Source organism: Ursus arctos, unplaced genomic scaffold (assembly GCF_023065955.2).
Source record: "Ursus arctos isolate Adak ecotype North America unplaced genomic scaffold, UrsArc2.0 scaffold_12, whole genome shotgun sequence".
NCBI lineage: Eukaryota > Metazoa > Chordata > Mammalia > Carnivora > Ursidae > Ursus > Ursus arctos.
This window is the reverse complement of record NW_026622786.1, coordinates 68374653-68426462: the sequence shown is the minus strand read 5'-3', so window position 1 is coordinate 68426462 and position 51810 is coordinate 68374653. Positions and strand designations below refer to the sequence as shown.

The following is a 51810-nucleotide window of genomic DNA, read 5'->3' as shown; positions in this document are numbered from 1 at the left end:
ACCTCAGTTTCTCCTTCTGTAAGAGGAGTAATTGACCCTTTCCCAAGGTCCTCCCAGAAATGCTCATTCAGTCAGTCACTCATGCACTCAGCAAATGTTTCCTGAGCTCACAGGCTGGGAGGTCAAGGTAGAAAACTAACGCTGTATAGGAAAATGTGATAAGGCTGTACTGAAAGAATGAATAGTGGGCTGGGCCCACCCAGGAAGGAGACAACTAAAAACATGAATAGGACCCTGAAGGGTGAATAGGAGTTCGCCACGTGAAGAGTGCCAGGCAGAGGGATGGGCACTAAAGACTCAATAGGAAGATCAGTAGGAGAAGGGGGGGAAGAATGAAGGGGGGGTAAACAGAAGGGGGAATGAACCTTGAGAGACTGTGGACTCTGGGTAACAAACTGAGGGCTTCAGAGGGGAAGGGGGTGGGGGATTGGGATAGGCCGGTGATGGGTATTAAGGAGGGCACATATTGCATGGTGCACTGGGTGTTATACACAAATAATGAATCATGGAACATTGCATCAAAAACTGGGGATGTACTGTATGGTGACTAACATAACATAATAAAAAATTATTATAAAAAAAGACTCATGGAGATCATATCAAATCACATCTGAGGGCGACAAGTTAGTGTCTCAGCCTCACTTTGCTCCTGATTCTCTTCCCCCAAGTCAACTCCAAGCCCATAATTCAGAGAGGAAAACAAGATGTTTTCGTGAGGAGTTCTTTGGAAGGCAGCTTTTCCTCCTGCCCTTTTCCTCACCATCTACCTTGTTATTCCTATGCCCTCCTCCTGTGGCCAACCTAGTGACAGGAGATTCCTTACACAACCCATGGGGCCACAGGTCTCTCCCTTTTTCTCTAAAATCTGGGATCTTGTTCAGACTCAGAGGTGTGTAACCACGTTACCCATGCCCCTCAAATTTCCTCCACTTCTATGATTACTTTCCTCCGCTCACTGGCCCAGGCCCAGCGCCTCTGTAGCCTGAGTCCTTTCCTTACTTGGCCCAGCACCAGCTTTGCACCTAGCACATGAGGGGCAGTTGTTGAGAGACCTTTGAAGTGGGACAGCTTGGGTTGCAATTCTGGATGTAACTCCGTGTTTGCCTCCTTGATTCCTCGGTTTCCTCTATAGAATTGGGTACATAATGCTTGGAAATAGTGAGCATTTACTGAGCACTTACTATATTCTGGACACTGAGCAAGGAATTTTATGTGGTTTCACCACAACAATCCTAAAATATAGATTATTTAAAAAAATTCTCCAAGTATCAGCATAAGGAGAATCGATCACATTTACAATTGCATCGAAAACCATAAGATACCTAGGAGTAAACCTAACCAAGGAGGTAAAAGAACTGAAGCTGAAAACTATAGAACACTTATGAAAAAAACTGAAGAACACACAAAGAAATGGAATGTAATCCCTACTAAAATACCGCCAGCATTTTTCCCACAGTGAGAACAAACAATCCCAAAATTTGTATGGAACCAGAAAGACCCCGAATAGCCAAAGTAATGTTGAAAAAGAAAAGCAAAGAGGCGGGCATCATAATCCCAGACTTCAAGCTGTATTACAAAGCTGTCATCATCAAGACAGTATGGTACTGGCACAAAAACAGATACACAGATCAACGGAACAGAATAGAGAATCCAGAAATGGACCCACAGCTATATGGTCGCTAATCTTCAACAAAGCAGGAAAGACTATCCAACGGGAAAAGACAATCTCTTCAACAGATAGGTATGAGAAAACTGGACAGTGACATGCAGAAGAATGAAACTGGACCACTTTCTTACACGGTACACAAAAAGAAACTCAAAATGGAGGAAAGACTTAAGTGTAAGACAAGAAACCATCAAAATTCTAGAAGAGAAAACAGGCAGCAACCTCTCTGACCTCAGCCACAGCAACTTCTTCCTAGACACGTCTCTAAAGGGAAGGGAAACAAAAACAAAAACCTGAAGTATTGCAACGTCATCAAGACAAAGCTTCTGTACGGCGAAGGACACAATCAACCAAACTAAAAGGCAACCGATGGAACGGGAGTAGATATTTGCAAATGTGTTATCAGATAAAAGGCTACTATCTAAATCTATTAAGAACTTATCAAACTCCACACACAAAAAGCAAAAAATCCAGTCAACAAATGGGCAGAAGACATGAGCAGGTATTTCTCCAAAGAAGACATACAAGTGGCCAACAGACACATGGAAAGATGCTCAACATCACTCACCATCAGGGAAACACAAATCAAAACCACAATGAGATACCACCTCACACCAGTCAGAATGGCTAAAATTAACGAGTCAGGAAACAACAGATCTTGGAGAGGATGTGGAGAGAGGGGAAATCTCTTGCACTGTTGGTGAGAATACAAACTAGAGCAGCCACTGTGGAAAACAGTATGGAGGTTCCTCAAAAAGTTAAAAATACAGCCACACTACAACCCAGGAATTGCACTACTAGGTATTTATCCAAGGATGCAAGCATAGTTGTTTGAAGGGGCACGTGCACCACAATGTTTATAGCAGCAATGTCCACAATAGCCAAAATACGGAAAGAGCTCAGATGTCCATCGACAGATGAATGGTTTAAGAAGAAGGGTATTATGGAGGGCACGTATTGCATGGTGCATTGGGTATTATACGCAAGTAATGAATCATGAAACTTTACATCAAAAACTAGGGGTGTACTGTATGGTGACTAAAATAATATAATAAAAAAAAGAAGTGATATATATAAATATATATAATATAATAAAAAGAAGTGATTGATATATATATGTGTGTATATAAATATATATATAGGCATATTACACATATAGTATATATGTGTGTATATATATATATGTGTGTATATAAATATATATATAGGCATATTACTCAGTCATCCAAAAGAATGAAGTCTTGCCATTTGCAAGGATGTGGATGGAACTACAGGGTATTATGCTAAGCTAAATAAATCAGTTAGTGAAAGATAAATTTAGATTTCATATGATTTCACATATGATTTCACCCATATGTGGAATTTAAGAAACAAAACAGATGAACATAGGGAACGGGAAGGAAAAAGAAAATGAAATAAAAACAGAGGGAGGCAAACCGTAAGAAACTCTAAACTACAGAGAACAAACTGAGGGTTGCTGGTGGGGAGGTGGGTGGGGGGATGGGCTAAATGGGTGATGGGCATTAATGAGGGTACTTGTTTGTTGTTGTTGTTGTTGTTGTTGTTGTTGTTGTTTTAAAGATTTTATTTATTTATTTGACAGAGATAGAGACAGCCAGCGAGAGAGGGAACACAAGCAGGGGGAGTGGGAGAGGAAGAAGCAGGCTCATAGCAGAGGAGCCCGATGTGGGGCTCGATCCCATAACGCCAGGATCACGCCCTGAGCCGAAGGCAGACGCTTAACCGCTGTGCCACCCAGGCGCCCCAGTTGTTGTTGTTTTTAAATATTTTATTTATTTATTTGACAGAGAGAGAGACAGCCAGCGAGAGAGGGAACACAAGCAGGGGGAGTGGGAGAGGAAGAAGCAGGCTTCCAGCGGAGCAGGGAGCCCAATGCAGGGCTCCATCCCAGAACCCTGGGATCATGCCCTGAGCCGAAGGCAGACGCTTAACGACTGAGCCACCCAGGAGCCCCAGGAGGGTACTTGTTGTGATGAGGACTGAGTGTTATAGGTAAGTGATAAATCACTAAATTTTACTCCTGAAAACAATATACACTATGTGTTAACTAACTTGAATTTAAATCAATCAATCAGTCAGTCAATCAATCAATCATAATCCCGTAGTCTCAGTGTCAAAAGTAAGGCACAAAGAGCTTAGCTGCCTGCCCAGGGTCACCCTACTGGTAAGAGGTGGAGCCAGCATCACACCCAGGCAGTGTGGCCCCAGAGACTTTCCTGTGAACCATTTGCTGAAAACCACCGTCCAGCCCACACGTGGTATCTCCCAAACTTTGCAGGGGACATTTCATGCTTGCTCCATTTGATCCAGCATTTCCGAGGAGCAGGAGTGTGTTTCAGGCATCAATCCCACATGTTGGCATACATGCCCGCCTCACTAGGTAGGGCCGTTTTTGTGAGCAAGTGTAGAGCACACCACGTGGCTAGATGCAGCAGTCATTGAATGCTCATGGAGAACTTTTTATGATGTGAGTAGAGCTTATCATAAAGTGACGAAAGCAGAATGCAGAACTGTCTGTAGAGCATGAGCTCAAGCCTTACTCCGCTGTGTTGGCATGGTCAACGTTTATTCACCAGTCAATTATCTTTCCCATTCATCTGGTATCCAGACACCGCAACCAAGGAGTCTTTGAAGGTTGTAACAGGGCAACCTGTGTCTTAGGTTTCTAAAGCATGGGACAGAGGGCTGTGCCTATTGATGATGCCCAGTGAATTCTTACTGCTTGACAAACAAATGGAGGAGGAAATCAGGATCACATTGGACCCATTAGATCACTGTCTTAAAGAGACCAGGTTCAGTTTGGGTTGCCACATTTTAAAGGGAAATGAGTATTTTTGTTCCTGGATGCTTCCTGGTTCCGTTAATGGGCCACAGGAAGGCAGAGGAGTGGCTGCAGTCAGTCCCCAAGGTGGCAGCTTGAAGTGATTACTCCTGTGGGTAGAGAACACCAGGCATTTCTGTTTCTGGGACTGATAATATTGGGTTGGATATTGATGCAATATACCATATCTTGTTGACTTTTACTCCTCTATAAAGACTGCATGGCCCAGGCAAAAGGTTTTCCATCCTGAATACTTGCTTGCTTTTCCCATCCAAGTGAAGGCACAGAACTCTCATGTTTATTCTTGGCTGGGGACCTTGTGTAGCAGGACTTTCTACCTGGAATGAGCTATAAGTGATTCTGAGGGAGTGAGGGCTCCTGACCCAGTAACCTGCCTGCTGTTGGCATGCAGTAAAGCTTCCAAAATATTGTCTCAGTACTTGCACAGGATTTCCATAGCACAGACATAACTACTGTACAATTTATTAACCTTAATTTACAGACAAGAAAACTAAGGCTCAGGGACTTAGTTGACTTTGTCAAGGTCACAAAGAAAGTAAATGTCATAGTTAGGACCATGACCTCAAATTTCTACTCCAGTTTTGCTAATGCCTGACTGCCATTTATTATGTATAATGCTTACTCTGTGTAGGCATGATGCCGATGCTTTCATATATGCTCTACCTACGTTTTTAAAGCACCCTGTCTTAGAGCACACACCACCCTCTGGATGATCTCCAACCTCATCTCAGGGCAAAGTTGACCAGGTGGCAGCTCTTGGAAGACACCACTATTTTCCTGCCCCACAGCTTTTGTGCTTGCTGTTTGCTCTACTGGGAATGCTGTCCCTTGCTCTTTGCACCACCAGCTGCTTCTCATCCTCTGGGTTTCACCTCGAATGTCCTCTCCAACCAGGGGCCATCCCCAATCTCCCTGTCTAAGCAGAGTCTCCCTGCTAGTCTCACTCATAGCACTGTCTGCTTCCTTCTTGGCCCTTACTAGCATGTGTATTTACACTCCTTAATTGTTTAGTTGAATATAATCGGTCTGCCCCGTGGAATGAAAGGGTAGGGCCAGGTCTGTTTCATGCCCTGAGAAGCCTAGACAGTGCCCTGCACATAGTAGGTCCCCAAAATGTGTGTCAAATGACATAACGGGTGCAGAAACGAGCAGATTACTGCATTGCACAGCGAGCTGGTGTTACAACTCTCATGAAAACAGCTTTAATGCCGAAAGAGAGCTCTTTCTGGGAGCAGCATAGATAGAGGGCTGATGACAGGAACCAGATGGAAGCAGGTTGGCCAGCTTGGGGTTGTTGAGCTCACCCAGGCACAGCAAGAGGATGGCTTGGACTTACAGTGGTGTCTCTGGGGCTGGAGAGGTGATTGAACCCAAAGGTGTATAGGGCTGAGACTGGCTGGGAGAAAGATGCAGGAGGAGGGAAGGATGCTCCCAGGGTCTGTCTGGGCAGCCCCCTGCCTTTGTTGATCAAGGATGTAGGGCCTGGCTGGTGACAGTGGGCTTCCGAGGGGCCTGGCATTCTGTCACATTTCCAATGCAGTAGACAGAGGGCCCAGACAACATTGTATCCTTAGCCCACCAGTTCTCCCATGCCCACCCACTCTGGCTTGGACAGGTCCTTGGCTTCCTGAACATCTATGAGCCTGACTTTCCTAAGGTTTTGTAGAATCGAGGGGGTCAGTGTTGGTGGGAGAGGGTGGGGCTTCCTAAGAGTAAAGGGCTCAGGCACCATGTGGAAAACAGTCCTGGGGACTGCAACAAAAGTTTGGAGAGCTAAGGTCCATGCCTGTCCTATTTATCCACAAGCCTCCTCTGGGAATCTCTCAGTCTGTGCATGACCTGATCAGTCATCTTTCTCTTATAGATCCCATGATCCCAAAAGTGTTTAACTTCTTCCTCCAGTGGATTGGTGAGTGGACACCTACCTTCCCTGCTCTTCCCACCCCTGACCTTTGGTGCTGGCTGACCGTGATCCTCCCCTGCCCTTTCCTTCCCTGCTGTGTCCTTGCTCAGTCAGGCATCCCATCCACTGGACAACCTGGCCCTCTAGTCCCCTTAGTTAATCTGCTCAGTACTAAGACAGGGAGAACACAAGAAAGCTACTGGGTGGACAGAAAGTGGGGCTCAGATACATCATCCTTCTGGGTCTGTCAATTTCTCTCTGGACAGGCATCTATTCTACTGGGGTTTTTTTCCCTTTTATTTTTTTAATTTTTTTATTATATTATGTTAGTCACCATACAATACATCCCTAGTTTTTGATGTAAAGTTCCATGATTCATTACTTGCGTATAACACCCAGTGCACCGTGTGATACGTGCCCTCCTTAATACCCATCACCAGCCTATCCCATTCCCCCACTCCCTCCCCTCTGAAGCCCTCAGTTTGTTTCCCAGAGTCCATAGTCTCTCATGGTTCATCACCCCTTCTGTTTACCCCCCTTTCTTCTTCCCTTTCTTCTCCTACCGATCTTCCTATTCGTATGTTCCATAAATGAGTGAAACCATATGATAATTGTCTTTCTCTGCTTGGTTTTGTTTTTCTGGTGGAACTCCGACTAATATAAATTTTGGTACCAAGAACGATTCTAAAGGAACAGAATCTTAACAAGTTTTCTGAATTGGTTCTGGGTCTCATGAATTGGTTCTCTAATAGGATTATTTGGAAAGGGACTGATGACTCTATTCCCAATGGTAAAGAGGACACTGGTAACCCAGGGCCTGGTGTTGCAATACATAAGACATCACCATTGGATGCTGCTAATCAAATAATTGCAAAAGGCAAGGCTCTGATGACCATGTGTTTGATGCCTTAAAACATGTTAGTCAAACTAAGGAGCATAAGAAGATTGACTGGATGTCAGCGTTATACTGGAGAAAGTGGGAAAAGGAAAGAATAATGTGGAGGATTCAAATTCTCAGACCAGGGGCACCTGGGTGGCTCAGTCAGGTAGGTCTCTGCCTTAGGGTCAGGTCATGATCCCTGGGTCCTGGGATTGAGCCCCGCATTGGGCTCCCTGCTCAGCGGGGAGTCTGCTTCTCCCTCTGCCCCTTCCTCCACTTGTGCATACTCTCCCTCTCTCTCTCTCTCTTTCTCTCTCTCCGTCAAATAAATAAAGTCTTTTCAAAAAAACCCCAAAACAAATTCTCAGACCAAAAAAGAAATAAATGACCTGAAAGCTTCTATGTCTGCATTGAAGATCACTCTGACCTGTAGCCACAGGCTTTATTTAGCCAGGCCTCAGATTTCTGAAACCAAACCCAGGTGTCATCCTGCCTGTGTCTGAATTATCAGCAAACTGAATTCCATATCTCGAAGGGTGTCATCTGTTACAGTGAGAACTATGAGAAATAGGAGTCTGATGATTGGAACAGGGACATATGGGAAGATCCCCATGAAGCTGGAGGCATCAAACACCTATATTCTACTGAGTCTTCTTTGCCAGTTGGGGAGTATATCCATTCCAGCTAGGCATTCCAGAACCAGAGAAATAACCTCAGGAGAGGTTTGGGTATACAGCACCAGCTAGGTGGCAATAACTTGCAGCATTGAAGGAAGGCCCTCCAGGAGGCTGTATAAGCTTTTCATCAATGTCCAATACATGGTGCGGTTTCTCGCATAGCCAGGATTCACCCATCCAGGACTCTAGGGATGGAAAGGGGAGCAGCACCACTCATTACTAACCCTAGTGTTCTGATTAGCAACATTTGGAGTACTTATCACTGCAACCTTATGCTCTGCTGTCCTAGTGGTCTTACTTCCAAAAGTAGGAGTGCCTCCACCAGGAGACACAGGAATGACTATGTGAAGATACCTCCTGGCCACTCTGGGCTCCTCATGGGTCTAACTCAGAAGCAGTTACTGTACTGGGTCGATCCTGATTTCCAAGGGGGAAATTGGCAGTTTCCTTACCAATGAAGGTGAGAAAAGATATGCTCGGAATGGAGGAAATACATGGGGCATCTCGTAGGACTACCCTGCCTTGTCATTAGAGTAAATGGAGAAATGCCACAGCCCAATTCAGGCAAGATTAGTAATGGCCCAGATCCTTCAAGAGTGAAGGTTTGGGTCATGGCACCAGGCAAAAACCCACAACTGGCTGAGGTGCTTTCAGAGGGCAAAGAAAATATGGAATGGGTGGTGGAAGAAGGGGGTTATAAATGCTAAGGATGGCTATGTCACAGGTTATAGAAATAAGGAATGTAATTATTTCTAGCATTTTCCTTATTTGTTTTGAATATGATTATGCACGTGTGCACATGTGTGTCAGATTTTTTCTTCTTTTTCTTATATCCTGCACAGAAACCATAATGTGTGATACTAATAGTTAACTCTGTACCACAGCATTTAAGTCAAAGGATTTCAGGGAGGAGAGAGAATACCCTCCAAAGATTTTGCTTTGTTGTTGGGGAAAAGGATCAACACACTTTCAATCTTAAGAAGGTTAGTTGGTAGAAGTGTGACTTTATTACACGTAACTTGCAGATTAAGTATGGTTTAAGGGAATGTGTGAATGCCAAGAGGACGAAAGGAGGACTGTGATGTCTTGCTTTATGTGTCAACTTAGATTGGCTGGACTCCCGATGGTTCAATTAAACAAAAGTCTAGATGTTGCACTAAAAATTTTATGGATATGGTTAACATCTGTAATCAATCGCATTTAAGAAAAAGATGTTTCCTTGATGAACGGGGAGGCCTAATCCCCTCGTTGAATAGCCTTAAGAGCAGACTTTTAGAAGATGGAAAGATGCAGGAGAAGAGATTCTCCCTTAGAGCTTCTGTAACAACTTGGTTGCAACCCAGTTATACCCATTTAGGATTTCTGATCTCTTAAACTATAGGATCACCAATTGTGCTCTTTTAAGGAACTAAGTTTGTGTAATTTGGTAAAGCAGCAAGAGAAAACATTACAGGAACACACAAGCAGGCAGGAAGAACAACAACAGGGAGAGGGCAGACAGCCTGGGGACAGGCAGCTGATCATGATTTACATGGAGAGTCAGAGCTACAGCCAGGTGGGAGAAAGGAAACAGGCAAACATGTAGGAATCATGGCAAAGGGTGAGACAGAGAAGGGAAGACAGTCTGATGCACAAGAGGAGAGTAGGGAGGCTGGCAGGTGGGCAGAGTGAAAGCAGGAAGTGGGCAGAAGACAGCAGATAGGAGAGACTGACAGGAAGACAGGATGGCAGGCAGGAGGCCCTCAGGGCTCATCCTTGTCCCCACAAGGGTTAGAGGAGCTTCCTGAGGTGCAGGTGGATCCCATTCTTGGACTTCAACACGATTCTTGGAAAGGGAACGGGGACCCTGAAAGGATCCGGAGCCAGCTCAAAGCGGAGCAGGGTCAGGGCCACCGCCACCTTCATCTCGTTCATGGCAAACTGCTTCCCGATGCAGTTCCTGGGTCAGGGAGGGAAAAGGATATGAGGAGGAGCCTCAAACCCCCTGCCAGGATCAGCACATTCAGGGTTTTCTGCATGGGCCCAGCCCAGATCCCCTTTCCCCAGGACACACACACATCTCTAGCCTACCTAACCTTGCTTGTTTCACGCTCTCCCCTTGACCCTTGACAAAGCCTACACTCTTCCAGGATTGCGTCCTACTCCTACCTCTGTTCTCAGTAGGCCTGAAACCCTGTTAGAAGAAGGTCAGCACCTGGAGCCTTGGGGCCAAGTCAAGAGATCACTAAAACAGTTAATTATTAAGTTGTTTGTTCTCTGCACAAGCCTTTTCTGGTTTCACAATGTGGAGACCAGGACAGGGCACCGTAGGGGATAGGACGGGCCACACTTCAGGCCCTAACCATCTGGGGCACACAGGGATCCAGATCCTCAGAGAAAGGACAAGGCAGAGTTGGGTAAGGAAGTCAGAATGGCAACAGGGAAGCTTTCTGCAGGGGCAGAGCCTTAGTGACGCTCAGTCTGCTGTGCCATCTGCCTCCAGACTGCCAGTCTGGGTCCAGACTCCTGCCTCCCCCTCGGCCCCTCAGCCAACCAGCTGCTGGAGCCATCCAATTCTACTACAGAAATGTCCCTGCCTGCCATCCCTCAACCTCCTCACCTGGGCTTTTCTGTCTTCTGCCTCCACTCCCTCCCTGAATTCCCAGCCCAGCTCAGAGCCTCCCATGCCCTCCATCACAGGTCTGACATGTCCACACGCCTCAGCTGGCATCAAAGTCCTCTCTGGCTTGTTGGCTCACTCACCTGTCACCTGTTCAGCTCCTCCTCCCAGCTCAGCTCCTGCTGAGGAGGTCCCAGAGAATGCCCACCCTCCCCCTCTGCTTGCCACATGCTCAAGGCTAAGGCAATGCCAGGCTGCCCTCCCACTTGTCCCTGCTGGCTGTGCCTCTTCATTCCTGGACCCTGACATCACCATAATATTTTACTCAAGGACATATCACTTTCCAGAACAGGAAAGTGCCAGGAACATGGAGCTTCCTACAGTGGGGTCAATTAGTGAAGGAGAGAAAGAAAGAAAGAAAGAAAGAAAGAAAGAAAGAAAGAAAGAAAGAAAGAAAGAGAAAGGAAGGAAGAAAGATAGATGTGTCTTTTGAGTGGAGGCATTTATTTCTTGACTGTGAACTCCTGGAGGCAAGGGCAGTATGCCATCTCATAGCAGAGGACTTGGCACACAGAGACAGGCTTAATGGGCAGTCTTATAATTGAACATGTTTATTGAACTGAAAAAAAAAACAACCCTGAATGGAATAAAATATGCATGACCATTAGTTCTGAGCTAGGAATTGAACTGTCTACCCCTCTCCTGTCTCAACTGGCAGCCATAGGACTTGCACCAATATCTAGGAGAAAGGACTCAATCCCAGGGAGAAATAAATCCTGAAGCCAGCATCTGGAAGAATAATTTGCTTAAGGATGTTGTGTGAAAGTGGATTCAAACTTAGTTTGTGAAGGATTGACAGATTTCTGTATTTGGAAAAAAAACCATTTTTCAAGTAACTACTTACAAAGTTTACTGCGGTTACTATTTATAGGACACTTTGAGCAGCACTGGAGGATTTCAGAGCAGCCACTCTGGAGAAAAGTCATCCCACTGAACAGCCACTTCAAGTGTGCTTTACATTTTACAGACCAGGTAACGTTCAAATGCCATGTGTCATATACAGAATAGTGCGTTTTCTCTCAAAAGCAATTTAATGTCTTCATTTTTATATATTTGCCCATTTGGATGATTGGACTCTAAGTGTAATATTAAGGCATGTGGAGCCCAGATCATATGTGATGATTGGAGAACTGGGAATTTGTCAAGTGTACATAACCATTACCATGGAGTCAAAAATTCTTTTGGATAGATGAAAATATAGTGGCAACACAGATTAGTCAAGTACTTTATGAAGCCCTTAAGAGACTGTCGGAAACCTTCCTGTGTATGGCTTAAATATTTGACACATGCAGGTGGCTGAGGATGGAAACACCTGCAGTGCAGTCAATGGTGCAATGTGGGGGCAGAATGGGGAGTTGAGTAGTACAGGCTGGTTGAGAATGTGTGCAAAAGAAATCTTTTGATTCCGGGGCGCCTGGGTAGCGCAGTCGTTAAAGCGTCTGCCTTCGGCTCAGGGCGTGATCCCGGCGTGCCGGGATCGAGTCCCACATCGGGCTCCTCCGCTATGAGCCTGTTTCTTACTTTCCCACTCCCCCTGCTGTGTTCCCTCTCTCACTGGCTGTCTCTCTGTCACATAAATAAATAAAATCTTTAAAAAAAAAAAAAAGAAAGAAAGAAATCTTTTGATTCCATCCTGACTTTGACATCAACAACTCTTGAAAATTACATGTGAGAAAATCTAATTCTGTGAAGTCATACTCATAAAGTGAAGAAATCACAAGAATACCCTGAGCTTTTGAGCACCCACTGACACTGAATTGTGGCTGGAGACTGGGTAAGAGCAATGGGTCAACGTCTCCATGGCATGCCGTGATTACCAACTTTCTTTGTCAGAGACACACATCTCTCTCCCAGCAAACCAACATGCCAGGGCATATTTTCAGACCCCACAGAAATGTAGGAAACCACAAACATCAGGTATGTACCCAGGAAACAGCCCCCCCCCCCCCCGTCCTGGTACAAGTGCCTCACCTTGGTCCTCCTGAGAAGGGCAGGAAAGCATGGCTGTGTCGTGAGGAATCTGGTGCAAACCGAGAAGGGTCAAACACCTGCAGAGGGAGCACCAGGGCCAATACAGGTGTGGTCAAGCCCCTCCTTCCAATCATCCAAGGGACAGCACACCCAAAGGTGGGAGAGGAGGAGAGGTTGGTCTGGAGAGGTCATCCCACCCGCTCCTCCCAAAGCTATCATACCTCTGGGTTTGGCCACACCTTTGGGTTGTGGTGAAGGGCATAAAAGGAGGGTGACACTAAGAATCCTGTGGGACAGAAGAGAGAAGACTGATCACACATGCCTGTGGGGCCCAGGTGCACCCACGCGCCACTTGGAAGCCACTACGAGAGCCACTTCTCATCACTGTGAATAGAATGATAGAGTTGACGGAGGTGTGGGACAGACATGGCACAGAACGTGTGCTCCTGTGTACAGATTAGTTGATTAACCATGACCAGGCTGAGAAGCAGGAAAGAACTCAACTCAAGCGACAACTCACATTTATCAAGTACCATCCATGAGCCCTTGGGGAATATGCATGAACTCCTCCATCTTCACAACATGTGAGGCTCACATCTCCATTGTTTCCATGAGGCACTTGAGCCTTGGGGAGGCTGAGCAACGTGCCTATGACCACCCAGGTAGGATGTGGCAGGGCTGGGATTCAGAGCAGAGAGGAGCCAAAAGGTGGCTGCCAGCCATGGCAGGGATCTCAGATCTGGTCATCAGCTACTCTGCCATCAACCTGAGGGCTCCCTGGAGACTGGATCATCTAAGCCATGGCAGTGAATTCTCTAACCTCTCTCGTTAGCCTAGACCTTATAAGGAAAGACCACATCTCTCCCTGCCCCATCTGATTGTCTCTCAAGCATTCATATCTCAGGAAATTAGAATATTAGGGTAAAACCCAAAGTCACATTCAGAGGCTGTCATGTGTTTATCCCTTGAGCTTTTGCTGGATTTAAGCTCTGTGCGAAGCACATCATAGACCTCATCTGAACAACAAAAGAAATACTGATTTTCTTGAGGGGAGAAATGAGTCTCAGACATACACAAACTGCCCCAGAACATGAGGATTTCTGGCCTCCCACGCATTCCTGCAGAGTGCCTATGGAGTGAGAGTGGCAAAGTTCACACCTTTGGGTAAGGAGCGTCCATCAGGGAAGGTGATGGGCTTGCTGAGCTCTCTGCCAACAGCTGGAACTGGTGGATAGAGTCGCAGTGCCTCCTTGATGCACATGGTGGTGTAGGGCATCTGGTCCAGGTGGTCCCTAAAACAAAGCTATCCTGAAGGGCCGGCAAGGCCCTGGTAATCAGGGAATTCTCTAGTTGAGGGGGCAGGGCCCTCCCATCTCATGAGAACTCACCAGGTGATGGAGGTGCCATCCCCCAGGAGGCTCTGGACCTCCTCCCGGCACCTTTGCTGATGCTCAGGGTGTGTGGCCAGAGCATAGAGGATCCAGGACATGCCACTGGCTGTGGTGTCATGGCCCTCAAACATGAAGGTGTCCACTTCCGCACGGAGGTCCTTGTCAGAGAAGCTGTTCCCGTTCTCCCTCTGGGAAGACACGGAGAGAGGGCAGGGTTTGAGCTTGCCCTCTCTTCCACACTTGTGGGCAATGCCTCAGGCCTCCCACACTCACTTGGGCAAAGAGGAGGATGTCCAGGAAGTCCAAGTGCCTCTTGCTCCTGACCTTGTCCAGCTCTCCCTCCTCCTGCAGCTGAGCCTTCCTCATCTTGATCACTCGGTCTGTCCAGTACAGCATTCCCAGGCAGAGCTGAGAGCTCTGGGTGCCCAGACACAGCCACCCACAGTAGCCCACTTGCTCCCTGTGCCCCAGGCAGGGTGCCAGGTGGATCAGGAGGAGTGTGGGAACAGGTGTGCTTGTTGGGGTGAGGGTCTAGTGCCAGGTGCTAGCAGGTCCTCACTCCCCTCAACAGCACAGCCCAAGGAGACTCTGCTTGATTGCTGCTGGCAGGGGCTCTCATTCAGCCCTCACCCATGTGGTACACATGTAGTTTCTTACCTAGCACCTGGCACCCTAAGACCTGCACCAGGAAGTACCCGAGATGGGTGTGTCCCAAGTCCTGGAGGGACAGGACCTGCCTGAAGGGTTAGGGCCGATCCCTTTGGGATGTTCCTGATGAAGGAGGGGAGCTGCCCAGAGAGCAGAGTCCAACCTGTGTGTTGATGGGCAAGCTGGCAGGCCCGGTGGTTCAAGCGGCCTTCAGGGGTCAGCCTGTAGATGATGTCTTTCTGGTAGAAAACATTCCTCATCCGGGAAAACACCAGGTTGTTCAGGTCCCGAGTGGCCTGAAGGTAGGACTGGGAGTTCCTGAAGGGGGAGGATGCAGAAGGGACTGGATGGAGGGAGATATCCGACCTGGAGTGGAGTGGGTCTATGGGTGGAGGGTTCCTCAATCAATGTGACAGACAACACCAGGCATTTGTCATGTCATTCTTACTTCCTTGAGACCCCTAGCCCTTTATGAGGGACATGGGCAGCCAGCATCTCCCTGAGGCTGGGATCAGGTATCTGTCTAATGAAGGTTGGGTGTGGGCTGAATTTGGCTGTGGCCTAGGGCTCTCTGCAGAATGTGGCTCTTTGGGCTGGTAAACATCCAAGCTGCCCTAATTGCCTCTCGGATAAGTCCGCACTAGTCGGTAGAAACAGGACCCTGCTGCAGCTGAGGATTTCACTGACCTGTCTGCCTGGTGGTTGCCCTGGTAGCTGAAGGCACACTTCATAATGGTGTCCAACGTCATCAAGGAGATATGTCCAAAGATCTCCAGAGATGAGTTCTGGCTGAGGAGCTCTTCCCATTTGTCCTGTGGTAGAGGGACACATTACATCGGTCTTTCTCTACTCCTCCAGAAGGCCCATGCTGACAAGGCTAGACTCTCTCTCTGCCGCTTCCAAATATTCTGATGAGATGCCCTCACTCTCTAAAGCAGTTGTGTTTCATCAGTTTAGGACCATATAGCCAAATGTTTGTAATATGGTGAGTGTTGTCTCAGTATATACTCTGATAACGTTATTATTTAATTGTTATTTAACTAACCATGATCTCTTAGAGTGTGACTGAGGAATAAATGTGGTGATAACCACCTTTTAGCAGACCAGAAAACATTGTGTGTCAGGGGATTAAGGGGCTCTTTTCTGTCCTCGGGTTGATCTACACATGAGAAACGGGTGAAGTCCCAATTTAGGGAGCAAGAGTCAAGGCAAAGGAAAGGTCAAGGGGCCAGTACTGGGGTTTCTAAAGAAGGGATATCAGGTACTTTCAGCTCCTCTTGTTCAACAAATGTCAGCTGACACAGTGAGTGAGAAATAGGGTCATGCTCAGAGGTGATGCTATGGAAGGACCCCGCCCTGGAGGTGGAGACCTGGTCTCCATTTCACTCCATGGAGTGGCTAAAATCCAACAGAAGCCTTCAGCCCCAGGCCAGAGCCCACCTGAGTGACATCCTGGGATGTACACCCTGCCACTGAAGCTGCTACAGACCAGGCCAGCCAGGGGCACTTTGTCCTATTGTCCAGGGGCATTGACTACTCTCCCTGTCCAAGCCAAAAACATAGACGTGGGAGGAGAAAGGACCCTTTATCCACCATGACTGTGTCTTCTGTGGGCAATGAGCAAAGAATGGATGAAAGCAGGTGCCTGGGTGCTTTCGTGTTCCATCCATCTTCAGGGAGCCCTGTCTCATAGTATGGTATAAGTGGGTGATTCCAGGGGCCGTGTCTAATGGATGTCTGAGGGACACAGCTGTCTGAGTGTGGACTTTGTGAATTGTGCTGTGGGTGTGAGTGTGCAGGTGAGCAGGGCTTGAACTTACCAGCATCACTTGGACAGAGTCAGCCATGAGCCCCACGTAGGGTTTCAAGATGTCATAGTGGAAGGCTGGGGTCAGCATCCGCCGGTGTTGGAACCATGTTTGCCCATTCAACAGGAGCAAACCATACCCTGGACCACAATGGGTGTGTGGGGGGGGAAGGAACCTTCCAAGAGTTATATGGGGACAACTGGGGAAGAACCCAGGGTGTCAGAAGAAGGGCATCCTGGGCAAGGCAGGAAAGGGCAGTGTATGTCAGGAAGGGGACTTCTGAATGCCTGTTGCACAGCTGTGAGATTGAGGTTGAAACAGAGCAGGGTTGGGTAAATGGAGGACTTCACTGAAAAGTTAGTCTGAGATCATTACCGAGGACTGAGATGTGATGACGGAGAAGGTGAGGGGCAGGAGGGCTCCCTACCATTAAGAAAGTGTGAGGTTTTTATCTGAGGAAGAGAGAGGAGGCTCGATTTAGAGCTGAGTGGACTGACCATGGTCCTGGTCACCTCTTATTTAATCTGGGCCAAATGGATATTTGTTGGCAAGCCTAAGCAGAAGGTGGACCGAAGTCCTAGTTAAATATACTTACCTATCCAGGGAGCCATGAATCTGTAGGAACCCTCAGACTTTGGGTCTGAAAGTAAGAAGGGCCTTACAGGTTAACTGGAGGCGACCAACGAAGGCAGGCTGCCCCCCAGAGGTAGCTGTGGTGCAGACCATTGTCTCTCACCCCTTCCTGATGATTGTCAGCTGGCAGTTTGTGTCAAGCCACCTTCCACTCCCTTCCAACCTGGTCTCTGTTTCTTTCCGGATAGACACTGTAGGCTCGGGGAGGCAGATGCCAAGTCCCACAGCAGAGCCCCACTGGATCGGGTAAGTAGATCCATAAGAAACAAAGGCTCTGTTTTAGTGCCAATGAAAAGACTGAATCTCTGGTGTTTTTATAAATTGTGGTGGCTCAGGCATCCCATTACCCAGCACAGACAACACTTAGAAGTGCCTAATCAAAGTCATCTTGTATAGGAAACTGTCTTCCAGACCAGGAATCCTCTCAATTTGGTTTAGAAGGGAAGGAAAGAAGACAGGCAGCAGAGAAGGAAGAGGAGAAGAACAGAAAAAAAGAAAACGAAGAAGAAGAAGAAGAGCAGAACACAACAGAAAAGAAATAAAAGAAATAAAGCAGCCCAACAGGGCTGTTTCAACATTCAGTTTAGATAACAATCTGGCCTTCTGCTGGCTTGTGGACTGGGAGGGTGGTAGGTAGAGGGTCAGGGATCAATGGCTGAGCCTCCAGTGTCTTGTGCTACTTCACAGATCCCTGGGCATGTATCCAAGAGGGAAGAGCTGCTTGAACAAGTATGAGGGTGTCCTCTCACCAGACCGCCCCAGGATCAGTTTCATGTAGTCAGGGTCATAGATCATGAGCTCCACCTCTGTGCCCCATAGCCAACGAGGACAGGCACATGGGAAATTCTCTACCCATTTCAGTAGCAGTTGCAGTTCCTCTTCTTTTTGCAACTGTCACCAAAAGAAAGAGAAAACAATAAGCCCTTTCTTCTGGTTCCAGGGCTACGGCTGGGGTAAGGGCAGGATGGGCATAGGGAGAGAGATCTGGATGTATCAGCACAACTAAGTGTTCAGAGCTGTTTCTTATGACCTTGGCTCTGATCCAGACTTTCCTGGTTGTCCAAGGTTTGTCCTAGGCCAGGTTCTGTCCCATTGTCGAGTCGAGTTAGTGGCCGTCACAACCAACAGCCTACAGAAGGTTGTCAGGAATTAACTCCATGGTGTAAAAAAGTACTGGAAGTCATTAGTACAACATTTGCATGAAACACGTATGACAACTTTTATCACATGGTAAGCAATTTTGCCATATAATTTTATTTGGGGCATTAAATGGATTATATTTTTTAATTTAAGTTTGCATATTAATTTTATTTTCCTGACAGACAGATTAAGAGGCCATGACAGTAGAGGATAATTAAAGTGTGATGGAGGGAAGCCCAAGTTTCTGGGGAAGATTCAGGTACTCCGAATTGACCATTAGAATCCCTTCCTCATGCATTTGCTCATTCATCAAATCATCACTTACCACAACGATATTGGGTTACGTGGGTCATTGGACTACAACTGCCCAGTTGACTCCGACCACTTGTTGAATTCATAAACCCTTGATGAGCCCGTCTACATGTGGGCTTTCCCTTTGCCCTGGGCAGCCCTCATACCCAGCCAGTGCTGGCACCCAGGTAGTGTCGGTTGGGTGGTTGCTGCCTTCCCCAGCCCACTCTTCCCTTCCACTCCCCAGTGCAGCCCCTTCTTACCTCCTGCTTGTGTCCAAAGAGCCAGTGGGAGGGAGGGGATGGGAACTCCTGGACTGCTTTGAGCAGCCTCTGCCTGCGCAGGTAGAGCTGTGCTGCCTTGAGCAGCAGCAGAGCCAGCCCTAGCAGGGAGGCCACTTGCAGGAGCCCAGAGACACTGCCCAGGGGTCCGGTGATACTCAGCACAGAGACACTCATGGTGAAGGGGCTGCAGGATCGCTGACTCTTCGTGACTGTCCCTGACTGTTGCTGACCTCCCCTGAACATCCCAGCCCAGTCAGTCAGGGGAGGATTGTCCTGCCAACCTGGAGGGAGGGTGAAGGGTGAGGGTGGAGTTTGGACGGGATTTCTAGAGTTCATTAACTGTGAGGATCCACCTTGGGAAACTGTGGGTTGAAAGCTTTCTCAGTCAACAGTGATAATGGCCGGGCACATTCCCACTTGCTCTTCTCCCTGTTATTCATCAAATATTTCAGGAGCACCTACTCTGTGCCAGGCGGTGTGCTATGTGCCAGGACACAGCTGCCAGTAAAACAGACATGAATCCTGACTGCAAAAACTTCACCGTCTAGGTTACCAAATGTTCAGGAGGTGTGCTTGGTTTGATTATTATCCTATTTCTCAGAGGAAAACACTTACAGGGAGGTAAAGTGATGTGGCCAGAGGAAAACCACCATTGAGAGTGCCAGCTGGGATTAGAATCAGGGGTCTCCAAACTGTCTGCCTCAGGTGCCTCTGCATCGTTCCCCACGCTTGTCCCAGTCCACCATTCAGCGATGTCCTGGGCTGACTATGCCAGCAGGCAGAGCACTGGCCTCACACTCAGGAGGCCCAGTCCAGGGCTGGCTCATGACATATGAAGCCAGCCAATCATACACCCTTCACCTCAGTTTCTCCTTCTGTAAGAGGAGTAATTGACCCTTTCCCAAGGTCCTCCCAGAAATGCTCATTCAGTCAGTCACTCATGCACTCAGCAAATGTTTCCTGAGCTCACAGGCTGGGAGGTCAAGGTAGAAAACTAACGCTGTATAGGAAAATGTGATAAGGCTGTACTGAAAGAATGAATAGTGGGCTGGGCCCACCCAGGAAGGAGACAACTAAAAACATGAGTAGGACCCTGAAGGGTGAATAGGAGTTCACCACGTGAAGAGTGCCAGGCAGAGGGATGGGCACTAAAGACTCAATAGGAAGATCAGTAGGAGAAGGAGGGGAAGAATGAAGGGGGGGTAAACAGAAGGGGGAATGAACCATGAGAGACTGTGGACTCTGGGAAACAAACTGAGGGCTTCAGAGGGGAAGGGGGTGGGGGATTGGGATAGGCTGGTGATGGGTATTAAGGAGGGCACATATTGCATGGTGCACTGGGTGTTATACACAAATAATGAATCATGGAACATTGCATCAAAAACTGGGGATGTACTGTATGGTGACTAACATAACATAATAAAAAATTATTATAAAAAAAGACTCATGGAGATCATATCAAATCACATCTGAGGGCGACAAGTTAGTGTCTCAGCCTCACTTTGCTCCTGATTCTCTTCCCCCAAGTCAACTCCAAGCCCATAATTCAGAGAGGAAAACAAGATGTTTTCGTGAGGAGTTCTTTGGAAGGCAGCTTTTCCTCCTGCCCTTTTCCTCACCATCTACCTTGTTATTCCTATGCCCTCCTCCTGTGGCCAACCTAGTGACAGGAGATTCCTTACACAACCCATGGGGCCACAGGTCTCTCCCTTTTTCTCTAAAATCTGGGATCTTATTCAGACTCAGAGGTGTGTAACCACGTTACCCATGCCCCTCAAATTTCCTCCACTTCTATGGTTACTTTCCTCCGCTCACTGGCCCAGGCCCAGCGCCTCTGTAGCCTGAGTCCTTTCCTTACTTGGCCCAGCACCAGCTTTGCACCTAGCACATGAGGGGCAGTTGTTGAGAGACCTTTGAAGTGGGACAGCTTGGGTTGCAATTCTGGATGTAACTCCGTGTTTGCCTCCTTGATTCCTCGGTTTCCTCTATAGAATTGGGTACATAATGCTTGGAAATAGTGAGCATTTACTGAGCACTTACTATATTCTGGACACTGAGCAAGGAATTTTATGTGGTTTCACCACAACAATCCTAAAATATAGATTATTTAAAAAAATTCTCCAAGTATCAGCATAAGGAGAATCGATCACATTTACAATTGCATCGAAAACCATAAGATACCTAGGAGTAAACCTAACCAAGGAGGTAAAAGAACTGAAGCTGAAAACTATAGAACACTTATGAAAAAAACTGAAGAACACACAAAGAAATGGAACGTAATCCCTACTAAAATACCGCCAGCATTTTTCCCACAGTGAGAACAAACAATCCCAAAATTTGTGTGGAACCAGAAAGACCCCGAATAGCCAAAGTAATGTTGAAAAAGAAAAGCAAAGAGGCGGGCATCATAATCCCAGACTTCAAGCTGTATTACAAAGCTGTCATCATCAAGACAGTATGGTACTGGCACAAAAACAGATACACAGATCAACAGAACAGAATAGAGAATCCAGAAATGGACCCACAGCTATATGGTCGCTAATCTTCAACAAAGCAGGAAAGACTATCCAACGGGAAAAGACAATCTCTTCAACAGATAGGTATGAGAAAACTGGACAGTGACATGCAGAAGAATGAAACTGGACCACTTTCTTACACGGTACACAAAAAGAAACTCAAAATGGAGGAAAGACTTAAGTGTAAGACAAGAAACCATCAAAATTCTAGAAGAGAAAACAGGCAGCAACCTCTCTGACCTCAGCCACAGCAACTTCTTCCTAGACACGTCTCTAAAGGGAAGGGAAACAAAAACAAAAACCTGAAGTATTGCGACGTCATCAAGACAAAGCTTCTGTACGGCGAAGGACACAATCAACCAAACTAAAAGGCAACCAATGGAACGGAAGTAGATATTTGCAAATGTGTTATCAGATAAAAGGCTACTATCTAAATCTATTAAGAACTTATCAAACTCCACACACAAAAAGCAAAAAATCCAGTCAACAAATGGGCAGAAGACATGAGCAGGTATTTCTCCAAAGAAGACATACAAGTGGCCAACAGACACATGGAAAGATGCTCAACATCACTCACCATCAGGGAAACACAAATCAAAACCACAATGAGATACCACCTCACACCAGTCAGAATGGCTAAAATTAACGAGTCAGGAAACAACAGATCTTGGAGAGGATGTGGAGAGAGGGGAAATCTCTTGCACTGTTGGTGAGAATACAAACTAGAGCAGCCACTGTGGAAAACAGTATGGAGGTTCCTCAAAAAGTTAAAAATACAGCCACACTACAACCCAGGAATTGCACTACTAGGTATTTATCCAAGGATGCAAGCATAGTTGTTTGAAGGGGCACGTGCACCACAATGTTTATAGCAGCAATGTCCACAATAGCCAAAATACGGAAAGAGCTCAGATGTCCATCGACAGATGAATGGATTAAGAAGAAGGGTATTATGGAGGGCACGTATTGCATGGTGCATTGGGTATTATACGCAAGTAATGAATCATGAAACTACATCAAAAACTAGGGGTGTACTGTATGGTGACTAAAATAATATAATAAAAAAAAGAAGTGATATATATAAATATATATAATATAATAAAAAGAAGTGATTGATATATATATGTGTGTATATAAATATATATAGGCATATTACACATATAGTATATATGTGTGTATATATATATGTGTGTATATAAATATATATATAGGCATATTATTCAGTCATCCAAAAGAATGAAGTCTTGCCATTTGCAAGGATGTGGATGGAACTACAGGGTATTATGCTAAGCTAAATAAATCAGTTAGTGAAAGATAAATTTAAATTTCATATGATTTCACATATGATTTCACCCATATGTGGAATTTAAGAAACAAAACAGATGAACATAGGGAACGGGAAGGAAAAAGAAAATGAAATAAAAACAGAGGGAGGCAAACCGTAAGAAACTCTAAACTACAGAGAACAAACTGAGGGTTGCTGGTGGGGAGGTGGGTGGGGGGATGGGCTAAATGGGTGATGGGCATTAATGAGGGTACTTGTTTGTTGTTGTTGTTGTTTTTAAATATTTTATTTATTTATTTGACAGAGAGAGAGACAGCCAGCGAGAGAGGGAACACAAGCAGGGGGAGTGGGAGAGGAAGAAGCAGGCTTCCAGCAGAGCAGGGAGCCCAATGCAGGGCTCCATCCCAGAACCCTGGGATCATGCCCTGAGCCGAAGGCAGACGCTTAACGACTGAGCCACCCAGGAGCCCCAGGAGGGTACTTGTTGTGATGAGGACTGAGTGTTATAGGTAAGTGATAAATCACTAAATTTTACTCCTGAAAACAATATACACTATGTGTTAACTAACTTGAATTTAAATCAATCAATCAATCAGTCAATCAATCAATCATAATCCCGTAGTCTCAGTGTCAAAAGTAAGGCACAAAGAGCTTAGCTGCCTGCCCAGGGTCACCCTACTGGTAAGAGGTGGAGCCAGCATCACACCCAGGCAGTGTGGCCCCAGAGACTTTCCTGTGAACCATTTGCTGAAAACCACCGTCCAGCCCACACGTGGTATCTCCCAAACTTTGCAGGGGACATTTCATGCTTGCTCTATTTGATCCAGCATTTCCGAGGAGCAGGAGTGTGTTTCAGGCATCAATCCCACATGTTGGCATACATGCCCGCCTCACTAGGTAGGGCCGTTTTTGTGAGCAAGTGTAGAGCACACCACGTGGCTAGATGCAGCAGTCATTGAATGCTCATGGAGAACTTTTTATGATGTGAGTAGAGCTTATCATAAAGTGACGAAAGCAGAATGCAGAACTGTCTGTAGAGCATGAGCTCAAGCCTTACTCCGCTGTGTTGGCATGGTCAACGTTTATTCACCAGTCAATTATCTTTCCCATTCATCTGGTATCCAGACACCCCAACCAAGGAGTCTTTGAAGGTTGTAACAGGGCAACCTGTGTCTTAGGTTTCTAAAGCATGGGACAGAGGGCTGTGCCTATTGATGATGCCCAGTGAATTCTTACTGCTTGACAAACAAATGGAGGAGGAAATCAGGATCACATTGGACCCATTAGATCACTGTCTTAAAGAGACCAGGTTCAGTTTGGGTTGCCACATTTTAAAGGGAAATGAGTATTTTTGTTCCTGGATGCTTCCTGGTTCCGTTAATGGGCCACAGGAAGGCAGAGGAGTGGCTGCAGTCAGTCCCCAAGGTGGCAGCTTGAAGTGATTACTCCTGTGGGTAGAGAACACCAGGCATTTCTGTTTCTGGGACTGATAATATTGGGTTGGATATTGATGCAATATACCATACCTTGTTGACTTTTACTCCTCTATAAAGACTGCATGGCCCAGGCAAAAGGTTTTCCATCCTGAATACTTGCTTGCTTTTCCCATCCAAGTGAAGGCACAGAACTCTCATGTTTATTCTTGGCTGGGGACCTTGTGTAGCAGGACTTTCTACCTGGAATGAGCTATAAGTGATTCTGAGGGAGTGAGGGCTCCTGACCCAGTAACCTGCCTGCTGTTGGCATGCAGTAAAGCTTCCAAAATATTGTCTCAGTACTTGCACAGGATTTCCATAGCACAGACATAACTACTGTACAATTTATTAACCTTAATTTACAGACAAGAAAACTAAGGCTCAGGGACTTAGTTGACTTTGTCAAGGTCACAAAGAAAGTAAATGTCATAGTTAGGACCATGACCTCAAATTTCTACTCCAGTTTTGCTAATGCCTGACTGCCATTTATTATGTATAATGCTTACTCTGTGTAGGCATGATGCCGATGCTTTCATATATGCTCTACCTACGTTTTTAAAGCACCCTGTCTTAGAGCACACACCACCCTCTGGATGATCTCCAACCTCATCTCAGGGCAAAGTTGACCAGGTGGCAGCTCTTGGAAGACACCACTATTTTCCTGCCCCACAGCTTTTGTGCTTGCTGTTTGCTCTACTGGGAATGCTGTCCCTTGCTCTTTGCACCGCCAGCTGCTTCTCATCCTCCGGGTTTCACCTCGAATGTCCTCTCCAACCAGGGGCCATCCCCGATCTCCCTGTCTAAGCAGAGTCTCCCTGCTAGTCTCACTCATAGCACTGTCTGCTTCCTTCTTGGCCCTTACTAGCATGTGTATTTACACTCCTTAATTGTTTAGTTGAATATAATCGGTCTGCCCCGTGGAATGAAAGGGTAGGACCAGGTCTGTTTCATGCCCTGAGAAGCCTAGACAGTGCCCTGCACATAGTAGGTCCCCAAAATGTGTGTCAAATGACATAACGGGTGCAGAATCGAGCAGATTACTACATTGCACAGCGAGCTGGTGTTACAACTCTCATGAAAACAGCTTTAATGCCGAAAGAGAGCTCTTTCTGGGAGCAGCATAGATAGAGGGCTGATGACAGGAACCAGATGGAAGCAGGTTGGCCAGCTTGGGGTTGTTGAGCTCACCCAGGCACAGCAAGAGGATGGCTTGGACTTACAGTGGTGTCTCTGGGGCTGGAGAGGTGGTTGAACCCAAAGGTGTATAGGGCTGAGACTGGCTGGGAGAAGGATGCAGGAGGAGGGAAGGATGCTCCCAGGGTCTGTCTGGGCAGCCCCCTGCCTTTGTTGATCAAGGATGTAGGGCCTGGCTGGTGACAGTGGGCTTCCGAGGGGCCTGGCATTCTGTCACATTTCCAATGCAGTAGACAGAGGGCCCAGACAACATTGTATCCTTAGCCCACCAGTTCTCCCATGCCCACCCACTCTGGCTTGGACAGTTCCTTGGCTTCCTGAACATCTATGAGCCTGACTTTCCTAAGGTTTTGTAGAATCGAGGGGGTCAGTGTTGGTGGGAGAGGGTGGGGCTTCCTAAGAGTAAAGGGCTCGGGCACCATGTGGAAAACAGTCCTGGGGACTGCAACAAAAGTTTGGAGAGCTAAGGTCCATGACTGTCCTATTTATCCACAAGCCTCCTCTGGGAATCTCTCAGTCTGTGCATGACCTGATCAGTCATCTTTCTCTTATAGATCCCATGATCCCAAAAGTGTTTAACTTCTTCCTCCAGTGGATTGGTGAGTGGACACCTACCTTCCCTGCTCTTCCCACCCCTGACCTTTGGTGCTGGCTGACCGTGATCCTCCCCTGCCCTTTCCTTCCCTGCTGTGTCCTTGCTCAGTCAGGCATCCCATCCACTGGACAACCTGGCCCTCTAGTCCCCTTAGTTAATCTGCTCAGTACTAAGACAGGGAGAACACAAGAAAGCTACTGGGTGGACAGAAAGTGGGGCTCAGATACATCATCCTTCTGGGTCTGTCAATTTCTCTCTGGACAGGCATCTATTCTACTGGGGTTTTTTTCCCTTTTATTTTTTTAATTTTTTTATTATATTATGTTAGTCACCATACAATACATCCCTAGTTTTTGATGTAAAGTTCCATGATTCATTACTTGCGTATAACACCCAGTGCACCGTGTGATACGTGCCCTCCTTAATACCCATCACCAGCCTATCCCATTCCCCCACTCCCTCCCCTCTGAAGCCCTCAGTTTGTTTCCCAGAGTCCATAGTCTCTCATGGTTCATTCCCCCTTCTGTTTACCGCCCCTTTCTTCTTCCCTTTCTTCTCCTACCGATCTTCCTATTCGTATGTTCCATAAATGAGTGAAACCATATGATAATTGTCTTTCTCTGCTTGGTTTTGTTTTTCTGGTGGAACTCCGACTAATATAAATTTTGGTACCAAGAACGATTCTAAAGGAACAGAATCTTAACAAGTTTTCTGAATTGGTTCTGGGTCTCATGAATTGGTTCTCTAATAGGATTATTTGGAAAGGGACTGATGACTCTATTCCCAATGGTAAAGAGGACACTGGTAACCCAGGGCCTGGTGTTGCAATACATAAGACATCACCATTGGATGCTGCTAATCAAATAATTGCAAAAGGCAAGGCTCTGATGACCATGTGTTTGATGCCTTAAAACATGTTAGTCAAACTAAGGAGCATAAGAAGATTGACTGGATGTCAGCGTTATACTGGAGAAAGTGGGAAAAGGAAAGAATAATGTGGAGGATTCAAATTCTCAGACCAGGGGCACCTGGGTGGCTCAGTCAGGTAGGTCTCTGCCTTAGGGTCAGGTCATGATCCCTGGGTCCTGGGATTGAGCCCCACATTGGGCTCCCTGCTCAGCGGGGAGTCTGCTTCTCCCTCTGCCCCTTCCTCCACTTGTGCATACTCTCCCTCTCTCTCTCTCTCTTTCTCTCTCTCCGTCAAATAAATAAAGTCTTTTCAAAAAAACCCCAAAACAAATTCTCAGACCAAAAAAGAAATAAATGACCTGAAAGCTTCTATGTCTGCATTGAAGATCACTCTGACCTGTAGCCACAGGCTTTATTTAGCCAGGCCTCAGATTTCTGAAACCAAACCCAGGTGTCATCCTGCCTGTGTCTGAATTATCAGCAAACTGAATTCCATATCTCGAAGGGTGTCATCTGTTACAGTGAGAACTATGAGAAATAGGAGTCTGATGATTGGAACAGGGACATATGGGAAGATCCCCATGAAGCTGGAGGCATCAAACACCTATATTCTACTGAGTCTTCTTTGCCAGTTGGGGAGTATATCCATTCCAGCTAGGCATTCCAGAACCAGAGAAATAACCTCAGGAGAGGTTTGGGTATACAGCACCAGCTAGGTGGCAATAACTTGCAGCATTGAAGGAAGGCCCTCCAGGAGGCTGTATAAGCTTTTCATCAATGTCCAATACATGGTGCGGTTTCTCGCATAGCCAGGATTCACCCATCCAGGACTCTAGGGATGGAAAGGGGAGCAGCACCACTCATTACTAACCCTAGTGTTCTGATTAGCAACATTTGGAGTACTTATCACTGCAACCTTATGCTCTGCTGTCCTAGTGGTCTTACTTCCAAAAGTAGGAGTGCCTCCACCAGGAGACACAGGAATGACTATGTGAAGATACCTCCTGGCCACTCTGGGCTCCTCATGGGTCTAACTCAGAAGCAGTTACTGTACTGGGTCGATCCTGATTTCCAAGGGGGAAATTGGCAGTTTCCTTACCAATGAAGGTGAGAAAAGATATGCTCGGAATGGAGGAAATACATGGGGCATCTCGTAGGACTACCCTGCCTTGTCATTAGAGTAAATGGAGAAATGCCACAGCCCAATTCAGGCAAGATTAGTAATGGCCCAGATCCTTCAAGAGTGAAGGTTTGGGTCATGGCACCAGGCAAAAACCCACAACTGGCTGAGGTGCTTTCAGAGGGCAAAGAAAATATGGAATGGGTGGTGGAAGAAGGGGGTTATAAATGCTAAGGATGGCTATGTCACAGGTTATAGAAATAAGGAATGTAATTATTTCTAGCATTTTCCTTATTTGTTATGAATATGATTATGCACGTGTGCACATGTGTGTCAGATTTTTTCTTCTTTTTCTTATATCCTGCACAGAAACCATAATGTGTGATACTAATAGTTAACTCTGTACCACAGCATTTAAGTCAAAGGATTTCAGGGAGGAGAGAGAATACCCTCCAAAGATTTTGCTTTGTTGTTGGGGAAAAGGATCAACACACTTTCAATCTTAAGAAGGTTAGTTGGTAGAAGTGTGACTTTACTACACGTAACTTGCAGATTAAGTATGGTTTAAGGGAATGTGTGAATGCCAAGAGGACGAAAGGAGGACTGTGATGTCTTGCTTTATGTGTCAACTTAGATTGGCTGGACTCCCGATGGTTCAATTAAACAAAAGTCTAGATGTTGCACTAAAAATTTTATGGATATGGTTAACATCTGTAATCAATCGCATTTAAGAAAAAGATGTTTCCTTGATGAACGGGGAGGCCTAATCCCCTCGTTGAATAGCCTTAAGAGCAGACTTTTAGAAGATGGAAAGATGCAGGAGAAGAGATTCTCCCTTAGAGCTTCTGTAACAACTTGGTTGCAACCCAGTTATACCCATTTAGGATTTCTGATCTCTTAAACTATAGGATCACCAATTGTGCTCTTTTAAGGAACTAAGTTTGTGTAATTTGGTAAAGCAGCAAGAGAAAACATTACAGGAACACACAAGCAGGCAGGAAGAACAACAACAGGGAGAGGGCAGACAGCCTGGGGACAGGCAGCTGATCATGATTTACATGGAGAGTCAGAGCTACAGCCAGGTGGGAGAAAGGAAACAGGCAAACATGTAGGAATCATGGCAAAGGGTGAGACAGAGAAGGGAAGACAGTCTGATGCACAAGAGGAGAGTAGGGAGGCTGGCAGGTGGGCAGAGTGAAAGCAGGAAGTGGGCAGAAGACAGCAGACAGGAGAGACTGACAGGAAGACAGGATGGCAGGCAGGAGTCCCTCAGGGCTCATCCTTGTCCCCACAAGGGTTAGAGGAGCTTCCTGAGGTGCAGGTGGATCCCATTCTTGGACTTCAACACGATTCTTGGAAAGGGAACGGGGACCCTGAAAGGATCCGGAGCCAGCTCAAAGCGGAGCAGGGTCAGGGCCACCGCCACCTTCATCTCGTTCATGGCAAACTGCTTCCCGATGCAGTTCCTGGGTCAGGGAGGGAAAAGGATATGAGGAGGAGCCTCAAACCCCCTGCCAGGATCAGCACATTCAGGGTTTTCTGCATGGGCCCAGCCCAGATCCCCTTTCCCCAGGACACACACACATCTCTAGCCTACCTAACCTTGCTTGTTTCACGCTCTCCCCTTGACCCTTGACAAAGCCTACACTCTTCCAGGATTACGTCCTACTCCTACCTCTATTCTCAGTAGGCCTGAAACCCTGTTAGAAGAAGGTCAGCACCTGGAGCCTTGGGGCCAAGTCAAGAGATCACTAAAACAGTTAATTATTAAGTTGTTTGTTCTCTGCACAAGCCTTTTCCGGTTTCACAATGTGGAGACCAGGACAGGGCACCGTAGGGGATAGGATGGGCCACACTTCAGGCCCTAACCATCTGGGGCACACAGGGATCCAGATCCTCAGAGAAAGGACAAGGCAGAGTTGGGTAAGGAAGTCAGAATGGCAACAGGGAAGCTTTCTGCAGGGGCAGAGCCTTAGTGACACTCAGTCTGCTGTGCCATCTGCCTCCAGACTGCCAGTCTGGGTCCAGACTCCTGCCTCCCCCTCGGCCCCTCAGCCAACCAGCTGCTGGAGCCTTCCAATTCTACTACAGAAATGTCCCTGCCTGCCATCCCTCAACCTCCTCACCTGGACTTTTCTGTCTTCTGCCTCCACTCCCTCCCTGAATTCCCAGCCCAGCTCAGAGCCTCCCATGCCCTCCATCACAGGTCTGACATGTCCACACGCCTCAGCTGGCATCAAAGTCCTCTCTGGCTTGTTGGCTCACTCACCTGTCACCTGTTCAGCTCCTCCTCCCAGCTCAGCTCCTGCTGAGGAGGTCCCAGAGAATGCCCACCCTCCCCCTCTGCTTGCCACATGCTCAAGGCTAAGGCAATGCCAGGCTGCCCTCCCACTTGTCCCTGCTGGCTGTGCCTCTTCATTCCTGGACCCTGACATCACCATAATATTTTACTCAAGGACATATCACTTTCCAGAACAGGAAAGTGCCAGGAACATGGAGCTTCCTACAGTGGGGTCAATTAGTGAAGGAGAGAAGAAAGGAAGAAAGAAAGAAAGAAAGAAAGAAAGAAAGAAAGAAAGAAAGAGAAAGGAAGGAAGAAAGATAGATGTGTCTTTTGAGTGGAGGCATTTATTTCTTGACTGTGAACTCCTGGAGGCAAGGGCAGTATGCCATCTCATAGCAGAGGACTTGGCACACAGAGACAGGCTTAATAGGCAGTCTTATAATTGAACATGTTTATTGAACTGAAAAAAAAAAAACCCTGAATGGAATAAAATATGCATGACCATTAGTTCTGAGCTAGGAATTGAACTGTCTACCCCTCTCCTGTCTCAACTGGCAGCCATAGGACTTGCACCAATATCTAGGAGAAAGGACTCAATCCCAGGGAGAAATAAATCCTGAAGCCAGCATCTGGAAGAATAATTTGCTTAAGGATGTTGTGTGAAAGTGGATTCAAACTTAGTTTGTGAAGGATTGACAGATTTCTGTATTTGGAAAAAAACCTATTTTTCAAGTAACTACTTACAAAGTTTACTGCGGTTACTATTTATAGGACACTTTGAGCAGCACTGGAGGATTTCAGAGCAGCCACTCTGGAGAAAAGTCATCCCACTGAACAGCCACTTCAAGTGTGCTTTACATTTTACAGACCAGGTAACGTTCAAATGCCATGTGTCATATACAGAATAGTGCGTTTTCTCTCAAAAGCAATTTAATGTCTTCATTTTTATATATTTGCCCATTTGGATGATTGGACTCTAAGTGTAATATTAAGGCATGTGGAGCCCAGATCATATGTGATGATTGGAGAACTGGGAATTTGTCAAGTGTACATAACCATTACCATGGAGTCAAAAATTCTTTTGGATAGATGAAAATATAGTGGCAACACAGATTAGTCAAGTACTTTATGAAGCCCTTAAGAGACTGTCGGAAACCTTCCTGTGTATGGCTTAAATATTTGACACATGCAGGTGGCTGAGGATGGAAACACCTGCATTGCAGTCAATGGTGCAATGTGGGGGCAGAATGGGGAGTTGAGTAGTACAGGCTGGTTGAGAATGTGTGCAAAAGAAATCTTTTGATTCCATCCTGACTTTGACATCAACAACTCTTGAAAATTACATGTGAGAAAATCTAATTCTGTGAAGTCATACTCATAAAGTGAAGAAATCACAAGAATACCCTGAGCTTTTGAGCACCCACTGACACTGAATTGTGGCTGGAGACTGGGTAAGAGCAATGGGTCAACGTCTCCATGGCATGCCGTGATTACCAACTTTCTTTGTCAGAGACACACATCTCTTTCCCAGCAAACCAACATGCCAGGGCATATTTTCAGACCCCACAGAAATGTAGGAAACCACAAACATCAGGTATGTACCCAGGAAACAGCCCCCCCCCCCCGTCCTGGTACAAGTGCCTCACCTTGGTCCTCCTGAGAAGGGCAGGAAAGCATGGCTGTGTTGTGAGGAATCTGGTGCAAACCGAGAAGGGTCAAACACCTGCAGAGGGAGCACCAGGGCCAATACAGGTGTGGTCAAGCCCCTCCTTCCAATCATCCAAGGGACAGCACACCCAAAGGTGGGAGAGGAGGAGAGGTTGGTCTGGAGAGGTCATCCCACCCGCTCCTCCCAAAGCTATCATACCTCTGGGTTTGGCCACACCTTTGGGTTGTGGTGAAGGGCATAAAAGGAGGGTGACACTAAGAATCCTGTGGGACAGAAGAGAGAAGACTGATCATACATGCCTGTGGGGCCCAGGTGCACCCACGCGCCACTTGGAAGCCACTACGAGAGCCACTTCTCATCACTGTGAATAGAATGATAGAGTTGACGGAGGTGTGGGACAGACATGGCACAGAACGTGTGCTCCTGTGTACAGATTAGTTGATTAACCATGACCAGGCTGAGAAGCAGGAAAGAACTCAACTCAAGCGACAACTCACATTTATCAAGTACCATCCATGAGCCCTTGGGGAATATGCATGAACTCCTCCATCTTCACAACATGTGAGGCTCACATCTCCATTGTTTCCATGAGGCACTTGAGCCTTGGGGAGGCTGAGCAACGTGCCTATGACCACCCAGGTAGGATGTGGCAGGGCTGGGATTCAGAGCAGGGAGGAGCCAAAAGGTGGCTGCCAGCCATGGCAGGGATCTCAGATCTGGTCATCAGCTACTCTGCCATCAACCTGAGGGCTCCCTGGAGACTGGACCATCTAAGCCATGGCAGTGAATTCTCTAACCTCTCTCGTTAGCCTAGACCTTATAAGGAAAGACCACATCTCTCCCTGCCCCATCTGATTGTCTCTCAAGCATTCATATCTCAGGAAATTAGAATATTAGGGTAAAACCCAAAGTCACATTCAGAGGCTGTCATGTGTTTATCCCTTGAGCTTTTGCTGGATTTAAGCTCTGTGCGAAGCACATCATAGACCTCATCTGAACAACAAAAGAAATGCTGATTTTCTTGAGGGGGGAAATGAGTCTCAGACATACACAAACTGCCCCAGAACATGAGGATTTCTGGCCTCCCGCGCATTCCTGCAGAGTGCCTATGGAGTGAGAGTGGCAAAGTTCACACCTTTGGGTAAGGAGCGTCCATCAGGGAAGGTGATGGGCTTGCTGAGCTCTCTGCCAACAGCTGGAACTGGTGGATAGAGTCGCAGTGCCTCCTTGATGCACATGGTGGTGTAGGGCATCTGGTCCAGGTGGTCCCTAAAACAAAGCTATCCTGAAGGGCCGGCAAGGCCCTGGTAATCAGGGAATTCTCTAGTTGAGGGGGCAGGGCCCTCCCATCTCATGAGAACTCACCAGGTGATGGAGGCGCCATCCCCCAGGAGGCTCTGGACCTCCTCCCGGCACCTTTGCTGATGCTCAGGGTGTGTGGCCAGAGCATAGAGGATCCAGGAGATGCCACTGGCTGTGGTGTCATGGCCCTCAAACATGAAGGTGTCCACTTCCGCACGGAGGTCCTTGTCAGAGAAGCTGTTCCCGTTCTCCCTCTGGGAAGACACGGAGAGAGGGCAGGGTTTGAGCTTGCCCTCTCTTCCACACTTGTGGGCAATGCCTCAGGCCTCCCACACTCACTTGGGCAAAGAGGAGGATGTCCAGGAAGTCCAAGTGCCTCTTGCTCCTGACCTTGTCCAGCTCTCCCTCCTCCTGCAGCTGAGCCTTCCTCATCTTGATCACTCGGTCTGTCCAGTACAGCATTCCCAGGCAGAGCTGAGAGCTCTGGGTGCCCAGACACAGCCACCCACCATAGCCCACTTGCTCCCTGTGCCCCAGGCAGGGTGCCAGGTGGATCAGGAGGAGTGTGGGAACAGGTGTGTTTGTTGGGGTGAGGGTCTAGTGCCAGGTGCTAGCAGGTCCTCACTCCCCTCAACAGCACAGCCCAAGGAGACTCTGCTTGATTGCTGCTGGCAGGGGCTCTCATTCAGCCCTCACCCATGTGGTGACACATGTAGGTTCCTGCATAGCACCTGGCACCATAAGACCTGCACCAGGAAGTACCCGAGATGGGTGTGTCCCAAGTCCTGGAGGGACAGGACCTGCCTGAAGGGTTAGGGCCGATCCCTTTGGGATGTTCCTGATGAAGGAGGGGAGCTGCCCAGAGAGCAGAGTCCAACCTGTGTGTTGATGGGCAAGCTGGCAGGCCCGGTGGTTCAAGCGGCCTTCAGGGGTCAGCCTGTAGATGATGTCTTTCTGGTAGAAAACATTCCTCATCCGGGAAAACACCAGGTTGTTCAGGTCCCGAGTGGCCTGAAGGTAGGACTGGGAGTTCCTGAAGGGGGAGGATGCAGAAGGGACTGGATGGAGGGAGATATCCGACCTGGAGTGGAGTGGGTCTATGGGTGGAGGGTTCCTCAATCAATGTGACAGACAACACCAGGCATTTGTCATGTCATTCTTACTTCCTTGAGACCCCCAGCCCTTTATGAGGGACATGGGCAGCCAGCATCTCCCTGTGGCTGGGATCAGGTATCTGTCTAATGAAGGTTGGGTGTGGGCTGAATTTGGCTGTGGCCTAGGGCTCTCTGCAGAATGTGGCTCTTTGGGCTGGTAAACATCCAAGCTGCCCTAATTGCCTCTCGGATAAGTCCGCACTAGTCGGTAGAAACAGGACCCTGCTGCAGCTGAGGATTTCACTGACCTGTCTGCCTGGTGGTTGCCCTGGTAGCTGAAGGCACACTTCATAATGGTGTCCAACGTCATCAAGGAGATATGTCCAAAGATCTCCAGAGATGAGTTCTGGCTGAGGAGCTCTTCCCATTTGTCCTGTGGTAGAGGGACACATTACATCGGTCTTTCTCTACTCCTCCAGAAGGCCCATGCTGACAAGGCTAGACTCTCTCTCTGCCGCTTCCAAATATTCTGATGAGATGCCCTCACTCTCTAAAGCAGTTGTGTTTCATCAGTTTAGGACCATATAGCCAAATGTTTGTAATATGGTGTGTGTTTTCTCAGTGTATACTCTGATAACGTTATTATTTAATTGTTATTTAACTAACCATGATCTCTTAGAGTGTGACTGAGGAATAAATGTGGTGATAACCACCTTTTAGCAGACCAGAAAACATTGTGTGTCAGGGGATTAAGGGGCTCTTTTCTGTCCTCGGGTTGATCTACACATGAGAAACGGGTGAAGTTCCAATTTAGGGAGCAAGAGTCAAGGCAAAGGAAAGGTCAAGGGGCCAGTACTGGGGTTTCTAAAGAAGGGATATCAGGTACTTTCAGCTCCTCTTGTTCAACAAATGTCAGCTGACACAGTGAGTGAGAAATAGGGTCATGCTCAGAGGTGATGCTATGGAAGGACCCCGCCCTGGAGGTGGAGACCTGGTCTCCATTTCACTCCATGGAGTGGCTAAAATCCAACAGAAGCCTTCAGCCCCAGGCCAGAGCCCACCTGAGTGACATCCTGGGATGTACACCCTGCCACTGAAGCTGCTACAGACCAGGCCAGCCAGGGGCACTTTGTCCTGTTGTCCAGGGGCATTGACTACTCTCCCTGTCCAAGCCAAAAACATAGACGTGGGAGGAGAAAGGACCCTTTATCCACCATGACTGTGTCTTCTGTGGGCAATGAGCAAAGAATGGATGAAAGCAGGTGCCTGGGTGCTTTCGTGTTCCATCCATCCTCAGGGAGCCCTGTCTCATAGTATGGTATAAGTGGGTGATTCCAGGGGCCGTGTCTAATGGATGTCTGAGGGACACAGCTGTCTGAGTGTGGACTTTGTGAATTGTGCTGTGGGTGTGAGTGTGCAGGTGAGCAGGGCTTGAACTTACCAGCATCACTTGGACAGAGTCGGCCATGAGCCCCACGTAGGGTTTCAAGATGTCATAGTGGAAGGCTGGGGTCAGCATCCGCCGGTGTTGGAACCATGTTTGCCCATTCAACAGGAGCAAACCATACCCTGGACCACAATGGGTGTGTGTGGGGGGGAAGGAACCTTCCAAGAGTTATATGGGGACAACTGGGGAAGAACCCAGGGTGTCAGAAGAAGGGCATCCTGGGCAAGGCAGGAAAGGGCAGTGTATGTCAGGAAGGGGACTTCTGAATGCCTGTTGCACAGCTGTGAGATTGAGGTTGAAACAGAGCAGGGTTGGGTAAATGGAGGACTTCATTGAAAAGTTAGTCTGAGATCATTACCGAGGACTGAGATGTGATGACGGAGAAGGTGAGGGGCAGGAGGGCTCCCTACCATTAAGAAAGTGTGAGGTTTTTATCTGAGGAAGAGAGAGGAGGCTCGATTTAGAGCTGAGTGGACTGACCATGGTCCTGGTCACCTCTTATTTAATCTGGGCCAAATGGATATTTGTTGGCAAGCCTAAGCAGAAGGTGGACCGAAGTCCTAGTTAAATATACTTACCTATCCAGGGAGCCATGAATCTGTAGGAACCCTCAGACTTTGGGTCTGAAAGTAAGAAGGGCCTTACAGGTTAACTGGAGGCGACCAACGAAGGCAGGCTGCCCCCCAGAGGTAGCTGTGGTGCAGACCATTGTCTCTCACCCCTTCCTGATGATTGTCAGCTGGCAGTTTGTGTCAAGCCACCTTCCACTCCCTTCCAACCTGGTCTCTGTTTCTTTCCGGATAGACACTGTAGGCTCGGGGAGGCAGATGCCAAGTCCCACAGCAGAGCCCCACTGGATCGGGTAAGTAGATCCATAAGAAACAAAGGCTCTGTTTTAGTGCCAATGAAAAGACTGAATCTCTGGTGTTTTTATAAATTGTGGTGGCTCAGGCATCCCATTACCCAGCACAGACAACACTTAGAAGTGCCTAATCAAAGTCATCTTGTATAGGAAACTGTCTTCCAGACCAGGAATCCTCTCAATTTGGTTTAGAAGGGAAGGAAAGAAGACAGGCAGCAGAGAAGGAAGAGGAGAAGAACAGAAAAAAAGAAAAAGAAGAAGAAGAAGAAGAAGAGCAGAACACAACAGAAAAGAAATAAAAGAAATAAAGCAGCCCAACAGGGCTGTTTCAACATTCAGTTTAGATAACAATCTGGCCTTCTGCTGGCTTGTGGACTGGGAGGGTGGTAGGTAGAGGGTCAGGGATCAATGGCTGAGCCTCCAGTGTCTTGTGCTACTTCACAGATCCCTGGGCATGTATCCAAGAGGGAAGAGCTGCTTGAACAAGTATGAGGGTGTCCTCTCACCAGACCGCCCCAGGATCAGTTTCATGTAGTCAGGGTCATAGATCATGAGCTCCACCTCTGTGCCCCATAGCCAACGAGGACAGGCACATGGGAAATTCTCTACCCATTTCAGTAGCAGTTGCAGTTCCTCTTCTTTTTGCAACTGTCACCAAAAGAAAGAGAAAACAATAAGCCCTTTCTTCTGGTTCCAGGGCTACGGCTGGGGTAAGGGCAGGATGGGCATAGGGAGAGAGATCTGGATGTATCAGCACAACTAAGTGTTCAGAGCTGTTTCTTATGACCTTGGCTCTGATCCAGACTTTCCTGGTTGTCCAAGGTTTGTCCTAGGCTAGTTTCTGTCCCATTGTCGAGTCGAGTTAGTGGCCGTCACAACCAACAGCCTACAGAAGCTTGTCAGGAATTAACTCCATGGTGTAAAAAGTACTGGAAGTCATTAGTACAACATTTGCATGAAACACGTATGACAACTTTTATCACATGGTAAGCAATTTTGCCATATAATTTTATTTGGGGCATTAAATGGATTATATTTTTTAATTTAAGTTTGCATATTAATTTTATTTTCCTGACAGACAGATTAAGAGGCCATGACAGTAGAGGATAATTAAAGTGTGATGGAGGGAAGCCCAAGTTTCTGGGGAAGATTCGGGTACTTCGAATTGACCATTAGAATCCCTTCCTCATGCATTTGCTCATTCATCAAATCATCACTTACCACAACGATATTGGGTTACGTGGGTCATTGGACTACAACTGCCCAGTTGACTCCGACCACTTGTTGAATTCATAAACCCTTGATGAGCCCGTCTACATGTGGGCTTTCCCTTTGCCCTGGGCAGCCCTCATACCCAGCCAGTGCTGGCACCCAGGTAGTGTTGGTTGGGTGGTTGCTGCCTTCCCCAGCCCACTCTTCCCTTCCACTCCCCAGTGCAGCCCCTTCTTACCTCCTGCTTGTGTCCAAAGAGCCAGTGGGAGGGAGGGGATGGGAACTCCTGGACTGCTTTGAGCAGCCTCTGCCTGCGCAGGTAGAGCTGTGCTGCCTTGAGCAGCAGCAGAGCCAGCCCTAGCAGGGAGGCCACTTGCAGGAGCCCAGAGACACTGCCCAGGGGTCCGGTGATACTCAGCACAGAGACACTCATGGTGAAGGGGCTGCAGGATCGCTGACTCTTCGTGACTGTCCCTGACTGTTGCTGACCTCCCCTGAACATCCCAGCCCAGTCAGTCAGGGGAGGATTGTCCTGCCCACCTGGAGGGAGGGTGAAGGGTGAGGGCAGAGTTTGGACGGGATTTCTAGAGTTCATTAACTGTGAGGATCCACCTTGGGAAACTGTGGGTTGGAAGCTTTCTCAGTCGACAGTGATAATGGCCGGGCACATTCCCACTTGCTCTTCTCCCTGTTATTCATCAAATATTTCAGGAGCACCTACTCTGTGCCAGGCGGTGTGCTATGTGCCAGGACACAGCTGCCAGTAAAACAGACATGAATCCTGACTGCAAAAACTTCACCGTCTAGGTTACCAAATGTTCAGGAGGTGTGCTTGGTTTGATTATTATCCTATTTCTCAGAGGAAAACACTTACAGGGAGGTAAAGTGATGTGGCCAGAGGAAAACCACCATTGAGAGTGCCAGCTGGGATTAGAATCAGGGGTCTCCAAACTGTCTGCCTCAGGTGCCTCTGCATCGTTCCCCACGCTTGTCCCAGTCCACCATTCAGCGATGTCCTGGGCTGACTATGCCAGCAGGCAGAGCACTGGCCTCACACTCAGGAGGCCCAGTCCAGGGCTGGCTCATGACATATGAAGCCAGCCAATCATACACCCTTCACCTCAGTTTCTCCTTCTGTAAGAGGAGTAATTGACCCTTTCCCAATGTCCTTCCAGAAATGCTCATTCAGTCAGTCACTCATGCACTCAGCAAATGTTTCCTGAGCTCACAGGCTGGGAGGTAAATGTAGAAAACTAAAGCAGTACAGGAAAACGTGGTAAGCCCTGTACTGAAAGAATGAATAGTGGGCTGGGCCCACCCAGGAAGGAGATAACTAAAAACAAGAGTGGGACCCTGAAGGGTGAATAGGAGTTCACCACGTGAAGAGTGCTAGGGAGAGGGATGGGCACTAAAGACTCATGGAGATCATATGAAAGCATACCTTAGGGGGACAAGTTATTCTCTCAACCTCACTTTGCTCCTGATTCTCTTCCCCCAAATCGACTCCACGCCCATATTTCAGGAAGGAAAGTAAGATGTTTTCGTGAGGAGTTCTTGGGAAGGCAGCCTTTTCTCCTGCCCTGTTCCTCACCATCTACCTTGTTATTCCTATGTCCTCCTCCTGTGGCTGACCTTGTGACAGGAGATTACACAACCCATGGGGCCACAGGTCTCTCCTTTTCCCCCTACATCCTGGGCTCTTGTCCAAACCCAGTGGTGTAACTATGTTACCCAAGCCTCTAAACTTTCGTCCACTTCTTTGGTTACTTTCCTCCGCTCACTGGCCCAGGCCCAGCGACTCTGTAGCCTGACTCCTTCCCTTACTTGGCCCAGCAACAGCCTTTCACCTAGCACATGAGGGGCAGTTGTAGAGAGAGCTTGGAAGTGGGACAGCTTGGGTTGCAATTCTGGATGTGACTCCATGTTTGCCTCCTTGACTCCTCAGTTTTGTCTAAAAAATTGGGTGCATAATGCTTGGAAATAGCTACCATTTAGTGAGTGCTTACTATATTCTAGACCCTGAGCAAAAAATTTTATGTGTGTTCTCCAAACACAATCCTAAAAAAAAAATTAAAAAAAAAATCTCAAGTCTCAGCATGGGGAGGCTCTCCTGTGGGGGTAGGGAGCAGGTCTGGGCTGTGCCGGGTCCTTTAACATTTGGAGGTTTGAATCCCAGCCACGTGCCAGAGATAAAAGAGAATATTGTGGCAAGTGGGTGTATCATCGGCCTGGGCACAGACAGGGTGAAGGCAGGGATCTGATGGAAGCTTGGGACACAGGACAGGAGATTATTCACTTTTCTCTGAGGGCTTCGGGAATAGCGACAGGTGCGAAATCCCTTTCCACGGACAAGAGAGTGTGGTGGCATCAATATCACCCCCACCCCCAGCCAACCAACATGGTCAGACATCAGAGAAAAAGTGCCTCCCATGGAGGTGGGAGCTGCTTACACCAAACCTGCCACCCTGCACCTTTTACGGGCATCTTTACTAGGGCAAGTCTGACTGTGAGCCAGCACAGTGGGTCTCTCCCTTAGAAGATCAACACAGGCCCCTGATGTACCAAGGTCACTGACCACAGAATGCACCAAAGCATCAGCTTCAGTGCTGGTGGAAATAGGACCAGGTTTTCTTTCTTTCCATTTTTTTCATTTTCCCTTTTGGTCTTTTTTTTCCCCTTTCAAATCAGACTTACAGTGTTTTGTTTGTTTGTTTTGTTTCCTTTTCTCTTTTTTGCGATCAGGTTTCTTTTATTCTTTTTCTTTTTCCTTTCTTTTTCTTTCAAAACAGACCTATAGTTTTTTGTTTTTATTCCTTTTCCTTTTCTCTCTCTCTCTTTTCTTTCTTTCTTTCTTTCTTTCTTTCTTTCTTTCTTTCTTTCTTTCTTTCTTTCTTTCTGATTAGGTTTTGTTTTTGTATTTGTCCTTTCTTTTTTTCCAGGCTTATATTAACAAACAAATCAAAGTGCACCTAGTTAAAGTCCCAAGCACTCCCCACTGCAAGCAAGGTGCAACTCTGCAGAGGACTGACCTGTGGGAAAGAGCAGCCAAAATGCAACAGCAGAGTGCACACAGCTTACACCAGAAGCACTTCCTGAAGAGCCAGGCCCTGGACAGTGCATGACCCCTTCTTAATATAGCATTACTCTCAGGAACAGGAAACATACAAAATGACAAGGCAGAGGAATTCTCTCCAGAAGAAAGGTCAGAAGAAATCACAGCCAGAGATTTTCTCAAAATAGACATAAGCAATATCTCTGAATAAGAAGTTAGAACAAGTGTCATAGGAATACTAGCCGGGCTTGAAAGAAGCATAGAAGACACCAGAGGAACCTTTGCTACAGAGATAGAACACCAAAACCTAGTCAGGCTGAAATTTAAAAATGCCATAAGTGAGATGCAAAACGAACTGTATGTAATCACAACAAAGACCGAAGAAGCAGAGGAATGAATAGGTGAGATAGAAGGTAAAATTATGGAAAATAATGAAGCTGGAAAGAAGAGGGAAAGAAGACTATTAGATCATGAAGGTAGACTTACGGAACTTGGCAGTTTCACAAAGCACAATTATATCCATATCATAGGAATCCCAGAAGAGAGGAGCAGGAAAAGGGGCAGAAGGTGAATTTGAACAAATTATACCTGAGAACTTCCCTAATCTGGGGAAAGAAACACATTTTCAAGTACAGGAAGCACAGAGAACTACCTTCAAAATCAATAAAAACAGGTCAACACCAAGACATATCGGTGCGAAACTTGAAAATACAAGATAAAGAGAGAATTCTGAAAGCAGCTAGGGACAAAAGGTACTTAACCTACAAGGGTAGACATATAAGGTTAGCGGCAGACTTGTCCACAGAAATCTGGCAGGCTGGAAGAGAGAGGCATGATACAGTCAATGTGCCAAAGGGAAAAATAGGCAACCAAGAATACTTTATCCAGCAAGGCTGTCATTCAGAATAGAGGAGAGATAAAGAGTTTCCAAGACAATCAAAAACAAAAGGAGTTCATGAACACTAAACCAGCCCTGTGAGACATAGGAAGGAGGATCCTTCAAGCAGGTAGAGAGACCAAAACCACCACCACCACCACCACCACCACCACCACCACCACCACCACCACCTAGAAAGGAGCAGAGGCAATCTACAGGAACAATTACTTTACATGTAATACAATGGCACTAAATTCATACTTATCAATAATTACTCTGAATGTAAATGGATGAAATGTTTCAATCAAAAGACATAAAGTATCAGATTGGATTTTTAAAAAAAAAAGACCCATTCATATGCTGCTTACAAGAGAATAATTTTAGACCCAAAGACACCTCCATTTTGAAAGTTCGGGGATGAAGAACCACATATCATTCTAATGGACATCAAAAGAAAGCTGGAGTAGTCATATCAGATAAACTAGATTGTATTTTATTTTTATTTATTTTATTTTTTATTATGTTTAATTAGCCAATATATAGTACATCTCATTAGTTTTTGATGTAGTGTTCAACGATTCATTAGTTGCGTAAAATACCCAGTGCTCATCACTACACTGCCCTCCTTAATATTAATCACCTGATTACCCCATCCCCCCACCCCCCTCCCTTCTGTAACCCTCAGTTTTTTTCCCGGAGTCCAGAGTCTTTCATGGTTTTTCTCCCTCTCTGATTTCTTCCCATTCAGTTTTCCCTCCTTCCCCTGTGGTACTCTGTGCTATTCCTTAATTTCCACATATGAGTGAAACCATGTGATAATTGTCTTTCTCTGTTTAACTTATTTCACTTAGTATAATCCCCTCCAGATCCAACCATGTTGATGCAAATAGTGGGTATTCATCCTTTCTGATGGCTGATTTATATTCCATTGTATATATGAACCACATCTTTTTTTATCCATTCACCTGTTGATTGACATCTCAGCTCTTTCCACAGTTTGGCTATTGTGGACATTGCTGTTATGAACATTGGGGTGCATGTGCCCCTTCTTTTCACTACATCTGTATATTTGGGCTAAATACCTAGTAGTGCAATTATTGGGTCATAGGGTAGCTCTATTTTTAACGTCTTGAGGACCTCCATACTGTTTCCCAGAGTGGCTATACCAGCTTGCATTCCCACCAATAGTGTAAGAGGGTTCCCTGTTCTCCACATCTTCACCAACATTTGTTGTTTCCTGTCTTATTAATTTTTGCCATTCTAACTGGTGTAAGGTGGTATCTCATTGTGGTTTTGATTTGTATTTTCCCGGGTGGCTAGTGATATTGAACATTTTTTCATGTATCTGTTTGCCATTTGGATGTCGTCTTTGGAGAAATGTCTGCTCATGTCTTCTTCCCATTTCTTGACTGAATTTCTTGTTTTTTGGGGTGTTGAGTTATAAGTTCTTTATAGGTCTTGGATATCAGTCCTTTATCTGTTGTGTCATTTGCAAATGTCTTCTCCCATTCCGTGGGTTGCCTCTTAATTTTGTTGACTGTTTCCTTTGCTGTGTAAAAGCTTTTTATCCTGATGAAGTCCCAAAAGTTCATTTTTCCTTTTGTTTCCCTTGCCTTCAGAGACATGTCTTGAAAGAAATAGCTGTAGCCAATGTCAACAAGGTTACTATGTTCTCCTCCAGGATTTTGATGGATTTCTGTCTCACATTTAGGTCTTTCACCCATTTTGAGTTTATCTTTGTGTATGTTGTAAGAGAATGGTCCAGTTTCATTCTTCTGTATGTGGCTGTCCAATTTTCCTATCACCATTTATTGAAGAGACTGTCTTTTTTCCATTGGATATTCTTTCCTGATTTGTCGAAGATCAATTGACCATAGAGTTGAGGGTCAATTTCTGGGGTCTCTATTCTGTTCCATTGATCTATGTGGTTTTTTGTGTGTGTGCCAATACCATGCTGTCTTGATGATCACAGCTTTGTAATATAGCTTGAAGTCAGGCATTGTGATGCCCCCAGCTTTGGTTTTCTTTTTCAACAAATCCCTAGTGATTCGGGGTCTTTTCTGGTTCCATACAAATTTTAGAAATGTTTGCTCCAGCTCTGTGAAAAATACTGGTAGTATTTTGATAGGGATTGCCTTGAAAGTGTAGATTGCTGTGGGCAACATAGACATCTTCACAATGTTTATTCTTCCAATCCATGAGCATGGAATGTTTTTCCATCTCTTTGTGTTTTCCTCAACTTCTTTCATAAGTGTTCTGTAGTTTCTAGAGTATGGATCCTCTACCTCTTTGGTTAGGTTTATTCCTAGGTATCTTATGGTTTTTAGTGCTGTTGTAAATGGAATTGATTCCTTGATTTCTATTTCTTCAGTCACATTGTTAGTGTATAGAAATGCAGCTGATTTCTATGCATTGCTTTTGAATCCTGCCACATTGCTCAATTGCTGTATGAGTTCTAGTAATTTGGGGGTGGAGTCATTTGGGTTTTCCACATAAAGTATCAAGTCATCTGCAAAGAGAGAGCTAGATTTCTTCTTTGCCAATTTGAATGTATTTTATTTCTTTTTGTTTTCTAATTGCTGAGGCTAGGACTTCTAGTACTATGTTGAGCAAATGTGGTGAGAGTGGGCATCCCCGTCATGTTCCTGACCTTAAAGGAAAAGCCCTCAGTTTTTCCCCATTGAGAATGATATTCTCTGCGGGCTTTTCATAGATTACTTTTACGATATTGAGGTATGTTCTCTCTATCCCTATATTTTGAAGAGTTTTAATCAGGAAAGGATGCCGTATTTTTTTCAAATGCTTTTTCTGCATCAATTGAGAGGATCATATGGTTCTTGTCTCTTCTTTTGTTAATGTGATCTATCATGTTGATTGATGTGCGAATGTCGAACCACTTTTGCATCCCAGGAATGAACCCCACCTGTTTGTGGTGAATAATCCTTTTAATGTGCTGTTGGATGCTATTGGCTAGGATCTTGTTGAGTATCTTAGCATCCATGTTTATTGGGTATTGGTCTGTAATTCCCCTTTTTGATGGGGTCTTTGTCTGGTTTTGGGATCAGGGTAATGCTGGCCTCATAGAATGAGTTTGGAAGTTTTCCTTCCATTTCTATTTTTTGGAACAGCTTCAGTGGACTACACATGATTTCTTCATTAAATGTTTGGTAGAATATCCCTGGCCCTGGACTCTCGTTTCTTGGGAAACAAGAGTTTTTGATTGCTATTTCAATTTCCTTGCTGGTTATTAGTCTGTTCAGATTATCTATTTCTTCATGTTTCAGTCTTGGTAGTTTATAAGCAACCAGGAATGCATCCACTTCTTCCAGATTGCCTAGTTTGTTGGCATATAGCTGCTGGTAGTAAGTTCTAATAATTGTCTCTATTTCTTTGGTATTGGTCGTGATTTCTCCTCTTTCTTTCATGATTTTATTAATTTGGGTCCTTTCTCTTTTCTTTTGGATAAGTCTGGCCAGAGATTTATTGATCTTATTAATTCTTTCAAAGAACCCATTTCTAGTTTCATTGATCTGTTCTACTGTTGTTCTAGTTTCTATTTCATTGATTTCTGTTCCAATCTTCATTATTTCTCTTCTCCTGCTTGGTATAGGCTTTATTTGCTGTTCCTTATCCAAATCCTTTAGGTATAAGGTTAGCTTGTGCATTTGGGATTTTTCTAATTCTTTGAGAGAGGCTTGGATGGCTCTGTACTTCCAAGGACCACCTTTGCAGTATACCATAGGTTTTGAACTGATGTGCATTTGTTTTCATTGATTTGCATGAATTGTTTAAGTTCCTCTGTAATTTCCTGGTTGACCCATTCATTCTTTAGCAGGATGCTTTTTTACCTCCAAGTGTTTGCATTCCTTCCAAATTTTCCCTTGTGGTTGAGTTCCAGTTTCAAAGCATTGTGTTCTGAAAATATGCAGGGAATAATCTCTATCTTTTGGTATCATTTGAGACCTGATTTGTTATCCAGTATGTGATCTATTCTGGAGACACTTCTGTGTGCACTCAAGAAGAATGAGTATTCTGTTGTATTAGGATGGAATGTTCTATATATATCCATGAAGTCCATCTGATCCAGTGTATCCGTCCAAGCTCTTGTTTCTTTTTTGATCTTCTGCTTAGATGATCTATTTCTGTGAGTGAAGTGAGGTCTCCGACTATTAATGTATTATTATCAATATGACTCTTTATTTTGGTTATTAGTTGGTTTATGTAGTTGGCGGCTCCCATGTTGGGAGCACGGATATTTACAACTGTTGGATTTTGTTGTTGGATAGACCCTTTAAGTTTGATATAGTGTCCCCTACATCTCTTACTATAGTCTTTGGTTTATTTTTTTATGATAATTTTTTATTATGTTCTGTTAGTCACCATACAGTACATCCTTAGTTTTTGATGTAGTGTTCCATGATTCATTATTTGAGTATAACACTCAGTGCTCCATGCAATATGTGCCCTCCTTAATACCCATCACTGGCCTATATTTGGTGAAAAATTTAATTTGTCTGACATGAGACTTGCTATCCCAGCTTTCTTTTGAGGTCTGTCAGCATGGTAAATTATCCTCCATCCCCTCACTTTTAATCTGGAGGTGACTTTAGGTTCAAAATGAGTCTCTTGTAGACAGTTTATGGATGGTTCTTGCTTTTTTTATCCAATCCGAAACCCTGTGTCTTTTGATGGGGGCATTCAGCTGTTCACATTGAGAGTAACTATTGAAAGATATCCATTTAGTGCCATTGTATTGCCTGTAAAGTCCCTGTTTCTATGGATTGTCTCTGTTAATTTCTGGTCTATATTACTCTTGGGGTCTTTCTTCTTTTATAGAATCCCCCTTAATATTTCTTGCAGGGCTGTCTTGGTGGTCACATATTCTTTCAGTTTCTGCTGGTCCTGGAAGCTCTTTATCTCTCCATCTGTTCTGAATGACAGCCTTGCTAGATAAAGTATTCTTGGCTACATGTTCTTCTCATTTAGTACCCTGAATATGTCTTGTCAGCCCTTTCTGGCTTGCCAGGTCTCTGTGGATAGGTCTGATGTTATTCTGATGTTCCTCCCTCCATATGTAAGAAATCTCTTCCCCCTAGCTGCTCTCAGGATAGCTTCCTTGGCTCTAAGATTTGCAAGCTTCACTATTATATGTCAGCGTGTTGATCTATTTTTATTGATTTTGGGAGGGGGTCTTCTCTGCCTCTTAGACACTAATGCTTGTTTCCTTCCCCAGATTAGGGAAGTTCTCAACTATGATTAGTTCAAATATACCTTCTAGTCCTCTCTGTCTCTCTACCCACTCAGGGATCCCAATAATTCTGACATTGGAACGTTTCATGGTGTCACTGATCTCTCTAAGTCTATTTTCATGGGCTACTAGCTGCCTATCTCTACTTTGCTCAGCTTCCTTCTTTTCTATCAGCTTATCTTCTAGATCACTGATTCATTCTTCTGCCTCATTTACCCTGGCTGTTAGAGTATCCAGTTTAGACTGAATCTCATTCATAGCATTTTAAAATTTGGCCTGATTAGATCTCATTTCTGCCCTTAGAGATTCTAAATTGTCACTAATGTTTTTTTTCAAGCCTAGCTATTGACTTCATGATTGGTATCCTGAAGTCTATCTCTGACATGTTGCTTATATCCATATCCATCAGTTCAGTGACAGAGGACATTGTCTCCAGTTCTTTTCTTTGTTGGGAGTTCTTTCTCCTAGTCATTCTGTTGAGGGATGGTTGAGCAAATGGACAGAGTCCAAAATATCAACCACAACTCAAGCAAAATGCACCTTAGAAAAAATCCGAAGGGGTTGAAAGCTACCACAGATACGCCACCAAAGCTAAGATGATCTAAAACAATAAAAAAGAAAGAAAAAGAGGGGGGCAGAGAGAGAGAGATTATAATCTCTCAGGGTGGACAAAGCAGGGTGACCTGCCTGTTCCTGATAGATTTTTGGTCTCTGTGTAAGAAGACACTATATTCCAAAATTGCAAAGAAATCAGAATATATATATATATATATATATCAAGACAAAATTGAATAGAGTGAAAAATGGGCTAGTATGGGGCATAAATCCATAAAACATATATGTGGGGGGGAAAAGTTAAGAAGCGATTTAAAAATGTACGTTGGGAGATAAGAATCTATTTGAAACAGTGTAAAAAAAGAAAGCAAGAAAAGAAAAAAGAAAGATTAGGAAAAGAAACTAAAAAAGAAATGTAAAATTTTAGCCTGAAGTATAAACAACTCATGAGGGAACACCTGGAGCTCCCTATATTATTTTCCCCTGGCACTGGAGTTTTACAGTCCTGTGGAAAATAAGCTTATCATTCACCTATTCTTCCAGTCTGTCTTCTGGGGGAGGGGCCTGCTCCTTGGCTTCTCAGGTGTCTTTCACCAGGTGGAATTGCCCCACCCCTTGTCAGGGGTATAGGCTTAATGTGAGCTGGTTGGCTGTGCAGCTTTTGTTCCCTGACATCATTCCACTTCTCTTTAGAAGGTCAGAACAAATATGGCCCTGTGGAAATCTCTGGCCCAGAGCCGCAATGTCTTGCCCCCCCACCTCAACAAATCCTCCAGGTCAAATCATCTCTACCTCTGTGCATAGCAAACTCCACAGTCTCACGCAATCCATACCCACTGGACCTCTCCCAGGGGAGTCATGGGGACCTGAGAGCGTCTTTGTGCTTTGTGACTCTGCAACTGCTAGAGGCTGTGGTCTCATGCATGCACCCTCTTCCCAACTTCCTGGTCATGCTGGGTGTTGCTCCAGTGTCTTTTTGTGGGCTACACCGCCCCGAGAGCTGTCCCTGTTATGGGCATAAGCCATTTTATATCTCCTCTAGGATGTTAAACAGCCTGTACCATCTAGTCCTTTTCAGGGAGGCCAGACAGATGGTAGTCTCCTTACCAGCTCAGCTCACTGTTTATGGTGACCAGAGCTGAGAGTCCCTTCTGGGCTTGCTGACCATAACCACTCTCCCCACTCCACTGGTTGGGCACTCTATTGGTTCATGCTCCCCCTTTGTTTCTGAGTCTCCTGGAATTCTGAGACCAAAATGATCCAACTAGAATTCTGCCCTATTCATCCCCTAAGCCCTATTCAGAAGGGAGTGCCTCTCACTACAGTAGACTTCCAAGGGTCCCGATTTTTTGCTCCGGTGTTATATCACTTTCCAGTGGCTGACTTATGAAGGTTCCCTCCCTTCTCTGTTTATCTTCGGATATTTCCCCTGAAGATTCAAGGTTCCACACCTCCTCCTTGCAAAAAGTAGTCATTTTCCTGCTTGTGGAGATCCAGATAAATCTTCTTACATCTCAGGTTGAATTCATGTGTGTTCAGAATGGTTTGATAGATATCCAGCAAAATTTGAGGTACCAGATGAAACAAGGTCCCCTACTCTGCCGCCATCTTGCCCCCCCCCAGACAAACTAGATTTTAAACCAAAGAGGGTTATAAGAGATGAACAAGGGCACTATATGATAATAAATGGTTCTTTCCAACAAGAAGATCTAACGATTGTAAATATTTGTGCCCCCAACTTGGGAGCAGCCAAATATATAAATCAATTAATAACAAGCTTAAAGAAACCCATTGATTATAATACAATAAGAGTAGGGGACTTTAACACCCCATTCACAGCAATAGACAGATCATCTAAGCAGAAAATCAACAAGGAAACAAGGGCTTTGAATGACACATGGGGCCAGATGGACTTCATATTTATATTCAGAGCTTTTCATCCTAAAGCAGCGGAATACACATTCTTTTCAAGAGCACATGGAACATTCTCCAGAACAGATGACATACTGGGTCACAAATCAGGCCTCAACCAGTACAAAAAGAGTGAGATCATACCATGGATATTTTCAGACCACAATGCTATGAAACTTGAAGTCAACCACAAGAAAAAATTTGGAAGGCCCACAAATACATGGAGTTTAAGAACAGCCTACTTACGAATGAATGGGCTAACCAGGAAATTAAAGAAGAAATTAAAAATTTCCATGGAAGCAAATGAAAATGAAAACACGACAGTCCAAAACTTTGGGATGCAGCAAAGGCGGTCTTAAGAGGGATGTATATAGCAATACAGGCCTTCCTCGAGAAGCAAGGAAAGTCTCAAATACACAACCTAACCTTACATCTAATGGAGTTGGGGGGGAAACAGCAAATAAAGCCTAAAACCAGCAGAAGAAGGGAAATAATAAAGATTAGATCAGAAATAAATGATATAGAAATAAAAAAACACACAATTGAACAAATCAACAAAACGAGGATCTGGTTCTTTGAAAGAATTAAGAAAATTGATAATCTCCTGCTCAGACATATCAAAAAGAAAAGGACCCAAATAAATAAAATCACAAATGGAAGAGGAGTGATCACAACCAACACCACAGACATACAAACAATGATAAGAGATGATTATGAGTGACCATATGCCAACAAATTGGGCAATCTCGAAGAAATGGATACATTCCTAGAAACATATAAACTACCAAAACTGAAACAGGAAGAAATAGAAAGTTTGAACAGACCCATAACCAGTGAAGAAATTGAATCAGTAATCAAAATCTTCCAACAAACAAGAGCCCAGGGCCAGATAGCTTCCCAGGGGAATTCTACCAACATTTAAAGAAGAGTTAAAGCCTATCTTTCTGAAACTCTTCCAAAAACTAGACACGGAAGGAAGACTTCCAAACTCATTCTATGAGGCAAGAATTACCTTGATTCCAAAATCAGACAAAGACCCCACTAAAAAGGAAGATTACTGACCAATATCCTTGACAAACATGGATACGAAATTTCTCAACAAGTTACTAGCAAATTGAATTCAATAGTCCAGCTCTGCCCAACTCTTCCTCTCTCTGGATCACTCTGACACCCACTGGTCTGTCAGCCTTCCAGACAACCACTTGGGACTGCCATCTCTCCCTGAGCAGGTCTGGCCAGGCCCAGCTGAGACTCTTGTAGAGGAGATGGTACCCATGGTGGCAGTGGCAGTAACCCTGTAGGCTGATACTCAATGTCCATTGGCCTTCAGGCTGTGGCCACTCATGCAGGCAGTGCTCCACTACAGCTGTTCTCACCTGTCTCCTCCTGGGAACTGGGGCCACAAAAAATATCCCCAAAGTGAGATACCAGGACAGACATTGGACAGAAAATAAAGTGTCAGCACAGGCAATCAATCATCAGGTGCTGTGGGCTCTGCTGGCCTGTGGTCTCCCTGAGACAGGAGGGAGGTTCAATATTATTTTGAAATTATTATCATTCCAGATGAGAGTCTAGCTTGGCAGAGCCTATTTTGCCTTATAGGTATATTACTTATGTGATGCTCAAAAATTACTAATTTTGAATTGCACCCAATGAAGCAAATGTGAGGGATGGCTGAATGCGTTTAACTGACTTTTGAGAATTGTGATCTATTTAACTTGATATTATGCCAAGTATACTTTTACCAAACGACTTTTATGTACTCTTAAATTCAGCTGTTTTGAGTGTTACATTTACACGAAGAAAAGAAGAAGGAGACTGGATCTCAAAATTGTTAAACTAAGTGTATTTTAAATTAATTTAAAACTGTCTATGATCTGGAGATTTTTTAATGGAATTTTATGGAATTTATACTTCGTGCTATTCTCTGTTGTGGTTGGAAACACCATAAAACGTGAAGTTCTATACCTGCCCCAACCTCTCCTTCTTTCTTCTAGGTCAAGGACAACAACTTTGCTACAGATCCTAATTTCTGCCTCTTCTAGGAACAGTGTGGAGGGAGGCAAGGTGTGGTGGAGAGAGTCCTCCCCATCCTTCCACTCTGGAATCCCTGTCCCCCTATCTGGTCACATCCTAATTCTCTGCTTTTTCACAGCCAAACTTTTTGGAGCTGACAATATTTTCTCCATAGTTTCAAATTAATTGCCATGGTTTTCCCTTCCTAGCCCACTTCATTTTGGCTTCCGTATCTGTCACTTCAACAACTATTCCTATGGTTATAGCTGACTTCCGTGTCACTAATTCCAAGAAACACATTTCAAACTTGACCCTTGTCTCAGGAACACTGGACATCAACTATCATTTGAAGTGTTTCCACATTGTCCCCTTG

The 51810-nt window shown here is 45.7% G+C and overlaps 2 protein-coding genes and 2 long non-coding RNA genes across 8 annotated transcripts; 2 read left to right on the top strand and 2 right to left on the bottom strand.

The window, feature by feature from the left end:
• The first annotated feature begins 3483 nt into the window (after positions 1–3483).
• On the top strand, positions 3484–18362 carry LOC130543467 (uncharacterized). 2 transcript variants are annotated; one of them, XR_008958838.1, is made up of 5 exons: positions 3484–3679; positions 6394–6438; positions 8832–8972; positions 11520–11620; positions 17288–18362. It is a non-coding gene; the product is annotated as an uncharacterized LOC130543467 (long non-coding RNA). The 2 variants fall into 2 exon arrangements; XR_008958837.1 differs by lacking the exon at positions 17288–18362 and having other exon boundaries at positions 11520–12214.
• LOC130543466 (cytochrome P450 4A6-like) lies at positions 8974–19074 on the bottom strand. The gene is made up of 12 exons (XM_057310662.1): positions 18794–19074; positions 17849–17990; positions 17062–17106; positions 16479–16606; positions 15346–15470; positions 14822–14976; positions 14284–14390; positions 14008–14198; positions 13778–13911; positions 12841–12905; positions 12620–12696; positions 8974–9928 (listed from the first exon to the last, which is right to left on the bottom strand). The coding sequence occupies exons 1-12, from the start codon at positions 19055–19057 to the stop codon at positions 9760–9762; spliced, it is 1602 nt and encodes a 533-aa protein (XP_057166645.1). The 5' UTR covers positions 19058–19074; the 3' UTR covers positions 8974–9759.
• A 3854-nt stretch (positions 19075–22928) lies between these two features.
• On the top strand, positions 22929–31042 carry LOC130543465 (uncharacterized). Its single transcript, XR_008958836.1, has 4 exons — positions 22929–23124; positions 25839–25883; positions 28278–28418; positions 30964–31042. It is a non-coding gene; the product is annotated as an uncharacterized LOC130543465 (long non-coding RNA).
• On the bottom strand, positions 28585–38319 carry LOC113249623 (cytochrome P450 4A6). Of its 4 annotated transcripts, none has more exons than XM_048220326.2 (12): positions 38017–38319; positions 37073–37214; positions 36283–36327; positions 35699–35826; positions 34566–34690; positions 34042–34196; positions 33503–33609; positions 33227–33417; positions 32997–33130; positions 32060–32124; positions 31839–31915; positions 28585–29374 (listed from the first exon to the last, which is right to left on the bottom strand). In XM_048220326.2, the coding sequence occupies exons 1-12, from the start codon at positions 38278–38280 to the stop codon at positions 29206–29208; spliced, it is 1602 nt and encodes a 533-aa protein (XP_048076283.1). In that variant the 5' UTR covers positions 38281–38319; the 3' UTR covers positions 28585–29205. The 4 variants fall into 4 exon arrangements, with proteins under 4 accessions (XP_048076283.1, XP_057166643.1, XP_048076282.1 ...); XM_057310660.1 differs by lacking the exon at positions 32060–32124 and adding an exon at positions 32161–32222 and having other exon boundaries at positions 35699–35862; positions 38017–38312; XM_048220325.2 differs by having other exon boundaries at positions 35699–35862; positions 38017–38312.
• Between the last annotated feature and the right edge of the window lie 13491 nt (positions 38320–51810).

Coding starts and splice junctions, on each gene's coding strand:
- LOC130543466 (XM_057310662.1), bottom strand. CDS start 19,057: ATGTTCAGGGGAGGTCAGCAACAGTCAGGGACAGTCACGAAGAGTCAG. Junction 15,471..16,478: donor ACTCTGTCCAAGTGATGCTG/GTAAGTTCAAGC, acceptor CCTCTACCACAG/GACAAATGGGAAGAGCTCCT. Junction 14,977..15,345: donor GGCAACCACCAGGCAGACAG/GTCAGTGAAATC, acceptor CTCCCCCTTCAG/GAACTCCCAGTCCTACCTTC.
- LOC113249623 (XM_048220325.2), bottom strand. CDS start 38,280: ATGTTCAGGGGAGGTCAGCAACAGTCAGGGACAGTCACGAAGAGTCAG. Junction 34,197..34,565: donor GGCAACCACCAGGCAGACAG/GTCAGTGAAATC, acceptor CTCCCCCTTCAG/GAACTCCCAGTCCTACCTTC. Junction 33,610..34,041: donor GCTTGCCCATCAACACACAG/GTTGGACTCTGC, acceptor TGTACTGGACAG/ACCGAGTGATCAAGATGAGG.